Below are 70,901 nucleotides of genomic sequence, written 5' to 3'. Positions count from 1 at the left end.
TTAGAAATACACGAACTGCGGTCATAGTGTTAAATATTTTGAAGAGAGTGAACAAACATAGAAAGCGTGAACTAACAGCTGCTCTACTGTTAGACCATGTTGTTTTCTAACTTACAGGGATTTTTCTTTCCATGCAGTTCCTACCAAAGTCCTCCATTGCTTAATTTCACTACTAATTGTCCCTTTCAAAGCAAAACCATATAGCTATTAACATGTTCTCACCTGTTAAATTCACTTTTTGAAATCAAATGCAAAATGACATCTTGGGGTTTTTGTTTTCCTCTGTGTGTTCTCTCAAATTCTTTTATGTTCCAGGTAGTACTTTCTTACTGGAGACAAAGCCAAGACTAAATTGAGGAGGAACTAGGAGAACAATAGAGAAGTAATTGCACTCCTCTCAGAAGGGAAGCTTATTCTCCTCACCAGAAATTATTTCCTGGACTCAACATTTTGCTGCTAAACTTTGTTTACATACAGCAGATTCCTTTGGTTGGAAACAGCCTGGTCTGTGTCCTGTGCTGCCCCTCAAGTTTCCCGTGTCACTTGGGATGTCCTGTGCCTTCTTTACTCTCCTGGCATCAGCAGCAGCAGGAGCTAAGGTCCTCCCAGGATGGAATCTCTTCTTCTGCCAGTCTTCCAGAGGCTGAGGTCTAGCAGTCAGTCAGGCCTTCTTGCCAACAGAAACTGAGCCCTTCCTGCATGTCTATAATTCACCTTGGGAAAAGTAACTTGCATCATCTCTTCTCTATTTGGAGCAACTCCCGAACTGAAATTTCACAAACTTTGCATGCTTCTTCAGTAGCTGCTCTGTGATGTGTAATTAGATACCAGCTCCAAATGAGAACAGTGCAGTCTCATCTGAAGTGGTGACTGGTAGCAATGGAAATATAGAAATAGGATGGTAAAAACAAAGAAAGGTTGTGTTTTACAAAAATGCTAATGACCTGTTCTTTCTAAATGTCAATCTAAGCAGACTCCTACTCAGTAAGATCATTATTTAATTGCATCAGCACTTGACTAATCAGGCCATAATGTACTGAAAAGTGAATGATTGACTTGCTAATCATTTATCAGTCTCTAAAAGAGGGGGAAATTATTCTCTTTTACAGAGTTCTTTTCTATGACTGTAATATTAATTCTAGACCAAAAGCAGATTTTTGAAATATTTTTCCAGTGTTTTTTCAAGGGGATTGTGCAAGTCCACTGATGAATGCTAATGTTACACAATGTTTACCCAGGACTAAGCTTGATGGAAATATTAATCAGAAAACATATAAGTTTCCATATTAAAGTTGAAGTTTTTGCAGCAAGGGCAGGCCCTGACCAGAAGCTGGAGATGTATGTTTGCCAAGAGAAACAGCAAGATATTGCCAGCAGTGGGTTTGAGGAAAATGGAGGCACAAGAAGTGTTTTCAGTCTAGGTCATCTCTCTCCCCACACCACTGTGTTGACTTCTGAGCAGGTACATCGAGGAGCTGTACCCCAATTACTCAATGCAGTGATCTGTCAGGGATCCGGGCGCCCCATTTGCATTATTTTCATTAACTTCAGTAGAAAGTGAGTGCATAACACTTGGAAGGAGGTGATTGGAGTTTTGCAATGTTTTCCTGTTGTTAATGAGCTGATCTATCTTGCAATAATTTCCAACACAGTTGTGTGGAAGTAATTGCACCAAATTAATTGCTGGTGTGACTCCATCTGGTAGGAGTTCACAAAGTTCAGCTTCTGGTGCCTCTGCCAGCCCTGTTTACTTTCCTCCCTCTCCTACTGCAGCAGCTGGGTCATGGCTTTGCACTGCACCAGTTTGGTGGCACATCCCAGCCAGCTTCTGCCTCTCAGGCAGCTCCCTCATTTACAGCAGGACTCAGGCTCACAGCCTTTGCCTTCATATGCCTCCCCTGCTAGCAGAGCTTGTACCACAAGTATTGCTTGCTGAGTTTCCATGCTGTCTGCAGAGCTGCCATCCTGCACACCCTGTCAGGAAGGCCTTGGACTTGCCATTTTCAGGCAGTGCTCATCCTCTGTCACATTAGTTCCCATTGTGTAGGGGAGGCCAGCAGTGAGGCAGAGCCAGCATCCCCCAAAGGCCAGCTTGTCACCCATCTCACCCTGCAGCAAGGCTGTGGCACCGGGGACAAAACCGACACGGTGAGCACGTGCACAACAGGTTAAAGGACTGCCACAGCCACGCTGCCAAGTGTTGAAATTACACTCGACTTTCCGTAGACGCTGTAAATGAAAAGGATAATTCATTTATGTAGAGAAGCAATTACCTTGCTGGAACAACAAGTCCAACCTATAGTTCCACCCAAGCTAAATTAAGGCCACAACTCCTACTAGACTTATGGGAGGAGGGCAGGAAAGTAGCACGTTGTTAAATACAAGGCAATATTTAATGTAACCCCATGCCAGGTTTACAAGAGAAGTCATCTATCATTTACTAAAGCAGTCAGTGAGTTGGGGCTTATTAGGTAAATGTCAGAGCTATGGAAAATTGCCATGGCCTTGTTCTAAAAATTCTAATCACATCGTTATTAGCCATAGTCCATCTAATATATTCATGGCCATTTAGTGGCCTATACTATGTGTTAATAGTAAAGACTAAAGGGAAATGGTGCTGAATAGAGCGTGTTGCACATAGTCATCAGGACTGGTATTTTTTTCAGTACAGAAATGTGGAATATACCCAGATTCAGGTTTAAGTACTTTCAAATACTTGTGGGTATATTTTTCTTCATTTTTTAAACATAAAAATATTCCCTAAAACTCCACTCATGAGCTGCTGTTGTAATCCTATGACTATGGTGAAGAATACTGTGGCTCACCTCACTTGTTGGCAATGTCAGTTATATCAGTCCTGGGCCCAGCTCCTCTCTCTTCATACACCAAATTTCCTTGATACACACAAAGCCTGTGTCTATCACCCCAAGCATAGTGTTTGTAATCTTTACTGCACCTGAAGAAAAACATTTGCTCTTTTCAGGAGTTTGACATCCTCAAAATAAGAACATAATAGCAACTATAGCAAAAAAAAATTATCATTAAAGCTGAATACTGAAAGTCCCGATTGTGCTTCACTGGCTGAAAATAATAAGTATGTATATAAATCTCTGTGCCTGCCAGTTGTCATCAATAGTGAAATCCTTGGTCATACACAAAGGTCAACTCCTCTTAACACAGAGGCAGCTAGAATTTCAACTCAGGCTATATTGGGCAGAACTTTCCTACTTTCACATCAGGTCAGTTATAATTTTAATCCTTACAGTTGATTTGTTCTCATGTTGCAGAACAGTATTTGAAGGGGAAGGGAAGCTTGCATTCATTCAACGATCTCAAACAAAGGCAGTAAAATATAGTACATATACTAAAATAAATGAAATTGCAGAAACTTATTAAACTGCTCACCCTTGGATGTCAATTAGTAGAAAACGAGAGATTAGTGTACACACTTATACTGAAGTCAATACTTCCTTAATTAGGCTGGGTATTTTTTTCGAACTAGCAATACAGTTGGAATAATGTAGCTGTATCTGCACTCATGTTGCTTTTGGCTCCTTCTGATTTTCTTGGTTAATTTCTTTCCCCTTTAAGTTGAGTTTCTTTCCTTACACAAAACATAAGCAGCTCCACTGCCTGGGAAACACAGAGCCTGATTGTTTTTACACCAGAGTAAATCAGCAGTGATGCCACCAGTCTACAGAATTACATCAAAGTAAAGATGACGCCAGAGAGATAGCAATCAAAGCCCTTGTTTCAAAGTTAATTTAATTGTTTTTGTTGCAGAAAAGAAAAGATGAGTACAGAGCACCTTTGTTCTCCTTCTCAGCTGAAATGTCAAAGAATCACTGCGGTTTTAGCATCTGGTCTGTGTGGGATTTGCACACATGGATCACGTTTCAAAAGCAGGGCCCTAGTCATGCTAAGGGTCCATTCCCTCAATCCACTTTTAGGGAAGGGGAGGGTTTTTCTCCTCTTCCTTCACTGTCATTAGAACAGCTTTTTCCACTGTCCAGACCCAGTAGCAAACTGCCATCAGCTGTCAGCAGCAGAGCTCCAGCAAGGAACACATGGCACGTTTAAAGACATTGCCCAGCTTTGATTCACCAAGTCATTCTGCACATTTAATGCTTCAGATTTTTCCTTGGCAGGAAAGACCACTGTAAGACTTGTAATATTTTCCCTTCTTTACATAAACAGATGTATTAATTATGAAAAGGGGATTCTGTTTTGCCTTAGGAGACTGCTATAGATCACAGCATCTTTAGGACTGTTCTAACTTACAGTAGGTACCTTTCTGACATAAATCTTGTGAAGTTGCTTTTCTCTGCATCTTCTGTGCCTCTGCTCATGATAGCAATGACTCTTCATCACTGTTTTGCTATCAGACTTCTGGATTCACCTCCCTTATGCTTAAAAGTCTGGAAGCCAGGTCCTCATTGCGAAGGACCAGGTGAAAGCCATCCTTGTGAAAGCACGTTCAGCTGTGCATGGCACAGGTGACCAGCAGCTCAGGCACAGAGGGTGCTGCAAGGCACCTGAGCAGTGCCACCAGCACTGCCCCTCCTGTGCCACGCACACACTGCCTGTCACCTGGCTCTGCCCTGAGCACTGGGCTCAGCTTGTGCTCTGGGATTTCCCCTGCTGATAACACACTGCTCTAGCTGCACAGTGGGCACCCAAAGGCTTTACCTGGCAGCAGTTCCAGGTGGTTGTATGACACTATCTCGACAATGGTTGTCGTGCATTAGCAGGGATTAAGCTGCATGTACTGCACAAGTCAGAGCCACATGATGTGATTGACATACCCTGTGCCTCCATCAGTTTTTATTTGAAACTTCTGATGGAGTGATTTAGAAATTGCATCCAAATTGAGGGGTTGTCCTTTTCTGCATCATTACTCAAACACTGAAAGTACTCGGGATAGAAGCTATAGCATATGTTGAAGAGAAAACCCAGGGATTTCCCCACAGTTCCCAAGGGTGAGGGGAAATCTATTTTCAGGGGAAAACACTATAAATTGCACATGAGAAGCCGCTGAATCTAGACACAAGAGCAAAACTGATCAGCTCTGATCAGACAGTGGTGGGCCCCCACTGGCCCCCCAAATTCTGCTCTTACCCACAGCTGCTGGGAATTGCCAGCACTGCAGAGCTGGAGAATCTCAAGGTGGCAGGTGTGCATTTCTTCTCTCTTTTGGTGGAAGCAAAACAGCATTTCATCCTTCTCAAGTATTTGTGTGAAACTCCCAGGCCATGTACTGTGCTAGCTATCATAAAGCTTATCTTTGCTGAAATAGAGGAAAACATAACTGCACATCTGCATAGCACATGTAGAAGCTACAGCTCTAAAAGGTGCTGGAAGATGTATACACATACAAACATCATTTGGTTGTGATTTTCCTCCACCTTTGTCTCCAACCCAGCAGCCAGAGTGGGTGGTGGGCACCCCCACCACAGCTGACCCCCTTCCCTTTGCCCCAGGACAGCCCTGTGGGTGACTCCCACTGTGTCAGCACCTTAAGGTTTCATGCCAGGGGACTTCAAGGAGGCTGAACTCCCAGGGGAGATCACTGCCAGGTGTGGAACACTGGCTGCTTTATGCACAGGGCTGAGAAAGGCAGTATTTACCTACTGAAATAGCTGGAGTTTAATTGTTTATTTTTCATGGCACATAGAGTCCATGTTGAGTAATGAGACTCCATTGTGTGCCAAGTGCAGCAGACATAGAAGAGGAAATGTTATTTCCATGAAGAGGCTATATCCTGGAAAGACAGGGCACAAACACATAAACAGAGAAAGGAGTTGCTAACAGTGATGTTTAAAAAAATTAAACAAGCAAACGAATAATTTGTGAATTGCTATAATTACTTTTTCATGTACTTTAAGGATTTGTTAAAACTCACTTTCCGTGTAATAATTTTATTAGTTAAATACACAGTAAACACAAAAATGTCAAAGGAGTAGCTATGATTCTTGATGTTTACAATGTGGTAGTTTAAGTATTGTCATTGAAAGAAGACAAAAATAGGAATAAACAGTAAGTTTAGCCAGAATACAATGTTCAGAACTATAGGCAGGAAATGAGGATTCATAGCAACTACCTGTGAACTTCATATTTTCAATCATTTGCATTTTATCTGAGATATAGTTTGAAGTAGAACTTTTTCACTCACTTTGAGTGTCTGTTTTTGCAGGCATTACAGTATACTTGTATTTCAATGCATGAAAAGACAGAGGTTAAAAAATATCCAAAATACCTGTGTTAGCTGCACTAAAATCAGTGAGCCTTAAGGAAAATGTGTGTTCCTTGCAATACTCTGTCCTGAACAGCACTTTCAACACGTTAAATGCAGAAGCACAATTAGAGAGTTTTAAAAAATCTCCACCCTGCCCTAACCTCTCCCATGCTGGCTTCACTTGATGGTCTCTCCTTGGCAGCAGTTCCTTTGTATTCATTTAACTCCAGCTGCCTCTGAGGTCACATCCAGATTGTTCTCAATCTAATGAAGAAAATATGAAATAAGAGAGCAGTACAAGAGTATAGTTTGCTAACTTAGCAGAGATCAGAAAGTCTGAAAAGGGAATAGCAAAGTCCATAAAAAACAATGAGGAATGAAAAAGAGATTACTGGAGGAACAGCCCCTTTCCTGTTGCTGCTCTGAAGACACATACAGTCTTCAGAGTTTTCCACTGTCTGTTTTTACACTAAAATGCCTTAAAACCTCTGACTTTTCCATCTTTTCAAGTTTGGATTTGTCATCAGGTGTTAGCAGATTACATGGACCACAAGTCTCCTAAACAGCCTCTTTTGGTTTATATACATTAATTGATCCTGCTGTCAGCCAGAGGGAGAAGCATCAACAGTAGGATAATACATAAAGCTAAGTGCTTGCTAGGGAGTGTAGAATAATATTCTGATTTTTATAGCACCTTCTCCCTAAAGCCCTCAAGGCACTTTACAAGGAAGATTGAATTAAGTTTGTCAGCACTCTGTATGGGAAGTAAATATTTATTTTCTATGGTGGAGAAGAGAAACTGAGGCATTAAGTCCCTAGCAAAGGATTTAGCTGCATGCTTTCCAGCCCCTTAAACTTCTCACATGATTTAATTAAGCACATACTCAAGTGTTTTGCTGGAATAATGCCTAAGGAAAATGCTACAACCACACTGCCAATTCAGACTGCAGCTGAGAAAACACCATGAGTTCTCCATCTCTCATTCTGTAACAAGAACCTTTTATTAATCTGCTGTTTTTCCTAAAATTAGGATCACATTTTAGAGTCCCACCTACGTGGTGTGCTGTTGCCTGAGCCCGGATGAGCCCTGGGACATGACATCCTAGGGGACCGTTGTGTCTCAAACCTACTCCTTGGTGTCTCTTCAGTCCTGCTTTTCCCAGGTCTGCCTTACCTCTGATCCAGCTGGGCTGTTGAAGGGACAAACAAGACCTTAGGTTCTCCTTAGGGCTGGTACTCATCTGGAGAGCCTGTGGAATCTCTTTGGGGAGCAACATACACAGTCTGTACCAAGTCACACAAAGTTTCTGGGCTGAAATCCTTAAAAGAACTGGCAGCAAACCTACACCCAAGTACCAGATGTACTCTGTCTGTTCTCCCTTCCCTAAAGGGTCTAATGGCTACTTGCAGGAGTCTGGTGGGATTGCGGAGATGCAGTTTACAGATGTGTACTCATTTCAGGCACTGTCACTCTCTTCCTCATCATGCCAATGACCACACTAAGAGCCAAATAAAGTGAGCTTGTTTCTGTCCCTTATTGCATATGACTTCCTGCAATTTAGTGTTTGCCAAGTGAGCCACAATGTAAAAAAAAAAAAATAGTGAAACATAAGAAAGGAGCAATCTAAAGCACTTCTAAGGTCAAGTGCTTTGGAAATGCAGGACTATATAACTCTTCAGGGATTTAAAATCTGGTTTTAATGCATATCCTCATAGTGATGCCTCTACATAAGCAAGCCTGACATCAAAACAACCCATTAAAATTAATACATAGATAGTACATCATTACCAACATTATATACACTCTAATTAAAGAGATAAGGAACATATAATTTCTATTAGAGATGAATGAGCTAATTACTCTAGGTAGGCCTCCTTCAGAAGTGAGTGACACTGAAAGAGCTGCCAACACCCAGTTAATGCAAAGCCCACTAAAATTAGTTGAAAGGCTGATGGGTCACAGTCAGCCTTGCTCTAGCCACTAATTTCTCCCTCCAGAGGTTCATGGAAACCTCCATCAACCTGAGAAAACTATTATTAACTCCCAATGTTAATGTAATTCAATAAAGTCTCAAATACCACTGCATTGATTTACAATCAGAAAGAGTTCCAGCTGATAGAATTTGGCATGTCTTATGTGTGTTCTGGTTCTGAAGTTTTTAAGGATTGCTACCATGACATTTTTTCTGACTTTCACTATTCAAAGCAACATCCCAAGTGAAAGTTACAGCTCTCATTTGTCTCCCTCTAGCCAGTGAGAATTTAGGGAAAGGGTAGATTTTGTGAGATTTCTGATAAAACTGGAAGCAGGAAGTCACAAATCTGAAGGCAAGTTGCCCCTTTGAGCAACCAGACAGGATTTCAGTGGAGAAGGAGAGGTTTGGGAACAGATCAGGGGTCGGGGTCAGCCCAGCACCTCAAGGGATTGCTCTTCAGCCAGGCTTGTACTTTACAGTCTTTAAAACCCCTATGAATAGAATATTTGGTCACCATTAGGGATGCAAACTCATTGCAAAATGTTCCACATCTGAATCCAAGCCGTTCAGCTCATACCAGCCGTACTCTGTAGTAGAAGCCTGCTAAATGTCTGATGTACATCCAGCCCTTTTCCCAGGCTTGCTGGCAGAGCTGGGCTTGGTGTTACAGCATCTCCCTCTTGTGCATCAGCTCCTGTTTGAGCCGTGCCCGGAGGGATGGCTGCCTTGGCTGCACTTCTGGCCCAGCAGAGCCATCTCCTCCAGGCAGCCCTTGGTCCCCTGGAACATGTGAGTATTAAACTGGGAAGCAAGTGTAGGAACCAGACATGGAGCCACCTTCCAAGCAGGGTCCTGTCTCCCAGCACAGTTATTGCATTCACTGAGCAATGGCTTTGAACAGCATCTGCATCCTGGCTGCAAGGGGCAGACAGGAGCCCAGCCCTTGTGTATCCTTGCTCATGTGCCAGGATCCTGATCTACAGTCCAGCAGAGCCATGGGAGCTCCTCAGGCCTAGAGACCCAACTCCTTCTGCCTAACTCCATGAATCAGACCCCAGAATGTCTCATTTGTCACCAACACTCCGGATATTTGTGCTTTCACTGGGTGCCTTTGCTGCTTTTGCCTTCATCATTACCTGCACCTCTTCATCTGCATGTTCCTGTTCAAAATGAATATGCAAAATCTTGCACCTTTGTAAAGCACAGGGGAAAGGAGTGCACAGAAAGACAATGGCTTTTCCTTCTTGTGTAAAGGAACACTTTCAGCCACATTTCTCCTTGGGGCTTTCGTTCAGAGTATTTTCTGAGTGGATTTCTTCTTTACTAACTTTAGACTCCAGTGATCCAGACAAGCTGGGTAACTGAAGAAGTGACTCCTGCTGATAATTCCACACTGCCTTCCCACAGCATGTAATCCTCCAAGGACAAGGGGACAGACCACCAGAGACCACTTGTACATCAGGGAATGTAAACTTGGCTCTCAGCAGAGGTCCCAAGGAGCCCCCCAGGCTGTGTTGACCAGAAAATGAGCCAAGGGTTTAGTGTGTTGGCTTTTCATCTGACACTAACCCTTGTGCATTCTCTCATGCGTTATCATTTCTACAAAACTCTTTATGCTTTTACTTTCTCTATCCACCCCTTATCAGGGGTGCCTGGGCCCCAGAGCTCAGGTGCGTGCTGGCAGGTGCCCAGGGCTGCTCCCCAGCCCCTGAAGCCCAGCAGAGCAGCCATGGGCACCCCGGGGTGTCTGTGCACTCCATCACAGCCAGCGCTTGGAACTGGTCCTTCCTGGGCTGCTGAGCTCAGCAGTGGGAGTGGCTGCAGTTTTCCAACACAAATCACAACAGCTTGCTTTCTATTTTCAGTGACTGCTAAGAATATGGCAAAATTTCTCTTATTCCCACAAATCTAGCAACCACATAGTCTTTCACCACCATAAAGAGTAGAAAAAAATGTCTAATTCAGGATTTAAATTAGATCCAGGAAACCTCTGTTGTCTTTTCCTGTCTAAAAGACGTTTCTAAAATAAAACACAGCTTGAATGTGGCTTTACAGTCCCAAACTACTGCCGTAGACCTGTCGTTAGAAGTGTCAAATTTCATGGAGGGAAATTAAAGAGGAATTACTGAAGTTATTTGTATTTTAGTAATATACCTAACTGGTGCCAGGATTTGTCCAGATGGGTGGAAATGAAAGGGTTGCAGTGAGCAGAAAGGCTCCCTGTGGGCAGAGCTCTGCCCCTGCCAAAGAGAAGAGCAGGGAGAGCCAACAACCAACCTCAGCAGCCCAGCCCTGTGTCGTGTCCTGTCTGCTCCATCTGGGGGGGAGACAGCCATGGGGCACCAAGTCAGTTCTGCAGGCTCCGTGCTGCTGCATCATCTTCCTTTTCATGTTTAATTTCTTTTTGTTGATAGTGTATGAACATTTTTCTCAGATGAATTTAGAAGGTGGTCAGTGGGCTGAGGAAGCTTCAAGACTTCACTCTCCCCCTACACTGGCAAACTTTCACAGTTCATCCAGCAAAAAATCTGCTTTGCTGAAATAGATGATGCCTCACCCCTAATTTGAACAACTGTGGACTTCTGAAAACTTATACCTGCTCAACCTGAGCCTGAAATACCACTACAATCTGTTCTGCCTGCTTTTGTGTTTCTGCAAATGATTTTGTTTTGCCAGTGCAGTAAATCAGAAAACCTTCCCATTGTGCATGTTCATCCAAACTGATGCTCACCTGACAGCAGGTCTTGTTCTCATTCTTAGACCTTTGCAAACCAATTACTTGCTTGGAACATTTTCCCAATACACTCTTAGATATTTTAATTACTTTATATGATACTAAACCCATTTTACAAGTGATTGGAAAAGAAGAATGAAACAAGAGTATCCAAAATCCATATTAAAATTGCAACCTCCCTTGCAGTATCTGAAGCACTTGCAGACTACTGAAGGTTTTCAGAGCCTGCATAGCAGCATGTGCTTGTTCCTACATGGAATTTCCCTAATTCTTCAATCAATTACCTGGAAAAAGCAGCCATTTTAATCAAAACCCTAAGGGTAGATGAAATCATGAGAAAACAGGAGCTTTATTGCAATGGATATTGACTGTAACTCATTAAGATGTTAAAGTATTGACATCCCGTTTGATGAGAAAAATGTCTGATAGCGAGTGTACATAACTGTGTTACAGAGAATGCCAGCATCAACACATCATAATGAGTAACTAATGATGTCTGTGGCCTAACGAGGTGATTAAAGCAGTATCCTTTGATCTATGTCACTGACTTGATTTAATGCCAGGCTGAGATTGAATCTCCGTGCACCACTGGGGAGATTCAAGTAATTTGAGTAATTCACTTGCCTTGTCCCTGCATCACCAGGGATATTTGTGATGAGCACAGTCTCTTCTGTAGCCAAGTCATCCTAGGCAGCACACACTGCCAGGGAAGAGGCCACTGCTCCCTCCCTGCTGGTAGCCCCTTGCTGCAGAGCAGGGGTCTCGCACAACCTCCTGCCATGACCATGCATGTTCTTTTTGCCTCACAGTGCTCTCACACCACTGGCAGATTTTGGAAGCATCCTCCAACGAGCAAAGCTTGACTATGCTTTCACCCAAGCACAGCAGGCAGGAGCCACAGTGAGTTGAAACACAGGGCTGTGTGCCAGGCGCATGCTAAGCATCCTGTTCAAACCACTGGGCTTGTCCAGCAGGACAAAAGCTCAGGTACCTGTTCTTTGGGACAGCAAACACTGTGCCAAGAGCCCAAGCCACAGGTAACACCAGAGGCACGAAACCTTTGATCAGATTCACAAAGTGGTGTAGCCTGGCTGCCAGCCAACAGCCTGCTCCTAAGAGCGAAAAACCTTCTCACCCATACCAGGGGAAAGGATTGTCAACCCTGCCACATACACCACAGCAGCTCTTTCAAGCAGCCCTTCCTACCTGTGTAGACAGACCTTGGCTGAGCAGTGTTGCCCTGGGGAGGCAGTTGTTATGGCTGGGATTGTATTTTCTTCATGAGGCTACCAAAATAAAAGCATGGCCACCCTCTGTCATACAAAGGGCAAATAGGTGCCCAGGGCAGAGCACACAGACTAGGTAGACATGTGGGGTTGGCTGTCCTTGGTCCTCTCTCCACTGCCAACCACTTTCAGCTGATATTCTGAACAGTGTTTGGTTTATATATGAGCAGCCACTGTGGGCTCATCTACATTAGCTGCTTATACTTTGCATTGCAGTACTTCTTCCTAATGAAGCCAATAACAGGGATTAATTTTCTCTCCCAATCATCTTTAACCTTAAGTGATAATTAGGACTGAAAGCATAGCTGAGACTCAAATTCTGGGCACCTCCCTTGAGCAGGAAATTATTTAGCTTGATGAATAGACCGTTTTTTACAAAGGGCTTTTTCCCGTACATAAATAACTGTGCTGGCTCCTGGATGCACGGATGTGACACTGCCATCTCCATCCAAACAGGGATTGTCACCAGGGAGAATAATGGCCCCCCTGCCCCGGCACAGGGGCTGGGCACTGTGCAGCCTCCTCTCCCCAGCAGTGCCCTACAAGGAAGAAAATTGCTCAGGACTTGTCCAGGTCCTGTCCCAGTCTTCAGGCAGCCCCAGCACAGCCACTCTCCATTCCTGCTGGGGTCCTCCCTGTCCCTGCCACAGAGACAGACCCAGCTGCAGACCCCAGCACCTCCCTCCTGCTCTGTCCCCTGCCTCATTACCCACCCCCCCTCCACAGCCCTGCTGGAGGCTTTTAGCACTTATTGGTAATTTGTAACATTGACAGCAGCATTGCCCCATCACACACAGGACCCCTGGGCCATGACCCACCTCTTCCTCTCACCACACATAAACACAAAACCCTAAAGAGCTCAAACCTGGACACAAATCAGCCCATATTTCCCCCCAAATATACTAGATCTCACCCCCTGACCAGGCACAGCTCCTCTGGCTGGGAAGTAGGGTCCAGCTCAGGCAGTCTTTATTGCCCTGGGTTAACCACATGCAAACAGGCTGCAGCTGCTGCATCCCCTCTGCTGCCCGTGCTGCCACCAAGGGTGGGTGATGGCAGAGTCCAGCTGCTGCTGCTGCTGTCTTTGTCCCTGAAAGGGTCTAGGTGCAACTGAAGCAAGAGCAACTCCTCTCCCTGTCCTGGGGAGATGGTTTGCACTATTCTGTTCATCTTGCATTCTGCCAGTGCTCAGAAAATAAAGTTTGTGAAGCTCATTTTGGTGTTTGGGTTGTGGGCTTCTGTGAAAAGCCCAGCTTGCTCCCCTGAGCATGCTGGCATAAGTGGTACACACACCAGAGTTAAACACAGCTCCAAAATACAGTTCTGATTTGATGAAGTAACTGGGAAGCTGTGCAGGCTCCTGGGCACCCCAGCTGCCCCTGCCTGTGACTGGCCTGTCCTTACAGCATGGGCTGGGTGGCCAAGGGTGCCCAAGGATATGGGGCAGTGAGGCACTGCATGGGATGGGTGCAGCCCAGCAACAAGCTCCTGTGCAGAGATTAGTGGCCAAAAGGACTCATGTGAGAAGGAAATGAGGGACGGGAGGTGTGGGTAGAGGTCACAGCAAGGGGCCCTGCTGTGGCTGTGACAGGCTCTGCCCACATGCTGCCCATTGTCCCCTGGGCCACGGGATGAGAACCTGGGAAAGAGTCCCCACGTCTGCCTGATGTGCTTCAACCCTTGTGGCATTTCTGGAGCTTTTTGTGGTTTTGTTTTTTTTTTTTTTTTGAGAAAGCATTTTGATGTGTCCCCTTCTCTACCAGGTGAGGATGAACACAGCTGGAGCCCTCACCCTGCAGCATGGCCCTGGCCAGCACCATCCCATGGAGATCCTGACCCGAGTCGGTGCTGAGTTATCCCAGGTCTGGCTGGTATGATGCTGCAGATGAACAGATCGCAGAGGCACTCCTGCTGGAGGATATTTCTGGCTATTTCCCCTTTGCCCTTGTGCTTGCCCCAGACAGGGATTCTTGGTGATGCTTTGGTTTTTGACACGGTCTTGGGATACCAAGCCTGGGGGGAGGCCTCCAAAGGGATATGCTCAGTGCCTCTCAGCTTAGCAGTAAAAAGAAATTGCACATCAGGGCACAGGCTGCAGGCGCTTCCAGAGATAAAATATTGTCAGCAGGGTCCAGACCATCCATCAGAATAAATGTAGCTGATGCCATGATTTATGGGACAACGATGAAGGTTTAATCCTGCTCTCAGCAGTGCAACCTGATTTGCCACAAAACCCTGTTACATTTTGTGGCACACGCTTCATCACTTCATTAGGAGATAGAGAGAAAATGGTTCAATGCATTCCTGAATCTTTTATGGCTGGGACTATCCTCCCACCACTCCCGAGTGATGGGTAATCTTTCTGATCAGATCCCCAGGAAAAGACCCCGTGGGATTACAGAGAGCAAAGGCATTAACAACAGTGACAGGAAAGGAATACAATATCCCTTTAAACAATTAAATATTGATCCTGCAGGCCTGGGGTGGACTCCATCACACAAAAGGAAACACCTCTGTGAATTAGTTTGGTGACATCCATACCCTTAGATGATATAAAGGAAACCAAGATTATTTGCTTCACTTATTTTCTTAATGTTTTTTCTCTCAATTAGAGAAATGCATCTGGTATGAACCACACTCACCTCTCAGGTGCTTGGCAGTCATCTTCCCGGAGCCCACTGGGATGGGATGGGATGGGGTGGGGAGCTTGGCAGGTAGATGGGCAGTGTTTGCTGGGGGTGGGGGCTACACAGCTGTGTGGATTGAGGGAAGAAGACAGTGCTGAGGAGCCTTAGGTGCCCTTTGGTGCACCCTCCCCTCTCCCCCCTCCCCGTGGATGTCCCTCCCAGGGCTCCACCGAAGCTGTCCCTCCCATGGGAGAGCTGGGGCTGCCCATGGAGCTCACCTGCTCCCCTTGGCTCATCCCCCAGTGCCTTGTGGCTGCACACAGAGAAACAAAAGAAGGCAAGAAATGTCTAAATTTAAAGTGCTGGAAAATCCAACCTTTTATTTACTACATTTTTGTGACTACATAAACGCTGAAACATTGTAACGCTGAAACATTGTAACACTGAAAAGCATGATGACATCATCACTTGCTTTTTTTCTTTTTTTTTACCTTTTCTCTTTTTTTTCTTTTTTTTTTTTTTCATTTTTGCTTAGCAAACACAGCAGATGATATTGCACGGCATAAAGTGAGAACAGTAGCAAAGCTTAAAAAAGGTAACTTAAGGAAATCTTAACGCAGTACAGGAGATACTCATACCCAACCCAGGGCAATGCCTAGCGCACTGCACTTGTCATCGCTACACACAAAAATACAGAAGAAGCGCTTGACTAAGAGAGAGAGTGAGGAAATATCAGCAATTAACCGTAATTAGGTACAATAATAATTTAGTCTGAAATGCAGATGCAACGCATAAACTACTGCTGCTTCCTAATGGGCGAACTAAAGATGGCAGCAAAGGGCTTTAGCAAAATCTTCGCTTCGTATTCATTATTTTCCTTTTTTTTAAATTTTTTTTTTTTTTTTTTTTTTTTTTTTTTTTTTTGGTTTTGTTCCGTTGCTCTGGAAGAACTCCCGCTTGCTCTGGGAAGATTTCCTACCCCTGCGGAGCTGGGACCTGTGATTGTCTGTGGAGCCCTCTCTGCGGCGGGGGCCGGGGCCGGGGGGCCCGGGGGTCCCGCACTGGGGCCGGGCTGCTCACAGCTCCCCAGGCAAGTCTCAGACAAGGCTGTACCGAACATTCCCCGCTGCTCGGGTCAGGCTGCAAAACTAACGCGGCCCCACGGTGAGGATGCGGTAAGTGCAGTAAATGCAGAACATTCCGTGAAAAATCAAACTAGCGGAACAGGACAGGCAGGCGCGGCTCCCTAAGCACAGTTTGTCAGCGCTCGATGGCTCATGCTGGTCACAGACTAATACTTCGCCTCCCCCTCCATGTGAAGCAGAACTCACTGCACAGCATTAGCCCCTGTATTAAAAGCAGACCCTGAGCCAATGCCCACCAACAGATCATTTAATGATCCTTCGTTTCAGAGGGTCTTTATTGCCCATTTCAATATTTGAAGTATAAAAATGTACCTAGAACGTGTAACTTCTGACCAAAAGCTCAGACCCTGCCCTTGTCCTTCCCTCCCTCAACCCCCTCACTATCCCCTCAAAGCAAAACGAGGTACACCTGGGGCTCAGCTACTGCACGGGAAAGGAAATATTTACAGCCATCAAAAACCATGTCAGTACACAACATTTCGTTGAACCAGAATCTAGTCTTTATGCAAAATAAAACACAAGCGAGTGGCATCCTATTCTCTGTGCCGTGATGCCATCATCAGCTTTGCAGAAGTATCATTGTCATTACTCTTTCTTATTTTTTTTTTTTTTTTTTTTTTGCTTTCCATCTCTGAACTGCCTTGTCCTGCCTGGAGCTGCAGGGGTGCCAGGGCAGCTCTGTGCCCATCGTGGGGACTCAGCACAGTCCCTGTGTGCTCCCCTGCAGCCGGGGCACCTCGCTGCTGCCGCTGCTGCAGCCCCCGAGCCCAGCTGTGCCCCAAGGATGCCATCCCTGCCTGCAGGCCCTGTCTGGGGAGCAGGTGGCCTGGTGGTGGCCCAGGGGTGGCCCCGAGCTCTCCGAGCCCGTGCTGTCCCGCCACAAAGGCCTTTCCTTGAGCAAGGTTTCCAGATTCAAGTCCGCTTTTCTCCCAAGGCCCGCGCCTGCTACTTGCTTGCGCTACCCGTGCGAATGGCGAAGGAAAATAAAAACTCAGCAAAATCTCTCACAAATGCCAGTGCTTTTGAACATTAAACGACTTTTAAATTCTTTGGATGTGTGGGTCTCACCCACAAAGCAATCTTTCTAGAAAAAGACAAATAAATTAAAGGAAAAACACGCTAATAATGCCTTTCTGCTTTCTAAGTGACAAAAGTACTACCTTGAAACACTCATTTTGGCATGTACAAGTTGGGGGGAAGGGAGGCCTGGGGGGTAACCTGGCAGTGTTTGTAACACGGGTGGAAGTGCATGCCAAGACAAGGCTGAAGATACACCCTGCAGTCAAGAGAAGCACTCTTCTTCAGTTCATCTCAGCATCAAGAATGAAAAGATTGTAACATAAAGCTTTGGCCATTTTTGAATCTACTATATACAATTTTTTTTTTAAAACTACATAGTCATAAATTAAAGCAGTGATTAAATAAGCGTATACAAAATGTAATTAAATTAAAAGTCACAGCACATTATAGAGAAAAAATAGGAACCATTTATCACAGCAGAGAATATTTTTTTTTTTACCCTGTGAAAAGAACATCGACTAGCAAACACAAAGCATCCTAGTTGAAACAAAAGTAATCGAAGCCATGTTTCCCTTTCTTGCATTCATTGCAAACAGCGATCTTTACCCACTTTGAAATATTCCCAGGAATAAGATCTTCCTTGAGTATAACAGAGAAGTTCTGCCAAAAATAAAAGAGGAAAAAAAAGAAGAAACCCAAACCCAAACCAAACAATATAAAAGGAACATACAAACAAAACAACCCCTACAAAATAAATAAGAATTATAAAGCTTTTTTTTTTAAGTAACCTTAACAATTATCAAACTAGTAAGTTCTGCCTTATCACATAGACTCTCTATACAACATAACCCTAAAGATTTATTACTATGAGGTATTTGGAGGAATTGGTAAAAGCGATGCACGGCCTGTCTGGGCTGAGGGACTCAAGCTGCTTTGGGGGACAGAAGAGGGAACCTTTGGTTTGTCAGCAAGAAAGTGGAAAAAAATATTTTCCTTTGGTATCAAAGAAAGTTTCATTGCATGGTTGCACGGCAAAAAGCACCACGGTGAAGAATTATTCCTTTTTTTCATTAGTGGCCTTTCTAACAGGCTGAGGTATTCAAAGAGTATAAGGTGAGAGATAAAGAGGTCAACAGCGGTTTAACACTTTGGTTCAAGCAAGGCACTCGTCCTATGAGTTTACAAAGTTTGCAACATGTTTGCCAAGAGCTTTATTATTATTATTATTATTATTATTATTATCCTTATCATCGTCAGTAGTAGCAGTTGTAGCAAGAGAAGTATTTGTAAGGTTATTAGCATTACCACTAAGAATGAAGACAAGGTTACACACTGAGTGAAGGTGAGGAAGGGGGTTGGGGATGGGGGTAAGAAGGAGGATGAGTTCCCTTTCCAGACCAAGGCCGTGCATGAAAAATCTTTGGTATTCTTTGGTATCATCAATGTGATTAAAATCACCAATGGAAATCGAGTGAGGTAGCGTCTTTGGTTCACACTATAAATAGTAGATCTTTACACACTTTTTTTTTCTTTTTTTTTCTTTTTTTTTTTTTTAACACGTGGAAGTAGCTATTCCTTACCTTTTGCTTCTTTGTCTTTAGCAAATACTTACCAAATGTATTGTAAAGCTAACCACACCACAATAATAAACCAGGAGGCTAAGCAAAGTCTCAAAATTAGCCCCTGGGCCTTTGAATGCACCCAAACGCAGTGAGATAGAAAAGGGTAAGTGCTTTCTCTTTGTTTGCTAAATGCATAGTTTTCATCCCTATGTACAAAGGAGGAGGAAGAGGAGAAGGATAGGAGGAAGAGTAGTAGAAAGAGGGAACGTTTTGGGGGGTAAAAATGTCTTGTTTACAACTCAGGTGAGGAGAGGTGTCCTAAGACTCTTTGGTATAAGCTCAGCAGTGTTTCCGAGCCCTCTGGGCAGCAGCAGCCCCTGGGGCAGTGCCCACCACCACCGCAGCCTCTTCCTGAAATCCCAGGAGAGCAGCGGTGCCCACGGGCAGCCCTGGGGCTGCTCTCATGCCAGGCCACCCCGGCCGCTCGGGAATTTGCTCCTGGCATGGGGTGTGCAGGAGCAACTTCTCAAGCAAAAGCGCCGTGGCTGGCTGGCTCTGGTGGGGTTTGCTTTACCTGAGTAAGGAGAGGAGGCTGTGGCCCTGGAAAGCCATGCAGGGCTAACAGAGCGCTGTGGGGCAGTCTGAATGGATAATTTTTTTTTTTGTTTGTTTGTTTTGCTCTTTTTTTCCTAGAAATCTAATTATGCCATTTACAATGGGGATGGATGTGGACAGTTCACCTCTTGGCCAGCCTCCCCCTGTGGGTCACTGCGGTCATGTTTGGATGCATCCTGTTAGCTGAATGCATGCTCCTAATGCCCTCTTGCCCTTGGAGTCACCTTTGACTGAAGCCCCATCTCCTGATGCTCCCAAACTGTTTCGAGTTCTGCTCCCTCTCCTAATCCTTCCTGGCAGAGTTTTAGATCCTCTTGTCAAATTTGAAACTAATTTTGTCAGGAATTAAATGAACTGAAAGACTAACTCTAGCAGACAGAGACAGGTTTCCTGGGTAATGTTAAATGCAGCATTAGAAGAAACTCCCCATCAAGGATGCCCTGGTGAGTAATTGGCACCAGTCAGAGCAAGGGAGCACCAGGTAACCTGTCCATGCTTCAGTCGGTGTGGCTGGGCAGTCTGCTCAGAGGTAACACTGCTTTCCAAGTAGACTGAGCAGTTCCAGAATTATTTGCTTTGTGTTTTGAAGGAAATTAAAGAAAAGTGTGTTCTTTGCCTATTCAGAGTATGAGGCGAATATTGCTTATGGGAAGAGTGGTTTGTTCCTAATGGCTTAGAGAAAACCAAAAGGTTTATATCTACTTAAAGAGACATGTAAAAAACCCAAAACACTTAAAATCTATAACTTGTGCATCAGTTTTAGTGTGTGTGGACATGCGTGTGCACATGTATACATACATACATACACCTATAAAAATGTGTGTGCATGTACATATACACAGTCCTATTTAGGGGCTTGCATGTGTGTGTATCAGAGATCCTGAAATTGCATATTGGGTGCAAATTTAATGCTGGTATGAAAGTTATCTTTGGTTTCAGCAAGTAGTCTATAAAGACAATACAATGGAAATACTAAAAATGCGGCAATGTACTTTGAATTTCCCTGCATTTTTAAATTCTCAAGTTTTAAATAAATAAGGCTTTATTCTCTAAACTATAGGTACGTTACAAAGCAGTGTTTTGCTGGAAAAAATAAACCATTAGTCATCACTGTCCTTTATTAACCTTACACTAATGAGACTGCATTCATAAGGTAATTTATGTGTGATCTTATCAATGTTTCCATGTCAATTATGTCTCTGTGGGGATGGGACACTTCAAAAGAAAGATTGCTAAAATTTAAGGTAAGCTAGAGACTCAAAAAACATCCAGATTAGATTCCATTTTCATAGATAATTGCTTTGTCAGCCTTAAAGGGGGTTTAACATACTGAAATACGGAGAAATATTCAGTGCCAAAAATATTTGGTTTATTTCGCTTTATTTTAATAAAGAGATATTTCACCTGTATTCTAAACACTGGGTGGAAATAAACTGTATACCCTGAATCTTGACTAGACCCTGTCCTCTTGGGTAATAATTGGTGCTACAAAAGTTGCTCTATTTTGGTGTCACTGGTATTTTTGAGTGGGCTTCATCCCCCAAACCAGGATCTGCTACTATTTATAGTGTTTGGATTCTAGTTTACCTTGAATTTTCCTTTACCTTTTTTTCCCCTTAAAAACAAAAAGGTTGGATGTAAGATCATCTATTTCTAGTTCTTGCATTGGGTCTATACCTGCATATTTGATTATTTTGGAATTTAATATACCTAGCATAATTACTACAGTAATTTGAAATACCAGTTAGAAATCCTAACAGGCACATGTATGTTTTTTAAAGTCTATTTTCCCCTTACATTAAAATTTAATATGCAGATGTTGCACGCTTTTCTCTTTAATTTCATCAGAGTAGGAATGGGATGATTTCTCTCCTATGGGTCTGTTAGCAACAAAGCGCTTAAAGCTTTTCAGCTGCAAACTTGAAACTATTTCACGCATTATCCTGACTAATAGATGAGCAAGAAAGAATGCGTGGGACAAAAGCTCAGCCTGCTACACGTAGATACAAAGCCACAAAACATCGGGCTGTACCTCGCTGTCATGGGAATTTTGCTCTTGGCTTCCGAGGGATCACAATTCCTCCTTCCCAAAGCACTGCTGGAGCGCCCCGCGGAGCTCTCTGCCCAACCTCCACTGCTGTCCTACCACTGTTCTCGACAGCAAAAGGCCGCGAGCCCTCAAAGCTGTTACCGTTCCTTCGCCTGGTAAAGTCAATAGGTAAAAGAAAAGCTCTCTGATGTCAAGGGGTATTGATCAGACGCTGAGCCCTGTGGTTTTGCATCCCTCAGTTCTTTTCATTTTTGCATCCTGAGTGCCTCAGGTCTCCTGTTCGCAGGCTAGATGGCAGAGCTGAGCCACTCGGGAGCACAGCGCCAGGGCTGCACCGGGCTCCAGCCCGGGACAGCGCCTGGGGACAGTGCCACACGGTGTGTCACACGGTGTGCCACACACACCGTGTCACACAGTGCCACACGGTGTGTCACAGTGTCACACAGTGTCACACCGTGTGCCACACACACCGTGTCACACAGTGACACACGGTGTGCCACACAGTGCCACACACACCGTGTCACACGGTGACACACGGTGTGTCACACAGTGTCACACACACCGTGTCACACCATGTCACACAGTGTCACACCGTGTGCCACACTGTGTGACACACCGTGTGCCACACAGTGTCACACACACCGTGTCACACCGTGTGCCACACACACCTTGTCACACAGTGACACACGGTGTGCCACACGGTGCCACACACACCGTGTCACACAGTGTCACACCGTGTGCCATACACACCGTGTCACGCAACGCGCCACACACACCGTGTCACACTGTGTGACACACCATGTGCCACACAGTGTCACACACACCGTGTCACACGGTGTGTCACACACACCATGTCACAGTGTCACACCATGTGCCACACCCACCATGTCACACAGTGACACACGGTGTGTCACACAGTGTCACACATACCGTGTCACACGGTGTCACACCGTGTGCCACACACACCGTGTCACACGGTGTCACACAAACCATATCACACTGTGTGTCACACACACTGTGTCACACAGTGTCACACAAACTGTGTCACACACACCGTGCCACACAGTGTCTCACACACACCGTGCCACACACACTGTGTCAGACACCGTGCCAAACAGTGTCACACACCGTGGCACACAGTGTCACATACAGTGGCACACACACAGTGGCACAGTGTCACACACAGCTCTGACACACAGCTCCTTGTGCTCCCGTTGAAGTCAGTGAGGAAGGAGCTCACTGAGTTCAATGGCAGCAGGATCCCATTCTCAGTTCCCGTGCTCTGCCAGGGGATGTGATCTCCTCGGGTGGCATTCTTTCTTGCCAGTCACAGAAAGAAACGATAATGTGGTTTTACTAATTGCAAATAACAGTCTTGATTACAAGTTTTATGTGTTATACACTTAGATTAGTTTATACCTATAATTCTACATAGTATTTGTGTAAAAATAGCTTTGGAATATTAAAATCATTGCAATAAAATACCTGCAATATAATTATTAAATGTGTTCTTTGGTAGCTAGTCGATTTTTTTTTTTATGGATGGAATAGTTTTCCTTTTTTAAATCTGAACATTCCTTAACAAACAAAGAGAATGCACTGGTTTAGGTACCATTCAAAATTTCTTTGCCTAGTTTGAACTTGTTTCAAGGCATTGCACCAGTCAAGTTCAAACTGTGAAAAATCACACTACCATTCCAAGGAATTCAGACGACTCCACGCTTTGTCGGCCGTGCCCTGGCACAGCCCCCTCTGGAGACCAGCCCTAAGTCCCTACCCACTGGCGTGTACGCATACAGATACACCAGACACCTCCATGGCAACTGCTGTGGACATGAAGAGCTGTATCCAAAGAGATGTCTGTTCAATGACAGGAAATCACTATGCTCCAAACCACTAAACAGCCAAGTATGGTGAAGAAGATAATGGGCAAAGGTGTAAGACCAGTGGTATGTTCCTCTTCTCTTTGCTTCCCGTTTCGTTCCCTCCATTTCGCTTCCTTCTTCCTCTCTGTTTTTTGCAAGTCGTCATCCTACTAAAGTGTGTGTCTTAGAACAAAGTCATAATGCAGGTGAAATAAGTCTTTGGTTTCTTTGGACTTATAAATATTTTTTTCAAATAGTTTTAAGTATAAACCTGCTATTTTGAGGTCCTGGTCTGTCTTTATTTATTTATTTATTTTTAAAGCTTTTCCACCGAGGTTTTAGTTCGTGGTTATTCCTTCATGCTTTGGTACAAGTGCTTGATGAAGAAGATGAGTTGCCTGAATTGGAGCTGCCCTCGTCTTGCCACTTATCCAGACTCCTCCTCCGTGCATTCATGAAAAAGTTGCTGACGGTGCTCAGCTCCAACCCAAGCTGCTGGGAAATGGTGATTTGTAATTCTTTGGATGGACGCTTATTTTCCTTGAATATTGCATGTAGAGTTCGACGCTGGACATCAGTGAAGACCAACCGAGGCTTTTTGGGTGTATTCCCTCTATCCTTCCCATGTTCTTGTTCTTTCCTCTTGCACGCTGCAAGAAAGGGGAGGACAGTTAGAGAGGGCTGGCAGAGGAGTATGTAGGAACACAGTACAGGGCAAATTAGGGAAAAAGAACTGTTCATGTCAGCTTCCAAATTTGGAGAGGATATGGGACATTTCAGTCTCTAACTCATTATAAACTATTACAAGTGTACAGAATAAAAGTTAAAAAATACCTTTGTTGTTGTCTGTTAAAACTCAGCAAATGCTCTTACTGAGAGTTTACATTTCGATACCACCCATTAGTGCTGGAAATTTAACTATTTAATATCTCTAGGAGGTAGAGTAGAAATTCAGTGAACTCTACAGTTAACCTTGGTCATATTTTTTACCATTATCAGTGGCTTTCAACCAATTTCTGTAGTTTTTGTTGACTGAGAAATAAGGAACTGTGAGAAATCAGGGTGCTACTACAGTCTTACAGGTCAGATGTATTCAGAACAAAATAAAACATATTTTGTCACAAAAAAAACCCCAATGGTATAGTAAATCTCTATAGAATTATTGCTTATTCCATCTATCATTCCTTCTTTGCCTTTGAGGATGTTATTCTGCTCTACATTATTAACAGGTGCTTGCAATTAGAAATCTGCCTCCCAGCTCACCTCCCAGGCAGGATCTGATGGGATGTGAGGGAGACTCCCAGATCCCTCTTTCCATCTTCGACTGTCTGCCAGCTCACCTTGTTAACTTTTGGCTAGGATAAAAGCTTCTTTGGGAGGACAGGTTCCTCTGTCTCACTTTCAAAATTGTCTGAAGTTGTCTGTTTCCCTTTTTCCTCTAACAATGTCCTTTAATTCTGATTGAGACTGAGTGTTTCTGAAGGTAATATGAATGTTCTTTCTCTGTGTTTGTCTGGTCTGGCTTCTGTGGAGATCAGTAGTGACTATATGAAGAATTTGGTGCAGTATCTCCACTTACACCATGGTTATTGGAATGAAAACAGAAAATTACTTTGCAAAGGTCCTTCCTACAGCTTCTATTACTACTGAGAGCCAGCTTTGGTGTGAGGATTTCATTGCTCATGGGAGGTATAAAAATAGTCATCCACCTTTTGCACTTGAGAAAGAGGAACTGCACAGATCAGGAGGCAGGAGCTGTGAAGGCTCCTTCTGCTGGCCCAGGCAGGGACCAAGACATTGGTGGCTCATTCCCCTCTGAGGAAAGGCTTTTGAAAATGTCCCTAACAATATATATTCAAGCCACATACTCTTTCTAAAACAATCACACATCAATCAAATAGACTGGGCTGCCAAACTCATGTCTCCTACAGGTATTTTTGTCTGAAAACCTTTGAAGAAAGCTTTGAAGTTACATCCTGACCTCTAAAACCCCATGGAGCTTCTGGGCTAAAAACCAGGTTTCCTTGTGCATGTGAGCCCCTGCTGAAGCCAAACTGCTGAATTCACTGTGGGGATTGGTATCGCTGAAATAATCTGCAATAATAAGTAATCTGAAAGTAATAAGTAATAAGTAATCTGAAATAATCTGCAACCCCACTGGAGGTTAACATTGGCAAATCAAGGATTAAAAATGCTTTTGCAAGAATAGCCTGTTATTTACTGACAAATATTTACAATGAGGATGCAAACAGCATCTCAGTCTTTCACATATGTCTGGCCATTCAATAATCAGAAATTCCTGGGAAAGCAGCTGCAGGAGCTCAGCTTCCAGCTCTGACTGCCCCTGCTAACAGGCTCAGAAAATGAGACAAACCAGGGCAGACAACATTTGCTGTGCTTCATTTCTGCTCATGCTACTTTACACCTTCCTTTTTTCAAAGACCACACAAATTCCATCTTCTGCCTAGATACTCTGTCCGGATCATAATTTGTCACAAAGTCCTGATGGCACAGATAGCGTGATCCAAGTCAGGGCTGTGCAATGCTTCAGTGTGAATCATCACATCACAAATGACAGTCACAGCAGTAGGTACAAAGCCACCTCAATTAGCAATGAGAGCCTCTGGGGCTTCAGTCACAAGCTACTACATGACCTCTCTGAAATAGTAGGGAATAACAAAAAAGCAACCATCTATTGTGAAACTAGCTTGCATAACACATTGTCTTCCTGAACTTGTGCTCATTTCCTGAAAGGCAGTATTCCTGAACAATTATTTCCACAGAAAGTCCCAAGACTTATAACATACCTTGTTCCTCAACTTCAATTGTATGAAAAACCTCTTAATGCTAGTGACATCACAGAGGTAAGAAAAAAGAGCTCATTACTAGGGAGAAAAAAACCTAACCTATGCAGCCTATGATATAAATAAACCTATTTTACCATTCTGCAAATATTTTCAGCTCTACTTCCATTAGCATTTGCCAGAGGCAGATTGAGGGCAAAAAGTTCCCAACATGCTCAACTGTTCCTTGCACTGCCAGGCCTCAGGTTGTGAGCAGCAGGGGTCGAGACCACCTCTCATCTTCTGCCTTGTCCAGGCTCAGGAATATTAATAGCACTTAAAAATAAATAATGGTGATAATGAAAAACTGTAATAGGGTTTCCTTGCAATCGTTTTCCCTGCACTGGAGCCAATCAATTTTAATAATAAATTGTAGCTTCCAGCTTGCCAGAGAGCAAATGTACATCATGGGATAAAATGTGCTCCAACGTGGGAGGAGATGCAGAGGAGACACAGAGCTTGGCCAGCTCACATGGCAAGGGCTGGCAAAGTGTGGCTGCCAGGCTCTCTGACAGCAGCCTGAGCCAGGCCATGCCCAGGCAGAGCAGCTGTGCCTGCTCTGGCCAGGCCCTACCCTAATGCCAGGTCTTCCCCTAATGTCAGCTGAAATGGTATTTTTGGAAAAACACCAGAGCCTGTCTTCGCGACAATTTATCACACGCTCCATCTCTCTTGTATCTTACATAGCAGAAGGTAATAGCAGTAATTTGCACTGATGTCCTTGTGCCCCTGCCCTTGAGCACTGTGAGTGGACCCTCTCCCACAGTGCAGACACTGAATTTAGGTGCTCTGCAGGGTGCTGTGCTCCCTAGAGGTGTGCACCTCTCCCAGGACACCCCTGCTCACAGCCTGCCCTCACTCCCTGCTGCAGGCAGCCCTGTTCTTTGTCTCTGGCTGAGTGATGCTCCATGTTATGCCTTTTGAAAAAGCCTTTAAAAAAATCTTGTTAAGAAAAAAGAAAAGCAGAGGATAAAGGAGGAGTCACCCTGACTCTGGCAACACACGTGCAGATATGACAATGTAATACTATCAGTGCCAGAAGGAGCCTTATAAATTCAGTCCTGAACTCTGGCCTCTCCCAGTCACTTCCATCTTCCTCTGCCCTGAGCAAGAGATATTTTTGACACTTGCAATTCTCCTGACACAGCCTATCAATCTATTTTTGTCTCCCTTTGTTCCTTCTAAGTCACCCAAGGGATTTGGTCAAGTAAACTTGCCAGACCTTGTAAGGTCTGTACATCCCACAGAGGTCCAGCTGCCTGTGCATGGTGCAGAAGTGGGCTCTCACCTCTGCAGCTCCTGCCTGTTGATGCTCTTCTGTGGCCCTCAGCTGGGTGCAGCACAGTGGGATTAGTTCTGCTCTGCCAGGGGAGTGAACAGGATCATGCCCCCTATGAAAATGCACTAATTGCATCTTTAGGTTGAGACAGTGAAGATGATGTTTTGCCTGTCTGTGATACGAACAACATTATTCAGTCAGTCTAAAAGTCAAGATTATAGTAAGCTCAGGTGTTAACCCTGATGCTTGATCTAGTGTTTCATCCCTAGAGAGTGGATTTCTTTTTAAAACTGAAGGAAAAAGCCCTGATTACCATACATAAATTTTCAGGAGCATTTGGTGTGTGCACATGTGCTTAGCTGTTTCTGGTAAACTCCAGTTTTCCTTTCTAAAAAGCAGAAGCAAAGAATAAAACTGGTAATGCTCTCGATAAACCTAATTTCTAGTGGTTTGTGAACATAATAAAATATCACCACGAGTTCTGCTAGATGCTTTTCTGGAAAACTGTCACTGAAGCAGAGGGAGCAACAATGGAAAATTTTACTTGGCAAACTCTGCCCCAAGCCCTGTGGCTACTTTTGATGTCGGAAGGCAATTCTCCCCGGGAGAGGCATTGCTCAGCTGGTGGCCCACTGTGGTGCCACCACAGCATAGCTCACTGACAGGGGCTGGAAAAGGGCAGGCACCGAGGCAGATGGTGGATTTGGGAGGTCTCAGGCCTGGCACTGGGAGAGCTGTGTCCCTACAAGCCCAGCCAGGCTGAGGCAGCAGCCACACACTCTGAGGGTCACACTGCTCACCAGCTGCCTGCAGGAGCTCTAGCACAGGTGCTCACAGTGGCCACAACCAGATTTTTGCCTGTACGAAGTAGCTGGAAGGGCAGCCGGGACACAGGGCACAGAGGGGAGCACCAGCAGCATGACAACATAGCTGCTCTTGGAAAGGAAGAGTACAGCCCACCAGTGCCTGGGCATGAGCCTCCTCACCCTGTGGAGGAGAGAGCCAATGCACACAGGGGATCTCTGCTTGCAGAGAGCTCTTTTCTCCTCTGTTTACACCCAGAGTGGGTCCAGACACACACAATGTCTCCCCAGCCATGCTGAATTCAGAGCCTGTGGACATGGAGAGGAGACTGTGTGCAGGCCACCAATGATGAGACATGAGATCTTTCACCCTGGGGTGACCGGCCACATTTCCAGCTCTGGCCTGGGTCACTGCTGACCACATGCCATTATCACTTGATGGCCACCAAGTGCCTTGTATGAGATGATGTGTTGGTCTTTTACCCCTCCTCTTGCAAGAGCCTTTTAGTTATCCCAACCTCATGTGAACAGGACTGTCTCAAAGACATAAAAAGCCTTTTTAAAGTCTCTCTTTACATATATTTTCTAATCTCTGTTGTGTCAGGTCTAGAAAATTCAGCTACACTCTGAACTGTGTCCACCTAGGAATCCCTTTCCAAATCATCTGCTTCTAGTTTTGAAACATCCCACAGCATCCAATAGCCTGTTTGGAGAGTGAAAACTCTTCACTGGTTTTAACTGGAGAATATCCTGAAGGATATTCATAGGAAGCTCTACCTTCTGGTGGAGAAAGCAGCAGTATTTCTGCAGGAGGCTGAAACAGCTTGAGGACTTTGGCCATCATAGATAGTTGTAATCACACTGGCTATAGCAGCTCAGGAGAAACAGGTAGCCAAAAGCTTATGATAAATTCATGGTGGTAATAACACATAATAAAGTGTGATAAGTTACATCCTTATAACGTGAATAACAACTCTGGGGCATGCAGAGAGACACTCGAACAACAGATCATTCCCAGTTATCAAAAACTTCATATTTGGGGGAATATGAAAACAAAATAAAAGGGCATATGAGGCACAGGCTACCTGAGGGTTAGATGTCACCACATGAACTAAAGCAAATCAAATCTATTTGGCCTGAATAACTGGGTGACATTCACTCTGATACATCACCAATTAGTGGTCCCCTGCCCTGTCCCGTCCTTCTTGCCCCTGCCCCAGGGTCTTCAAAGGTGCTTGGGAAATGGAATCCCTCTGGAGCCGTGCTGCATGAGACAGCCTCCACATATGGAGGGAGCTCGTGGCCATGAGCTCCAGCTGCAGCAGGTAGCAGACAGCACTGGTGCTTGAAAGAGCATTCCCTTCAGCTTCAGCCCACTGTGGGATAAGGCCCTTCACAGCTTTTTAGCGATGACAGCCTACATGGTGACACAGGTTGCTCCCCAAAGCTTTCTCCTTTCAGCTGAAAAGAGTACATTCTATTCTGAAATGTCTGAGCCCACACTAAATTCTTTTTAACCCTGGTATTATTCAGTATTTGGCACTTGCTTCTCTAGTGATTTGTATTTACGCTTATTCAGGGTGTAGGTGTTTCCATATACCCAGAGATCTTTTGATCTATATATCATTTCTCTGCCAGCAAATCCAGGGAATACTCTTTTGCTGTTTCATAACATCAAAAGAGATGAAAACACGTTTGTATATGGGAAGCTCAAAGGATGGCATCACCCCACCCACATACAGATCCCAGCTGAGCCAGAACGATAAAATCTCACTCCTGGGCACTGTATTAAAATGAGTGACCTTAATTTGCTGCCCCCGGAATAATGAAGTGAATCTGACTGAGGACTGCTGACTCAGCAGTTCAGGATTCGGGGGTTTACACAAACTCAGTGCTGATGGATCTGTAACCACTTCAGCAAACTGACATCACGGTTACAGAATATGTTGCTGAGTGGATCAGTCAGGGCGAGGCACATGATTTCCCTGCGATATCGTTTAAAGCAAATGTTAAAATTTTTCAGCTAGGTCTTTAGTTAACCATATTACTGTGACAAATATTTCTTTGCCTAGCATAAGTAATTAGAATTTAATCACTTAAACTGCGTCTTAATTGCCCCAAATGAATTGAAAGGACATTTAATAGCAAAGATTAAATTGCCTTAATGAACGATTTTTGCTACTACATCAATATTTTAATCGCGTCGGCCACGTCCGGCCCCCCGCCCGGCACCGGCACCGGCGGCTCTCGGCCGCGGGGTGGCGCCCGCTCCCCGCCGAGCGCCGCCCGGGGCTCCGCACCGCGTCCCACCGCGTCCCACCGCGTCCCACCCCACTGTATCCCACCGCGTCCCATCCCACTGTATCCCACCGCGTCCCATCCCACTGTATCCCACCGCGTCCCATCCCACTGTATCCCACCGCTCCGCATCGCGGGGCCCGCGCCGCATCCTACCCTACCGCATCGCATCTCATCCCACCGCATCCCCCTGCATCTCATCCCACCGCTCCGCAGGGCCAGTACCACATCCCACGGCACCGCACCTCATCCCACCGCATCGCACTGTGTCCTATCGCACCGCATCCCACCGTTCCGCACCATACCCCACTGTATCCCGCCTCACCGCATCCCACTGCGGGGGCCGCTGTTCTCCCACCACGGGGACCGCACCGCACGGCATCCTACCGCACCCCACCGCGGGGCGCGCATCGTATCCCACCGCTCCGCGGATTTCCTAAGGCATCCTACCACGCCGCGGACCCCGCACCACGCCACGCGCTGTACACCGGGCCGCGCTGCGCCATGGGTTCCTCATCCGCGCCGCCGCTCCGTACCGCACCGGGCCACGGCACCCCGCCGGGGAGCGCCAGCCGCCCCGTTCCGCTACACGCCGCAGAGCGCAGGCTGGAAAACACCACTCCGCTCGCTCGTGCTGCGCTCTGCTCCGCTTATGCGCCGCGCCCCGCCTCCACGACCCGGCCCACTCGGCCCGGGCACCGCCCGCTCCTCACCTGGCCGAGCCACTTCACCCCCTCCGCTCTCCCGCCCCCGGCCCGCCCGGCAGCCCCGCCCCGCCCGTGTCCCTCCCGCGCGGGTCCGCGGGACACCCCCGGGCGCGGAGCCGCACCGGATCCGCCGGCCCCGGCCCGCTGATGCCGGCTCCGAGCTGCGGGACCGAATCCCCCCGCGGACCTCCGAGGCGTTCGGGTGTTGACACGGGCGCCAGGTTGGGTCATTCCTCTCTCTCCCGCATCCCCAGTCAGAGACTTTGCTACAGCAGCCGAAAATTGAGTTTCTGAGAGGTGGAAGCGACGCGATCCCTTGCTAAACTTTCACTGCAACATTAAGAATCGACAGATTCATTGAAAAACCCGGGTCTTTCTCTTGTTCCCCTCCTGCCGGCCGCCGCTTCCCCGGCTCTAATTTTTAAGCAATCCGTCAATTCCAATATATTCAAAATAACGAGATATGTTTCAAATAAAGGAGAAATAAGTCAGTAATGACATAAAGAAGTTCCTCCGGTTGGGGGGGAACATTAAGGAAGCCGTTTGGCAGCTTGCCTGTGCGGGGGGAAATGGGGGAAAAGGGGTTGCTGGAAACTCTCCCGCCTGTGGCTCAGTACTTATCGACGGGTGTGTAGTGCAGGTGACGAGCGCAGAATTCTGCACTCTAAAAACATCCAAAAAACTGAAACCGGGCTCGCTTCAGTGGCTTCTGAACCGGGGCGTTAAGGAAGAGCCCCCCGTGCCATCCGTTTCAATACTTTGCTCTATCTGAAGCAGCAGCATTTCTAGCTCCACCAGCGCCTGCACACGCCAGCGCCGCGCTCCTCACCCCGCAGCAGCCCGCGGTGCTGCTTTAAATGCCTTTTGGGCGGTAGGGAAAATGTCACCACTGGGGCTTTCTATCGCTCTAAAACGGGGGGGGGGGGGAAAGAAAACTACTGTTCAGCTAATAAATTGTTCCTATAAATTAATCTTTCAGCACCATAAAATTGACTTCTTCTTAAGCAAAACGGCTCAAGTCAGCTGCGTTTCCAAAGAGAGACTGTCAGCATCGGTCACTCCTCTGTCCGTGTATGATTAATCCAGGTAGATTTATGTCTGAAACGCAAATCGACATTTATCGATTTGCTCATAGAAGCACCTGACACGCGGCCATGCTGGGTCCCGGTCCTCAGGAAAAACTCCCCTCGATCCCCAGTAGTCTTCAGGTTAAATTCACCGGCACTTCAGCAACAGCTCCTGCGCTTCAGCCACCTTAGAACTCCCTGGAAGCTAATTTGTCCCTTGTGTGGAGCTCGTGCGGACCCTTCGGCTACGCAGACAGGTGAAGTCTGCTTGAGGGAAAGCAGGAGCGGTGTTTTAATGCCGGTACAGGAAAAGCCAGGCACCGAAGCATACCTGGCCTGTGGATTTCCAGATGATTTTTTCTCAAGCTGAACATCACCTTCCTCCCTGGCTGTCTAAAAGAGAGGTTGCACATGCCAGCCCGGGCTCCCTACCAGGGGCACCTGCAGCGGGCACAGTCCTGGTGCCACGCACCTCTCCTCTCGTCCTGGGGTATCCCGACCCCTCTGGCTGACTGAGTTGCCGTGATGGGGAAAGCTCGCTTCCCCTCTGGCCACGCACCCGTTCGAAGGCGCTGGTCCCAAAAACTAGTGCCCTCAGGGCTCCGTCCCGCCGGCAACCGAGCCGCTCCTGCCGCGGGCAGACCGTGCGCTCAGCCCGTGCGCTCAGCCCGGCGCTCGCCGCAGCCCCGCGGCACTAATTGCCGGCTGCCCCTACGTGTAATCGATGCGATGCTGCTCCCCATCGGGGCCGGCAGCCGTGGGGAGGCTCAACAAGCACCTGCGCCCGGGTTACGGGCGGCATCGTCCGTGAACCGGGATGGGGGCCGGGCTGGTCCCGGCCCGGCTGCGGGGCCGGGCGCGCCGGCGGGCGCTGTCCGTGGTGCTGAAGCCGGGCAGGGCCTCACTCGGACGGAGCCAGCCCGGGCGGCGGCGCGGGGCCCTCCGCTCGCAGCGCTCCCCGGAGCCGCCGCCGCTGCCCGGTGAGGTCGGGGTGCTCCCCGGGCCGGCGGGGCCGCTCCCGCCCGCCCGCGGTCAGTAGATGGCGCAGAACCCCCGGGAGCCGAGGGGCGACGAGCGATGGCCCCGGCCGGTCGGGGCGGGCATCGCGCCCACGGCCCGGCTGTGTGACCCGGGGCGGCCCCGGCGGCACCCACGGGAGGGAGCGGCCCTGTTCTGGGGCTGCTCGATTCAAACGGCAGCGAGGGTGGGACCGGGGCACGGCCCCCGGGCGCCGCCTCGCCACGCGGCGGGTAATTAAAACAAACAAACAACCCAGAGAACGCACGCAGGAACAAACAAGCAGGGGCCGAGCCGTGCTGCGGGGGCGGGGGCTCTGCCAGGACGGGCGCGGGGCGGGCCCGGCCCGGTGCGGAGGAACGCGGCTCGCCCGGCCCCGCTCCTCCTCCTCCCGCTGGGCAAACATTAACGAAGGGCGAACGCGGCTGTAAATCAATCCCGCCGAAGGACACGGCCGGCAAACAAGTGCGCCCCAGCGCTCCCCCGGCTGCTCCCTCCCACCCTCGGCCCAAGCACCGCAGCGGCGGAGCGGCCGCTGTCACGGCCCAAGGTGCGCCGAGCCAGGCCCGGGCTGTCCCCGTCCGGGCGGTCCGTGGGGTCCGGCGGGGAAGGGCCTGTCCCCCGGTCCCGGTCCGCGCTCAGAGTGTCGGCCGTGAAGGCCCCGGTCGATGCCCCCCGCCTCCCTGGTGCAAACGCCTTTATGCAAAGTGCCCTCAGGGTAAATATTAAACAGCCCCTAATGAGGCCACCGGGGCCGGGGCGGCCCCGACCTTCCCGGCGCGCTCGGGGGCGGCGGTGGGCGAGAGGTGCAAACGGCGTCATTAGATTTCATATTTAATGTGGAAAACGCTCCATCGATTTCTTTACAGTTAATTTGGCGAGAATTTCTTGCCGGCTTCCCAAGGCTTCAGCTTAGCCGGGAATCATATTAGCAGGGAGAAAGAATAAGAAGAGGGGAAGAAAAGAGGTGAAGTTATGAAAAATACCAGTCAGGTCGCAGGCAAACATGGAGCATATTTTGAGGGACGGGCCTGGCCCCTCCTGAGAGCCGCGGGCGAGCGCGGGTTCCCCACGGCGCCTTTCCCCGCTGACACCCGCTCGGGCAGCCCCACGGAGAGGAGAGGCCCTTCGGGACGAGCTCGCTCAGAGGGCGCACATCAGCAAAGGACCCCCTCCGGCAGTAGATCCTAAGGAGCCTCGGGCTCCCTTACACTCCTCTGGTGCGTTCGCAAAATGTGCTTTTGCTGCGTTTTCCCCGGCCGCTACGCTTTCTCCCGACCGGCGGGCCCGTGCGAGGCCGGCGAGCAGTCACAGTTACAACAATTAATGGCTCGAAGCAGGTTATTTTTTCCTGAACAAGACAAAGTCAGGTTGTTTTTTTTTTTCTTCCTTTATCCTCCCCTGTTTCCTCTCTCACACACACGAAAACAAACCCAAACTGAAATAATTCAGCCTTAAATCCCAGCAGGCTGCAGAAGGGATGTACTTTTTCTTTTAATTGTATTTATTTTTTTCGGAGTCCGTTCACAGCCCTTCCAAATGTCAATGAAGGCAAGGGGGGGGGAGGGAAGACTAACAGAGAGACAGCCAAATAGATAAATATTCAGTGTTAGAGAGGAGAGAGAGAGTGGGACAGACAAAGGAAAAAAGAACAGAGAAGAGGAGGGAGATGGGATGAATAAGATGGAGGCTGGAAGAGGTCAGCTTTGCAATTAGCAGTTCTGCTTACATTTCAAGAGACAGCCCAGGAAGTGTCAAGACCTCAATCCTGCTTCCATGTAACTACCAATTTTTCTTCTATTTGTCGGAGCTTCTGTAATCTGGGAGGTAGAAATCCCCCAGGGACGGCTGGAAGGGGCAAATACTCAAGATAAAGTGCAAGGCGAGACCGCGAGGCCTAAAATAAGCAGGCTCCATCCCCCTCACTGCCTCACGGTCGTTGTCTGAGGAAATCAGAAAGGGAAGAAATGAAGGCGGCGCTGGGTATTTATCTACCTGATAATTCTCTAAACGCTCGGGAGCGAGTTATAATTTCGACGTGAAATTTAATTTGCGTCGGCTGTAGTAATTTATGTTATTTTGAATTGATGTTCATACATCGATATCAATCGGGGCGGATTTTTACCACTTAGTAAGATCATCACAAATTTAAAACCTGCACAAAATACAATCGATACTTTATGCATTTACAGCCGGTCGCCGGCAGCGCGGAGGGGCGCGGAGGGGCGCGCAGGCTGGGCGGGGCGGGGGCCCCGGGACCGCCCCACTGACAGGGACGCAGCGCCATGCAAATGCCCACGTGCTGCCGGAGCCCAGGTGGGCAGCGCCCGGCGAGGCCCGGAGCCCCCGGTACACGGGGAGAGCCCTGCGGGGCCCGGCCTGGCTGCGAGGGACGCGGGGACGCCCCGGGTGGGGGCGGCACATCACGATACCCGCCCCCCCCCCCCCCCGTGCTGCGAGCCCCTCTTCGCCCCGGGGAAGCTGTTTCTGTAAGGTGCCAGCTTTCGGGTTTCATCGGAAAGGGAAGGCGGAATAATGAGGCTTTGTCTCTGTAACGGGATTACCGGGATCCGTTTATGAGAGGGCAGCACTGAGGTGGCTGGAAGAAGGGGCGGTTTGGGGGCAGAAGCGAACAATGGGACCCTCCGGACCCGGCAGCTGGGCAGAGCACGGCCGCCACCCTCCCTCCCTCCCTCCCTCCCGGCCCTGCTGCAGCCGGGGCTGGCAGAGCTTCCCGGCCGGCAGCGCCAGGGAAGGGATGCCAGCAGGCTCCCAATCGAGGGGTTGTTTCCAGTATCGATCTATGCAAATGAGCGGAGATTCAGGTCGACCAAATTGTCGTAAAAACACGCTCCAAATCGAAGAAAGTTCGCCTTAGCAATCGTTACGGGGATATTGGAAACATAAACTCCAACCGCCTCTCCTGGGTAGCACCAGCAAGACGAGAGTTTTTCGCTGGCGGGGTAGCTGCTGAGAAAGGGAAGGCGGAAAGGGCAGTTTCTGAGAGCTCAGACCTTTGAAACTGATTCCGCAGGAGTGGAAGCCAAAGAGAGCAACGTCCTCCCACCGGCGGGCACCTAAGGGCCAGCTGCAGCGGGGAGGGAGGCCTTGCCAGGGACCCTTCCTAGCTCTGCTTTAGGTTTCTGGAACAAGGTGGTTGACTGAAAATAGGCACGGAGCACGGTGGTGGCCCAGCTGCATCCCTGCACGCTAGGGAAGGGAAGTTCTCACCGACGCGGTAGTCGAAAGCGCAAGAGCAGTTGTGCTTTTGAAAGGAGAAAGATTTGGCCCTTCCCTTATTTTTGCCTGTGAAACGGATCAGTGAGCCCGGCTCCAACTCGGATTGACTGTCTTGCGTTCTCCAGGGACAAATTAATGGAGACCTATCACTTAATTAACAAACCCTCACTCGCGGTATATTAAACCCGGGCTCTGCACCGGGAGCGCAGACGGGAGGGCTTGGGGAGGCGGCGGCAGAGCACAGGTACGGACCGGGACGGCCATCTCTGAGCAGACAATACGGGACCGCTCCGGAGCACACCGGGCAGCAAGCGCCGGCAGCGGGGTGAGGCTCCGGAGCAGCGAAGCCACGACACGCACGGCTTGTCTCACGCAGAGACATCCACGCGAAACTCAAACTCCGCGGACTGATGATAAGTACAACCAGTTAAAAAAAAAAATCCAACTATTTTAGCCAACAGCATTTCTCAGCCACTGCTCGTCTGCCGGGCCGGGCTCATTCACGCCAAACGCCTGTCCCGGCTCACCCCACCTGAGCGGGACGCTGGCCCCAAGCCCCGCCGCGACCTGAGCCCAGCGTCCCCGACACAAAGCAGACACACCAACTCCTCTCGGCGGCGCATTACCGGGGCTCCCCCGCATCCCGTCCGTGGGCCCGGTCGGGCCCGGTTCATCCGCCAATTCAAGCGTTTCCGCCTCGCCCTCCGCGCTCCTGGCAGCGTTGCCGCCGGTCGGTGCGGCTTTCGGCGGCGTCCCGTTACCGGGCGCGCTGGGTGTCGTTCTGCCGGCGGCAGGAGAGCCTGGCGGGTGCGCCCCGGCCGGGGAACGGGGGGAGCCGGGGCGCCACACTGCGCAGCCCGAGCCCCGGCTCGGCTTTGTCTGAGTGCGGCGCAGAGGAACCGGACGGTGCCGGTGCGCCGAGCCGGGAGAGGGAGAGGGGAAGGGAGAGAAACGGAGTGGCGGAGCGGGGGATCGGTGCTGCTCTCCAGGGACAGGCAAGGACTGGGGCGGCCTGCCCAGGCCCGAGGCCCCGCTCTGCCGCTGCCGTGCCCCGACCACCCCGCAGCGGGCTCACCTGCAAGCCGCAGAGCAGACATCCGCTGAAACTCCGGCTCCTGGAGCCACTTCCACATTCTGCGGAAGGTCTCCCGGCCGGATTTGAGCTTGCTCCAGGGCTTGGGGTTCCTCAGCAGGTCTGAGAGCGTCCCTTGAGAGCGGCACAGCACCCTCTGGGCGAAGATAGCCTGGGGGATGCTGTACCGCTTGAGCTCCGTGGTGATCCTCTGAGCTACTTCTTTGGTATTGATTTCTTCCATTTGCCCTGAATTACTTCCACTGTTGACCTGCGAACCAGTTACAGACGGGTTTTGCTCCCTGGCAGAGCCCAGGATCTGCCCGTGGCTCTGGGCATTCAAGTGGGCATGGGGGTGGTGTGGGATCCCGTTGATAGGCACCATGCCAGCGGAGGTGGGGGTGAGGTGTTGGTCGCCATGCCTGGCTAACATGGCAGGGTGGTGGGCTTCAAATCCATTTGGGGTGAGCATTTTCTCGGCGGGCATGGTGGCACTGGGGTGAGCGTAGTGGGGCAGCCCTTGTTGGGAATTGTGGATGCTCCCCAGGCCCGATCCAGACAACGGAGAGAGGCTCTGCCCCATGCCGGTAACATCCTTGTGGTAGGGGGTATAGAGATTGTTCATAGACGCCAGACCCCTCTCGTCCCGCATGAGCGTGAAGCTGCCGCTCACGTTGCCCGGTATCCGCTGGTGGGGATGGTGATGGTGGTGATGGTGGTGGTGGTGGTGAGGGAACTTATCCGAGACCGTCGAGATGGGAGGTAGAGGCTGCAGAGGGGTTAACGTGGTGTAGGTGCTGCTCATGCTCATGCCGGGGGGTGTCTCGCAGGCCATGGTCATGGTGGGATGCAGGGGCCCGGTCAGCGCGTGCTCGGGCGGCCGGTGGTGGTGGTGGTAGTCGCCGCCGTCGAGGATGGACGCCATGCCCATGGAGCGCGGGTGGGCCGGCAGGTGGCTGCCGCGGTGGGCCACCGCGCTCCGGTGGTGGGGGCTGCCGCTCATCAGGTCGGCGCCGGCGGGCACCGGCTCATGGCTCACCCCGTGCAGATCGCCGATGTTCTCCATCGCCAGCTGCGCGTTCATCGTCGGCCGTGCGGGCGGCGGGACCGCACATCTATCTGGTGGGCGGCGGGGCGTCCCGGAGCTCTTGGCGGCGGCCGGTTTCTCCCGCGGGCCGGCGGCGGCGGGCGAGCGCTGCGGGCTGCTGGTGGCGGTGCTGCTGCTGCTGTTGCCGGGCTGCTGGGTTTCCCGGTTTTGGTTGGTTGGTTGATTGGTTGTTTTTTTTTTTTTTTTCTTTTTTTTTCTTTCCCCCTTTTAATTTTTATTTCGTGGCAATGTATTTATTTGTTTTTTTTCCCCGCTGCTGGCTGGCGCCGCCGGGCCGGTCCTAGGGCCGCCGCTCCCTCAGGCCGGGCCCCGCAGCCGCGGCCGCGGCGGGTGTGTGGCCGCGTCCCTCGCCATCCCCAGCCATGGCTCTCTCTGCGCCCCGCGCTCCGACACCGCTCCGTGCTGCAGCGCCGCCGCCGCCCGCAACGCGCATGCGCGCGGCACCCCCTCCCGCCGCCGCCCCGCCCCGTGACGTCACCGCCCCTATTAATGGGGCGAGCCCCGCGCGGCGGCGCCCAGAGCCGGTGGTGCCGCTGTCCCGAGCTGCGGGCCGGCCCCGCCCCGGGCACAAAGGGCTGCTCCGCTCCGCTCCGCTCCGCCCTGCCCTGCCCCGCCCCGCCGGGCAGGGACACCCGCCCCGCCCCTTCGGTGACTCCGCGTTTTCCGTGAGCGCGGAGCCTCCTCACCTCACCGGGAGCTTCCGGAGGTGACACCGGACCGTCCTGCCCCGGGGCGCCCGCAGGCCGTGCCCCCCGCTCTCCCCGCCGTTTGCACCCACGTTATCCCGCAGCCGCCCCGCCCCGGTATCGCTCCTCTCAGGTGCCCTACGGGGAAACTTCCCGTTGCTCGGCCTGGGGATGGGCGGTGAGAACCCCTCGGCGCTGCGTCCCGGGGTCAGCCCTGCGGCTCAGCTCCCGCACGCCCCCCACCACTCCCGAGGTCCCGCGGGGTCCGGCCGGGGGGTGCGATGGGGAGGGACGTCCCTCGGCAGCCCCCGCCGGGGACCCCGGGCGTGCCCGGCAGTGCAAGGCGAGCATATGTCCCGAGGCGCCCAGCAGCCGGACATGCCGCTGGTTTTCTTTTATTTTTTTTCTTCAAAAAGAAAGAAAAGGAGGCGGAGGAGAAAGAACAAGCGAGCTCACCCGCCGACCCCCCTCGTTAGCTAAGGTGCCTTTATGCTGGAAGAAAGGGCAGATGTGCCTATTGTTCGCCCATTAACAATAACGAACCACGCCGGGCAGAGTGCAGCGTGTGCGCGGCGCCGAGCGGCGGGAGGGACGGGCCGGGCCGAGCCGCGGGGCCGCAGTCGGGCGGCACCGGGCCGCCGGCGCACAAAGGCCGCCGCCGCTTCCCCCCGCTTCTGCTGTCGGGGACCGCGGTTGCTCTCGGCACCCTGCGGAGCCGCCTGTCCCCATCGCCCCGGGGACAGCGAGCGGATCTCCGCCGCGCTGGGGCTCGGGCCGGGACCCTGGTGTCTTTTCCATGGAAGGGGCTAGGATAGGACTTGAGCACCTGTCCTGGCAAAGCCCGCACCGGCGGCGCGCAGAGCGAGGGTAAACCGCTTGGTCCCGCGGGACCCGTGCAGAGGTCTGTGATGGGGGAGTTGTCACCCTCCCCGCGTTCCGCTGGAAGCCACAAGTCCCCTTCTCTGGTAAGGGGCAGGAGTCGCTGCCCGCGGGCCGGCGGCCCCACGGGGGACGCAGGCTGCAGGGACAGAGACAGGAGTCGGTCCTAGGGCAGAGTCCTGCTAGGAGCGAGCTGAAATTAACCCCTGGGGTTCCTTTTCTCGGAGCTGTTGCCGTAACTTAACGAATAAGGCCTGCGGAGATTCCCCTCGGTGCAAAGGGAAGGGCACGGCTCGGGACCCCGTGGGGTCTCGCTGTTCTCCGGTTCATCGAGGCAGCGAGACCCCTCGCCCCGCGCTTTGAGCCCAATGTACCGCAGCAGAAGCGGTGCCTCGGTGAGGAGCCCCACGGCCGGAGCCAGGCCTGGCCCCGCTCCTGTCCGCCACCGGGTGCGGGCCTGGGGACCGTGCCTCACACCGAAGTGTCTGGGCCGTCCTCCCGCAACCCCGCCCCGCAGCGGGACGCGGAGGTGAGCGGGGACCACCCGGTACCTCTCGCCCAGGCACCGCCGGACCCCTGGGGTGCTCACGGGGGATCGTGCCCTGGGAGCCCGGCTTGGGGGCTGCTGTCCGGGACCGGCCCCGTGCCCCGTGCCTGGCTGCGTGTGCACAACCTGCGTGTGCACAACCTGCGTGTGCACAACCTGCGTGTGCCCACGCTCGGCGAGCTCAAAAATCACCAGGTGCTGGGAGGCTCGCAGGAAACTTTTAGAATCATAGCTATCATCTGCGTGTGCGTTGCGTCTATCATCCGGGAAGCGAGTACACTTTTTTACCTCTATAAATTGAGAATTTCTACAGCGGTTTTATATATTTCCTGAAATTAATACACACGCACACACACACATACGCACACACTCTTACTTACTTACTTACTTTTAAGAATTCTGAGCTATTGAACCCCGTGTCCGAAAGAAATAAATTGCTCACTGCCGTTCATTTTCCCTGGGTGCAAGGAGCTCCCCCGTTATTTTATTTTGTGCTAAAAAAAACCCCACATACAGATCCCGCACTATTCCTACAGCCCCAGCCACCCCCAATCCTAAAAGCTTCCACAGCTCTCTAAATTTTTGTAACGTTAACGCTGACTGTATCTCCATTTCTGACAGCGAGGAACAGCTAAGGAAAGGTATGTCTGCCAAAGAAGAAAATATAAACCTGAAACCTAATCAATGACCTCAGAAAATTTTTAGGATAAAATACAATAAAATGCAACAATAAAATGCCATAATAAAACAAAATAATCGAGAACGTTTCGAGACCGAAATGAACAGCTGTGATTGTTTCCCAAGCCATGCAGGGTGATGTCACAGATCTAATCGAAACATTGTCATCTTCTTCATTATCAATATCTGTACACAATTTACAGTTTAATTAAAAATATTTAATCTCTGTGTGTTTAGCGATTAGTTATCAAAGCAAACGTCATAGCGAATATGTTACTCCCTCGAGTTTGTAGGAAATTGCAACATCAAATTTTTCTTCAAGAAACGTATATAAACCAGACCAAAAACAGTTTGGAGAGTCCTGTGACATGACGGCCTCCGTCGAGGTTCTCTAACTCTAATCTCTAACCTTAGAAAAGAGTGGCCGTGTAAACGCACCCAGCTCCCCCCAGCCCCTCATGCATCTTTTATTTTTAAAACATTTTTTCCGTTGCTCTGGGGTAACCCAACGACGAAGCGGCTCTGGTGTGCAAAAGCCGCCGGCGCGGACGGCAGAGCAGGACCTCGGGCCCGACGACCATGGTCCCGTCTCAGCTGCAGGGTGCCCCGGGACCCCGGGATGAGGTCGCAGGAGCCCGGGACAGGGAAGACGAGGCCGGCACCCCTTCCGCAGCCTCCGTTCTCCGCCGTCGAGGGTGCCCGTGCTTGAGCTCCCGTCATCGTGTAGCCCGGCGCGGTTCCCCGGCGGAGCTTCCCGCCCCACTAGCGAAGGGTGAGCGCCGGAGAGAGCTCATTTCGGTGCGCTAATCAGTTACTGCTTGTGCAGTCAAGTACCATATATTTAACAGAATAATCGTTACCGCCCTTAAGTCTTTATTTGATCAGCAGATACTCGGAGCGGACTTAAAACGCAACTTTGCTTGTTTGAATTGCGTGGCGTGTGTGTGCTTTTTAAATCCGAGCTAATGACACCATGAAACGGCCGTAATCTCCCGCCTGACGCCAGCAAACACCGCGCGGGCAGCGGGGCCCGCCGACGGGGCGGCCCGGCCCGGGGCAGCGATCGCAGCGCTCTGCGACCGGCCGGACACAGTCGCTTCTCTTTCCTTTTCCTTTTCCTTTTCTTTCTTTCTTCCCCCGCCCCCCCCGGCTTTTCCTTAATTTCTTTTTTTTTTCCCTTTAATTTATTTTTATTTGTATTATATTTTTCCACTTGGATTTTCTTTTAATGGCGTGTGAGGGGGCTGCCGCCGCCCGCGCCCTCCCGCGCCTCCTGTGCGGTGACAGCTTGCGGCACCGGGTCCCCTCGCACGGGGAGCGTGTCAAAGGTGACGCTCGAAGGCTCCCAAAGCCAACAGCTGCCGGGGGGGATTAACTTTTCCAGACTTTCCCCTGTCGAGCTTCTTGGAAACTTGCTTGGCGACAAAAACATATACATCTGTCGGGGGCAGACAGAGAACAGAGGGCTGCGCCGGCCGGGGCAGGTGGGGGAGGGCCTGGCTTTCAGGGGAAGCTGCGGCGCTGCGGGGGCTCGCTGCGGGTGCCCGCCGGGGGGGTCCTGCCTTTCCCCCTCCCGCAGCCCTCACCCCCGGCCCCGGACTTCTGCCCGAGGGGAGCCCCGTGGAACCCAGGGTTGGCAGCGCGGTGACCGAACTTCCTCCAAGCCGGCCCCTGCCACCCGCCTAAAGGAGCTGGGCTTTTCCCTTCTTCCCCTCTGGAGCCCCCATGGTGGGGTCTGGCCGGCTGAAGGAGCTGGGAGAGGGCACCGAGCGAGCCCCGAGGGCTGCAGGGCGCTGCCCGGCCGAACCTCCGTGCTCCCTCTGCCGCCGCGCTCTCCCGCACCCCCCGGAGCAAACCGCAGCGCTTGTTAATGAAGGAACTTATGGAAGATTGCAAAACACCGTAAATAATTTAGCATTGTATTTCAGGAAAAAAAAATAGCTTTCTTAAATCATCTCCTCAATATAACTTGCAGACTTACAGTATGGCCCTGGTAAGTCTAAATTTTTAAAGTAGCAATACTCAAAGAGACAGAGATGTCTGTATTAATTATTTATCCGCTGGTGCCTTCCTTCGTTTCTAACTTATTATTAATTAGGCGCCTCTAGTCTTTCGCAGAGAGCTCCACAGAGCCAGTTGCAGCTTTAAATATGAATTAAAAGCAAATCCAAGCTACTGTAATGCGAAAATTATTCCGTGTCTTCTATGGCAGAGATGAATAGCTGCGCAGATCAATACTGTGAAGCTATGCTCCAAACGACAGGGTTATTGATAGCTTATATTAATGATGTTAATGATGGAAAAAGGAAAACAAGAACCCGACCAACTTATAAACTTTTTATCTGCTGAAACCCCGCAATCAAGCGGACAGGAGCATGAATTAAGGGGGCTGGAGATAATAAGAACATTATTTATGAAACCGGATAAATTACTTCTGATAGTTTGATGCGTTTGAATTCTACACTGCCGCCTTCTCGGAGGCAGGCTGGGACCGGCCGGGTGCTGCTCCTCGCCGGGGCGGCCCCCCTGCCCCAGGAGGATGTGTGGTCCACGCACAATCCACGCACGATACACGCGGTGACGGCGCGGCGGGCAGCAACCTTGGGGTTTAGATGCTACGAGGATGCCCTGGGAAGCCCGCAGGAAAACACTCCCGGGGCGCAAAGGACCGCAGCCGGCTGTGCCCACCCGATGGCCCGCGGAACACCCCCCGACACGGCTGGCCCCGCTCCTCGGCCGGGCACACCTGGGGGTAACTGGAGGGAGGAGAACGGGAAGGAGCCGCGCTCCTCCTCCCGAGGAGCCACAGCCCACGACGCTCCCCGGACACGCGGGGCCGGCCCGAGCCTTCCGCCCTCGGAGCCGGTGTCTGCGGGCCGGATCCGCCGTCGGGGTCAGCAGCCCATCCCACACCGGGACGCTGCTGCCCCGGTGCCCCCTCCCCTCATCGGGTCGGCCCCGGGAGAGCCGCGGGGGCTCCTGCCCTCTCCACCGCCTTTCGCTCCCACGGACGCGCCTTTGGTACCCCGAAACAGAAATAATCCTTGAGGTCACAGCGGCTCGGGCTGTCCGAACCCACGGACGGTAACACAATGGGGATCAATAGCGCTTTGGTGAACACTATTCTTCTGGGTCATTATTTAGTGAAAGGTGCTATTAAATCCCCAGCGGGTGCACAGAGGTGATGCTCTGCCAGGGGCCCGGGATGGGCACCTGGCCGCGCAGGCAGCACGTGGCCCCGAGTCAGCAATTAAGTCAGGGACACGTTTTAATTTGGCAGCGCTGCTCGCAGCGCCCTGGGTTCTTCAGCCGAGATCTTTATTAGTTACATGTATGAGCAAATATAGTCACTCACCTTATTCTTTTCTTTTCTTTTTTTTTTTTTTTAATCCTTTTCACCCCTTCCCCGGACGCCTGACCGAGGGTTCTTTAAACTCTTCGTCTCTGTAATTATTTGTATTAGACATTTTTCTCTACAATACTCTTCCTTTGCCTGTCCTGCCGCATTTTATAAAATTCTTTGTCTAGATGGCATTTCAGATACATACTCAATCTCATAGATAATTTTTTCCTACTTTAAAAATCTGATGGTTTAAGAAGCACTTAAAAATATTTTTCTAATTGTTATTTAAAAAAAAAGCTTCCGCCAGGAGAAAGTCGCACTGGTGTCCAAAAACAATTCACAGCAGATAGTGTAGATATCACTTAATTCCTACAGAAATCAATGTGAAAATTAGATTTATTGGCTACTTACATTGTTAAAAATGACAAAGTGCTCCCTTTTATTTTCATAAAACCACAGAAGACCGAAAATCATTTAATAAAGGATCCACCTAGTTTAATTTCACTGTAGGTCTCTTGCATCGAAACCAATTCTTCGAGCCTCTCCTTCATAAACCTGCCTTATATTCTAGTATTAAGAGCAAAAATAAAATTCTCAAAGAGAAGCATTTGTTAGGTGGCTGAAAACCTTTCACGCCGTTAGCTGAAAGGGGTCATGTAAATAAAACAGGATATGCGATTTCAAATGGTTCGGTATTCTCTATTAGCCCCCAAGATTTGGTGTTTTCTGTTTGTATTTTTTAAAACAAAATTCGCCTTTTAAAAATATGTAATTAGTGTATTTCTAAAACATGGGAGAGAGAAGAGAAGAGCGAAGAGCCGCCTGGCTGCCGGTGCTGCCGGGCGTGTGGCGGCCGAGGCGGTGCGGGGCCGGCGGCGCGGCCGCTTCTCCTGCCGCTACTTGTTGGGTTTCGCTGCGAGGGAGCGAACGCGGCGGGCAGGGATGGAGGACAGGGATGGAGGAAAGGGATAGAGGGCAGGGATGGAGGACAGGGATGGAGGAAAGGGATAGAGGGCAGGGATGGAGGACAGGGATAGAGGGCAGGGATAAGGACAGGGATGGAGGGCAGGGATAAGGACAGGGATGGAGGACAGGGATGGAGGGCAGGGATGGAGGACAGGGATGGCGGGCAGGGATGGCGGGCAGGGATGGAGGGCAGGGATAGAGGACAGGGATAGCGAGCAGGGATGGCGGGCAGGGAAGGCGGGCAGTCCCCGCGTCCCCGGGGCTCTCCGCAGGGCCCGGCGCAAGCTGGGGGAGCGCTGCCTTCCCCGAGGCTTACTGCCCTCTCCTCGGCAGGGCCAGTGCAGGGACAGAGCTCGGGGCCCGGGCCACAGGGCAGCAGCCGCGGCCGGGCAGGGGCCGGGGGCTCGGGCAGCGCCCGCCCTCCCGTCCTGGCCGCTACGCGGCCGTGAAGCACCGCGCCTAAACGCCGCAGGGATTTAGGATCCGCGCCCCGGCCTGGGAGAGCGTCGATAAAATTCTGCGTATCAAATGAGCAATCATTTGTTGTGGTTACGTGTTGGGTAATGAAAGATGTTAGCAGGATCAATAAAAATGAAAACACTTTTACTTACATCTTGAATTACTGTTTTAAGGAGTGAGCTGTGGTGGTGCAACAAACCAGAGAAAGATCTACAACCATCAAATGTCTTCAAATGAAATCAAAATGAACGCGTGTCACCCTGGGCTCACCCCTGGTCCCCGCCCGAAAGCTCTCCCTGTTCGCGTTCCCCGGCGAGGGGAGGGCGAGCCCCGGCCGGGCCGGGGCCGGGCCCGGCTCCCCTTGCCGAGGTCATCCCACCACGTCAGTTTGTTTCTATTTCGAAAGAAAAACTCAGCTATCTTCCGGGGTGTCTAAAGGTCAAATAACAGGTCGTAGTCCGAGGCAAATGGGTATTTTAGAGGGACGATGAGCCAGCCAGCTCCACGACGTCCTAAAAACTTTCCCTCGGCTGCCGCTAAATAATAAAATATCTACGCATCTCTATCGTTTATTCCCGCGTACAGCGAGCCGGCAGGCACACGCTCGGGAGTCCGCGCGACTGGACTCTGCAGCGCACGAACCTGCGGAGGAACCTGCTCGCAATCCATCCCCCCCGGCCCGCAATGGCCGTCCTAGCGCTGCTGAGCCCAACCGGAATAAAAGCGGGGCCCTTATTAGCAGAAAATTATCGGGATCGATTTCGGGGAAATTCACGGTGAATTTATCAAGGAACATCCCCAAACATGGAGGCTGCCAGCGCTCCGGGACCGCTCCCGCTGTCGGACGCGCCCGCGGGCAGCGGCCGCAGCCCGCGCTGGGTTGCGCTGGGTTGCGCTGGGTTGCGCGGCGGCGGAGCGGGCTCGGGGCTGTTCGGTCCTTACGCGCGGCCCCCGCGGGACCCACGGCAGCTCTGCCGGACCAGGCTCCCTCCTCCGCCTGCGCGCACCCCGCTCCGCGGGCGCGGCGCTGCCCCCGCTCCTCACCGCTGTCGCTGCGCGGCCGCGGCCGCCCCGGCGCGCCCCGCCCCGCCCCGCCCGCCGGCCCTCCGCCCGCACCGTGCCCCGCTGGGCACGCTTACCCCGCCGTCCGCCGCACGCCGCCGGGACGGCCATCCGCTGAGCGCTCGCCTCCTAGATTTGTGCCTAGGAGGAGAAAACTCAAAAAAAAAAAAAAAAATTCTATCTGCATAATTTCAAATGAGAACGAGAGATAGAAAAAGAAGAAGGGTAAAAAAAAAAAAAAAGGCAACCGCCGCGGCTGCCACGCCAGTCCCGTTAAAAAAATAATGCACCAAACCCCTCACAAGGTGTAGGAGAGATCTTTTATTGGACCAACTTAAACGCAAGAATTTACAGCCAGAATTACACGATCTTCATCAGCCCAACAGGCACCAGAGGCAGAGGCACAGGCAGCAATTTGTGTATTCCCTGGGTCTGCAGGAGCTGAGATGGTTTTGGTGGAGAAAGGGGATGAGAGAGAGGATAGACCCTCTTTCCCCCCAGAGAGCCTCAGTTTGTGGCTCAGGTAAAAATAAAAATAGGAAAAAGAAAAAAGAAAAAACCACAACGAAAAATCTCTTCAGCGCCCCATTTTGCTCCATCTTTAAGTCCAGCTCGGGATCAGTTCTTTCCCTTACATCCCCAGCCATAAACCAACAGCTTCCAGCTAAACCTTTAAAGGTTAAAAGGAACAAAAATAGAAATAATAATCAAGGGGTTTTTCTTCTCCTCCTGCTTGTAGGACAGCGCATTTTGGTCAGTCTAGCCTTGCATTTAGGGATGCTACTTGCATTTGAATAGCTGCCTGGCTGGTTATGGATCGGGAGGCTATGAGAGGAATCAGTATGCAAATTGTTTCAGTTACAATCGAAGGGTTCGATCTGGAGAAGGTGCCTGAGCGGAAGTCGCTGTCAGCCAGCGGTGCATTAGGCTGCCATTGCCTCCGCCGTCTGGGCCTGCTCTCCCTTTCCCTCGCCCTTTTTTATGCTTGTGTACAGGTTTCTCCGGCGGTAATTAAAACATACACACAAATCAGGGGCTGCTGCATATCACGTTGGTGCCTTTTGCAGGCTGCGGGCACAGGGAGAGGGGGAGTGGAAAGAATATATCGGCGTGCTGCTGGGGTTATTATTATGCAGCAAGGGTGAGGCGATCAGTGAAATAAAACATTTATAAATGGTTCCGTGCTTACAGTAGGATAGGTGGGCTGTTGGGGGGGAGGGGGGCCTGGGCGCTGATCACACAGAGCAGGCTGCAAATCGATAACCCTTTCCTTGTAATCCCAGTAATTGTGGGAATCACGGCTCTCCGTTAAAGGGACAGCGGGCTGCAGCGGGGGGCGCGGGGGCTGCGCTTGCACAGCCGCTGCTCCCCGAGGGCTCCCCCTGGACTCCCCAGCTCCGCCCGGGAGGCAGCGGGCACGGCCGCGGGCAGGAGGCAGGGGCGGACTGGCCCCACCAAGCACCATTTCCACAGAGCCCTTGGCGGTCGCAGTAAGGCCCTCTCCGTCACCTGTGGCATCCTCCTCGCAGGGCACGAGGTGTTCAGAACGCCCGGCTAGAGGCACGGAGCCCCCGGGGGCGCAGGCAGGGGAAGGGGCCGCCCGCAGCTGCGCCTGCCCTGCCCAGACTTCCCGTTCCATGTGCCCACGGAGCCTCGGCAGCCCAGCCCAGCTCCTTCCTCTGTTCTGGAACTGCCAGGAGCAGCGGGAGGCCTCCGTACTGGTCAGGTCTCCATGGATTTAATGATATGTAGTGGAGTGGCAGAGGGATGAGAAGGACGGGTGAGGTGCTGGCTGGAATCAGGCCGGCGTGAGCTGTCCCCTGGCCCGGAGGTGTCCCCAGCGCAGCACCCAAGCCCGGCCCCGCGCTCTGCCCCGTGTCCCCCCAGGTGTGTGGCTGCGGGGTCGGGGTGCCAGGCAGCCTCCAGGGCGACCGACGAGGGGGGTACGTGGGCAGGAGCAGGGCCCCATGCCCCCGGCGCTCCTGCCCTCTCCCTGCCGCTGACCATCTGTCATTCAATTAGGGCTGGGAGGCAGCTGAGGGGCTGGGGGGGAGTGGGGCTGGGGGTCAGCGACCCCGCGCACAACGGCCTGCTGCCTCGCAGACGAGAAGAAGTTCAAATGTTAAATGCTCTCCGGCCCCGGCTCATCCAGGGCACTCGCCTTTGGAGGCAGCGGAGGGGTGAAGGGCATCAGTCATTAGCACTTAGATTTCAGCTCCGAGGCTGACCCTGCCTTCTGTTGGGGGATTTTGGCCTGAAAAGCCTTAACCCTTCCAGGGCAGCCCCCCTCCCCTCTCCAGCCCCCACCCGGGTAGCCCCAGGCTGGTGCTTCCTCACCAGGCTGCTCCCCACATCTTCCCGGTAGTCTGGGGCTGCGCCCCGGGCAGGTGGGTCTGGGGGAGAGGAGGGATCCCCGCAGCTCTGCCCACAGCCGGCCACTTCCCTGACCCCGTGAAAAGGGTAAGGCAGGGCAGCAAGTCAGCGCCGGCAGGGAGCCACGCTGCGGCCCCGGGCTGGAGGCAGCACACGCGTCCTGCCCTGCCCACCCACGGCTGCACCTCCTGCAGGGTGCCTGACACCCCCTCTCCTTCTTACAAACAGACCAGAACAAATTGATGAATTGAGTTTCCACTATGCTAATTTGGACATTATAAATATTTAACTATCAACCCTAGCAGCCAGCCAGAGAGGGCTTCTCTCTTCTTTACATGCTACTTAATCTAAAGTAAATGTTTGCCCCAGAAGTGGCTAGGGCAATCTGAGCATCTCATTCCCTGTCCCTTCTTCCCTCAGGGGAGCCCTGAGGGTCCAAAAGAGGGTCTTGTAATGTTTGACTCATTTTGCAGAGTCTCCCTGACAGCCTTCCTCCTTGTTTTGGGTGTGTTAAGAAGCTAAGATTAGGCAGAGACTGAGCTTTAGCTTCTGCCTAGGAGGATTCTGACATGGGGCCCCACATCAGAGGTCTCTGGCCATGTCACCTGACATTGGGCTGGTCTGCCTGGAGCAGATTTGACATGTATTCAGAGATGGAGAGATTCCTGACTTTGGATCAAAGCAATGAAAAATGAGTTTTCATTCTCTTTCAATGAAAACAAATTCCTCTGTCTCATGAAAATCCACAATATTTATAATTTCAGTGGGATTATACCTGGCAAGTGAACTCCACTTGTCCTTCATTTCAAGGACAGATTGTGTACCCCATTTGGTATGTTTGGTAGATTTTCATGTTTCATACACTTATTGTTTGCTGCTGAAGGATAATAATTTTCTCTTTCAACATGATAAGACATCACAGGTGTTTGTTAATGATCACAGAGCTTTGTTTTTCTGAAGGGCTTGAGCAGGTGTTTGAAACTCTTGTCTGTAACAGTATGGCAAGTTATTCACCTTAGAGGCTGTAGAAGCAAAAGAAAATGTCACCCGGAGTAGAGCATGGGTTTGTGGGGCTCCAAACAGCTCATCTGGGGCTTGGTCTGGCATTTTTAAGACATTTGCGTGGCAGCAATGCCACTCACATGATGCACTAGGTTTTGGGAAGTTGCCTTTCTGTTTCTGAGCTCCGTTAATTCGTTAACGAGAAGCGTAGGATATCTGTTACTTACGCTGACTCCATCTCTCACTTGCTAGCAGGAAGTGAAGTTCTCCTCTAAAGAAGAGTGCCCTGGTGCTTTGGTACATCCCTGGGGCAGACACGGTGTACCACTGCACACTGTGAGCTCACATCCCTCCCGACAGCCCCTGACCAAGCACAGAGCATGGCATGATAAGACTCTAAGGCTCTACTGTGCTAGATGTGTCAAGAAAATATAAGAACAACCATGGGTGTCATTACTTGAGCATGCACAGGAACATGACCTAAGTCCCTACATTAAAATACACACAAGAATAGGAGATGGCATCTTGCCTGCAATGGTCCTGCAAACCTGTGTGGCTTCCCTCACACCCTCATCCCGCAGTAATTTAGACATGCAGGGAATGTTGGTGTATTTCTGTGCTTTCTCGTTCTCCCTTGCCTAGGAAAAGCTGGCAGCAGACTGGTAAGGTCCTGGGAGAAGGGACAGTGCAGCCCATCAGGGTGTAAAAGCAGGGTGGGTGCTGCACTGGAGATGTGAAACACTAGTTTGCTATAGGGCCAGATATTGGATTATCAGCAAAAGTTGATCCCAGTCACATGACAGATTTTACATTTGCTGTCATAAAATCTATCATTATTTAATAGGCATGGAAATCAAATTCTCCTGTGGACTATGAAGCAAGAATCTTTTAAAAATGTCTGTTTACCACAACAGACAACATATTGATCATTACTTTTGAGACCTCACAGACGATTCAGAGATGTGTGTGAACACAAGCTGGCAGCTTTCTTTTGCTCTATTCACTGCCCAAAATCAAACCCCACCAACTGCCACACACTCAGCTTTCCAATCAGGTAGATTTAAATTTCTTTAAAGACTACTGTTTTGTTAAAGAAAAATAACTAGAAAATTATATAGCACCAGCCCGCCTTCTGTGATGCTGCTGTTTGCAGTGATACTGACAAGTATACACAGTGAGGAGACACTCTTGTATTTTGCCACAGGAGAAAAACTGCCTTCTCTGGATGCAGCTGACTTGGCATTTACCACTGTGAACAGCCTCATCCATTTTGGCAGCACGAAGGTGTTGACCTCCTCCTGACTTGAGTCAATATAATTTTTTTTCCCTGGTATTAGGGGCACTGGAATGGGTGGAAGGTGGACCAGGTTGCTTTATTCTTTGCATAGTCTACAAGGACTGTTTCCATCCTTCAGCCTCCCCATTTCTGCCTTGGGATCCCTGGGTGAGAGTTGTGAGATGAAGTTAAAAGGAAAAGTTGCAATGCTGGTGTGGAGCATGTAGGAACTGGAGTGGGTTACAGCACCCTGTCAGAACCTGTTCTCCTCCAGCCAGTGACAAAGGTGTGCCTTGGCAAGGTAGTTCAAGTCATGAGCAAGGGCTCTCCTTGCAAATCACTGACTGGTGATTTGTACCAGATTTCCTGATAGAGACAGTAAGTCATCTCAGGTGGATTACTATAGAGTGTTTATAGATGCGTTTTTCCATCTCCATGAGCTGCCATGGCTCCATGGTCCCCAGACTGAGCCTCCTCTGCCCCCACCAGCCAGTGGCACCTCTGTGACACCTAGCACTGAGATGAGGGGGAGTGAGCACTATCTCCCTCTAGCTTTAGAGCTAGCACAGTCTTTAATCTGTGCATACTTTAAGGTGTGGGGATTCCATAAATCCTTTCACATCTGGGATCGCTTGTAATGGCCAGTGTCAGGAGTTTACAGAAGAGCTTTCCTAAGATCTAGTGCCCAGAATCAATAGCAGCTGCAATTCCAGGCAGGGGGATAGGCTGAATCCTGATTTGATTCTCAGGTGTTTTCAATTGTATTTCCAGCAAAAAAAATTACTGTTGTTAAGTGATTCTGCTGGTCTGGTTGTACCTTTTGAAGTTGCCTTTATTTCTTTGAGCTCAGATTCCTTGAGATCCTCTAGGTGCTCCGTCCCCAAACCTGCATGTATCTAATAAACCTGACAGCTTCCCAGCAGATGTCTCTATCTTCTCCATTTTCTCCTTTATCGAGGGGACAGATTTCACCGGAGAGTGCATCTTAGCAAGTGAGGCCAGTGCAAGCTCTTTGGAGTGCTCCCAGAGGCCCAAGTCATCTACTCCAGCCCTGAAAAAGCAAGGGGACCTTTTGTGGCAAGGCAGGGTTTGACGCACCCTGCTGCTCACGTTTCTTCATTCTCTGCTTCCCCCTTGCCCTTGCACAGTGCATCTGACAGCATCAGCTCCCATCTGCCTGCAAGGATGCCTGCTGCTCTGGGATGAATTTTTTGAGGTTTCAGCCACCCCACCTCCCTTGTGGGGAATGCCCATCATCATTAACAGCATCACCATTCCTGTTTGTGCAGAGCACTACCCAGGAGCACCAGGAGAATGGAGTCTGGAGAAAAGGGCTCTGTTGTACAGCGTGCCTTTGGCCTCAGGCACAGTGTGCTGGCCAGGACTGCTGGCTGGACCCTGCCCGTTCCATGAGGTGCTTCTGGGTCTGTGCTAAATCACAGGCAAGTTGGGGCCAGACTTCCCTTGGCTGTCCCTGTTTGCTCTGAACTGCCTACATCTGAATTCCTTGTGGTGGAAGAAAGGAATATGGAGGTGATGGGCAGCATCTGTAATAGGAAATTGCTGTCTGCAGATGTGTGTGTGAAGGAAAGCCTGTGTCAGAAAATGGTATCAAGGGATAAATTCCTCAAGTGAGTGAATCCATCTGAGTGTAAGACACAGGTTGTGCATTTTCCTCAAGAAGGAGCTGAACAGCTTCAAGGATATCAATCCATTTTATGAATGACATGGTTTCCCTAGCATTGCCTATGCTTGCTCAGTAGGAGAGAAGACAACAGACAAGTAAACGGGTGTTTGGCCCACCTTGGACCAGGTTTTGAATCCTTACTCCCTTTGCATTTAGGTGGAGCTATGCTGGTAGTTTTGCTTGAGTAAGGAGTGTGATTACATTTCCCTTTTGAAGGAGCAATGTGATAGTGTCCAAGCTGAAACACTTCCTGAAAAATACAGCCTTCTCTCCTGGCTGGCTCTGCAAGTACGTGGTGTGCAATGGAGATGCTGCTTTTCTGTTAAAACAAGCTTTGCCCATTGGCTACAATGGAAAGCAGCTTGTTACCACAAGCATAGAAATTTCTTCTGCCTTTGCTTTGCACAAATGGAAATATGATTACTCTTTCTAATCTTCTCCAGTACACCTGGTGTTGTAGGGACCAGTGACAACCTGGCCCTGATAAAGACTTCAAGAGTGTACCTATTATCTATACCTCAGAAAAACTCTGATCATGTGGGAATAGTTAAAAGTTCGAAAATACGTAACAGGTCATCTCCCTTTCAGCTACAGTCAGCTGGGAGGTGGGAACAGATTGACACAGCTGGGTGCAGCCCTCCCTCTGGAGCCTGCAAAGGCTGGCCAGCAGAGCTGCAGCTGGCCAGAGCACAGCCTGCACCCTTCCTTGGAAGCTGTTTGTCTGCCACGACTCAGACACCAGCTCTGCGGTGGCCAAAGCACTGAAGCTGCTTTCTGCCAAGCCCACTCTGATGAGATACTGAGACCCGAGGCTGGGTTTGTTTCTCTGTCCTGGAGGTGCATGTGGTGACAGGACCTCTTCTTGATCCAGCAGCCCCTGCAGCCCTGGCACTGCACTGAGGCCAGCGCTCGCTGGTGGAGACAGGGAGCTGCCAGGTGCTGGGACAAGGGCTCTGGGCACTTCAGGTGGTGCAAACCCACCCTGCCATTCGGGCCTGGTGCTGCACAGCATCATGCTGGGGAAGCAGCTGGATGCTGAGCAGTGCAAGCCTTCCTCTGTACACTGCTCTCTGGGTATTTGCTTGTACACGGTATCGTTGTGGGCAGGGCGTAACCCCTGGCCTCCAGTGCAGATGGTTGCATGAAAACAATTAATCTTTTGGAGAGCAGTGAATGGAAACATTAGTGCCTCGACCCCTAACACAGGTGAGCATCACTGCCCAGCGTGAAGGTTTGTGTGCACAGGGAGCTTTTGCTGACTGCAAGCTTTTGCAGGCTTGTGGATCTGTAAGAAAAGGCAGAGACAGATGGAGAAATGGATATAGGGATGCAGAGAAGCATTGCATTCTCCTGGACAAGCACCTGGGCAGGAGCCCTGTGAAAAGCCAGCGAGCCCTGATGGGTGTGGGCTGCCCAAGGGGCTGGGAGAGCCAACGCTCCTTGCTCAGATTCCTGCTGTGGAAAAGGAAGTGTGACATGGCTGCTTGCTCCTGCCAGATAACCTGGAAGCCATCTAACGAATACCCCACCTTCACCTATTATCCCAGGAGGAATCAACCGTCTGCAATTTTGCTAGCTGTGCTGGACAGGAAGGAATAGTTCATTAGCAATTTACACATTTAGTTTGTCTCCTAAAATGGATCTTTCCAGCAGCAGGGATGTGTCATTTCCCTGTTGAGATGCTCCTGCTCTCACAGTGGTGACTCCCAAGCCAATCACTCTCAGCGTGAGCTGGAGTTAGCAGTGTATGTAAATGACGTAAATAAGCTGCAGGAGCAGGGTCATGTAACTGTTTTGTTAGGTTCTGCCCTGCCAGCCCTATTTCATGGATTCTGACAGAATATTAACATGTTTGCATATGTAAATGTGCTAAAGAGAGCATCAGCTGAGGGAATACATTAAACCCAGTTGTCCTTCCAAGTTGATTTAATCTGACAGCACCTCCATTAAAAAAGTAAAAAGCATCAGTTTTCCTTTTGTGACTTGATGTACAGTAATTAGCTTGTTAGAGCAGGAAACACCTCCTTTCATAATTGATTTTGCACCCCTTTTACTTGGATATCTCTGACAAGCTGTTTCTTGCTCCCCAAGGACACCATCAGTACTTCCCATGTGTTTGGAATTTCATGAATGTGAATAATGAATATGATTTATCCCTCCCACACTCCCATGCACAGATAATATATGTAGCCAATTTGTGAACTGGACCTCACATCAGAAAGATTGGTGTCAGAGTATTAATAGTGTGGTGTCCAAACGTGCACAGGAATTAGGGTCCAGTTAAGCAGAGATTTTTGGGGCATTAGTAAGACGGGAACAGGTTGCAGCACGTGTTTGTCAGTGGGGAGGAAAAAAAGAATGAAGATTTTCTGAATGGTCCTGTGTATCTAAGTTAGCATGCCAAATTGGTTGCTTATTACAGCTGGCACAGTGCCTTAGTGGGCTAATGTGTTAATAATGTGTAATGTTTCTCTTAGGCAATGGCACCACTCTTCATTAGCACATCTCAAGCCCTGTCACTGTTGCTTAGCTCGACATTTTGTTTCTGATGTTGGAGTGAGGGTATTTGAAATCAGGGTTTCAGATCTGCTAATACATGTCACACACTCTTTAAAAATGGATTTTAAAAGGGCCTCAATAATTTTATGGCTACTAATAACATTTGTAGCTATGTGAGCTAAGCTAATGATAAGAGTAATCAAATTTCATGTTTCACGGCATAAAATGAGCAACTGTAGGGGTCAGGAAGGTATTCACTCCCTGCCCTCCTCCCCTGGGAAGCACTGTCTTTTCCGGTTGGTTCAGTAGATGAGCAGTGTTTGGGACGTGAGATAGCACAGTGCTGCAGGGAAGTTCAGGTCTTGCACTGTACATAGCAAGGATCTTATCTGTAAGAATCAGAATTCTGGTTTCAGCTGGCAAATGGAGCAAAACATTTGAACAATACATCTGTTTCACACTGATTACCTCTCACGTTTGCATCCAGTACACGGGGTTGAGTCTCCCCATTTTTGTGCCTGTTTACTCAAGTCCCCTGAACTTGCACGTATGAGCCCTATATTTCTGAGAGGCCCCAGCACAGCCACGTAATTCACATCCTAATTTTTCAATCAATAAAGGTGCTCGCTTTGACATCCCTCAAATTTCTGTTTTCACTCTCTGTATTAGCAAGTTTGTTTTGAGCATTTCTTTAACACTGAGAATAACAGAGAGGCATCCAAGAGAGCGGGGAGCCACCAGCAAACACGTTCCTTGGCAGCTGCCCCTGCAGGACTGCAGTGGGGAGAAGCACCAGTGCCTGCAGGTTGCCCTCCCCTCACCCCAGTGGCTGCAGTTTGCCCAGGTGTGCTGTGCCCGGTGCTGAATGGCAGGGCTGCAGCCAGGAGACTGGGATTTGGCAAGGCAGCAAACACTTTAACTGCTGCCTGGCTTTGATAAAGACTTCCCCTCCCTTTGCCAAATAGTGCCAAGAGCACTTTCTAGCACCCATACTTTTAGTGTGATGTGTTTTCTAAAGCCTTTTAGTGCATTGCACCAGTGATGCAGTGATGACTCTAAAAGGACTCACTTAACACAATGCGTTATAAGTCAGACTGGAGATGTGCTGAATAAAATAACCCAGCAGAGATGGCCAAAAAACTATCTGTATTTTTTTGAACAGGAAAGCAGCTTTTATTTTTTTAAAAAAGCTATTTTCCAGAAAACCTTGGCATCAGGCATTTTTTTGAGGCTCAGAGTAGATTGCCACAGGGAGGGGGGCTTTCCTGGTGCATCAGGGAACATAATGGGAAAGGCTGAAGTTAAAGACCCTTTAATTGAGGCCTTCAGAATGGTAAGTATAACACTGCACTGCTCTGTTTAGGGGATTTTGAGTATCTCTACCATCAAGGCTACATTTGTCTGTAGGATTAATCACTTTTTGATCCAGAGGGTTTAAGACAGACAGCTTCCTAGGAATGTGCTGCATGGCTCTCCCAGGCTGGCAATTAGCTTTGTTTCTTCATATTGTCTTGTTTATTATACCTTTCTCCAGCTCTTCTTTTTTTTTCTTTCCTGACCAACATGTTAATATACAAATTCATTTTTAATTCATTTTTAATCCATTTCTAATCCATCTTTAACTGTGCAGAGGGCTTTTAATAAAGTCTCTGTGTCAAAAACAGAAAATGAAAAACTCCTGCTGCTGAGCAGAGGGCTGGTTTGTATATAGATGACACTGTAAAAATCATTGGAAAAACTCAAAGACATAATTTTGCTCTATTTTAGGGCTTTATCTCTAGACTTGCTGAAGTTCTTATACTTGCCAGAGGACCACCAAGAATCTGAATTATACCCATTACATTTGACTTGAATGTAAACAGGTTTTTTTTGGACATTGTTTGTACCTCACATGAAAGAAAAAAAAATATGTCAAGGTAGCTGTGTGTGGGCACCCACACAGGTTCCTTCAGATGCTCAGAAGTGATCTCCTGCCCTTGATAGGCTCTTTTCCCCTGAATATCAGTGGCTCTGAATGGTAGAGGAAGTACATACCCTTGTCCCATCACACAGCCTTTTCTCCCAAACTCCTGGTCCTGGGCTAACACAGAAGATGGATGATGTCTTTATTTCCTTAACATGTGTATTGGTTGAATGGGAGTGGACAAGCAGGAAACAGTCCTTGAGCTCTAGACCAAAAATATCCCTCAACATTGTGTCTGGGAGGCATCCATGTGAAGTTCTCACATGGGATTGCACATGTATGGGACTTGTGAGCTGCCAGTGAATAACACACTGGGCAAAACCATCCCCAGGTCTGGCAGCTCGCTTTGGGGCTGGAAAGAACCCAAATATGCTTGAATTCTACCTAAGGGCTTCGAGTTTTCCTGTTGCCAGATGTGGCTTGGCCCTGAATCTGCTTGGTGGCCTTGCTTAATCAAGTTCACTGCTCTGCATCCATTCCCACCTGGGGGTGATGCTGGCCACTTTTATCCAGCATTTTGCTGTACCCTGAGGACAAGCACAATCTCAGGACTGAATATTGCTGTGTAGAACAGCACACTGTTGATGTAACTAGAGTCCCAAGCCAAAGCTTACTGACATACATGGGAATGCAATGAATTGACTTTGGTCAGTTTTGGATCAGATGCTCAAAGCTGTAAAATTTTTTTGACCTTATAACATCCCCAGTGTGAAGTTACTAGCACAGTCAGAACTAGATGCAGCACGTACTGTGCTTTTCTGTCACAAACACTTTGTCTTCTTTTTTTCTTGGCTCTTCTTTTAATAAATGTAACTCCTTCTCCTATGGCTCAGGCATTGTGTTGAACCACGCCGACAAATGTTCTCAGGTTTTTAAAATATTCGGTATTAAAGAGATCAGGCCAGATGTGTTCTGCTGCCTTCATCACTCTAGGTTGTGTACTCTGTGTTGAAATGATTATTGTCATCACCCGGTGAAAGGCAGCTGATGAAAGACTCTCTCCCCCTCTGATGAGCTATCTATCCACCCATGCCTGGTGCAGAGTGCACAGGTTTTGTTTTTGAATGATATATTGCTGTGTCAAAGTGGCTTATGTGCTGCTTAAACTTGCACTGGTGAATGATAGAGAGTGTGTATTAAACACTCTCCCTGCAATGGGAGCTGTATTTTCTTCTCTCCATCTTTGGGAGCACCACAGCCAATTCCCTGCAGGGAGCCCAGCAGGCACTCCTGGAGCTCTGTCTGACTATGTCTGTGCTCACACTGGATATTTTTATAGAAATACAACTGGATACCAGTAGAAGTCTTTCTAGAAGACACAACTGTTCTTTTTGCCCACCCTATTCTGTTGATGAAGGAAACTGTTCTACATGACACAATTTGAAATGTTTTGGGTTTGGGTGCATTTCTCATAAAACTTTCCTGCTCTCAAGTAGTGTAGCTTTTGTTATCCCACTTGCCCCCCTTTTACTTCACTTTATTCTTTCCACCCCACCCCAATTCTTTGCAAGGCTAGCAACAATAGCTAAGAACAGATAGAAGAAGGGGATTTCCATTTTGGGTCTACTGACAGACTCCTGAACCATCTTCTGAGGAAGTGTTTGATTAACAAAACACATTAAACCAACCCATGGCCTTGAAAACGTTTTGATTGGAAAACTCAGTTCTCAAATCCTTCCACACTTTCACAGTCCTTCAGTACATCTGGTAAATTCCAGCTTCTCTGAGCAGAGCCCATAACATGAATAAGACCTTTCCAAACAACTGAGAAAAAATTAAAAACCCAAGACACAGATATTTTCCTCATGTAGTGACACAATTGAATACTTAACCAAAAATAATGTAAAGAAAAGCCTAGGTCACAAAATGGAGTGCTGCAGCCTGTAAAAATAGTTTTCTGACCTTCTGGATTTCCTCTATTAGAGGACTACTGTGCAGTGAGCAAACCCTATTTCTTACAACAAAGGAATTTAGCAATCTGGAGGCTGTGTCACCTTGCTGGCAGAAACACTGAGCAGCAATAGTGCTGAAAGTCAACACTAATAGCTGACACCAAATTAAACTGCCAGGGTTTGTGTGATGTAGTTCTGTCACCCTTTGACACATTTGATGTGAATTCAGAGGCTTCTGCTGCAAACTCATCAGCAGAGCTCATGACGCATCATCTTTACATATCTGTCCATCCACATTTGTCAGCACACTGTGAGCCTCAAATGACTCCAGGATTGGGATATAGATTGCTTTACCTTCACGTATAGTAAATAGAGTGTTTTAACACTTGTGATACCCTCAGCTCCAGGTTTTAACTGACAAAGTCTTGTTAGCTTCACTTCAGCCTTTCTGCATCCACGCTGAACGTGGTGATGGATGAGGGATGATTATAGCAGTGGGGTGGCCCATCCCTTCTTAACTTGTGGCTCAAATCATCTGCAGTTTGCCCATGCAGAAGAGCAGCAGGCACACTCCTAAGTGTCTTCATGAAGTGCCTGATTGAAAGGCCACAGCCAATTAGGTTGAGCTGAAATGGACACTTGCAGGATGTCTTTGCCTCTCAATTCCCTGCGTGGTGCCTGCAGAGAGCAAGCACTAGAAAAGTGCTGATAGCCCTTACAGCTGCTTGCATCACCCAACAGCTCTCAGATCCAGGGGCCAGTGTTTCAGCCTGGGAAATATGGCAGGGTGGCTGTGTCCCCACTCCACAGCTTTGGACCAGGAATGGCCCCAGCAAACGCCAGGGCTCACATCCTGATGTAGCAAACTGCTCACAAATGCAAGCCTGGCTGCTGAGGCAGTTGTTGACTGGAGACAAATAATCTCCCCTAAAATAACATGGCATTTCAAAACACAAGCAACCCCCACAGGGGCTTCTCCCTGGGCAATCCAAAAGGAATTTCTAATATTTGATTTTCTCTAAGCCAATTTGTGTTTTTGCAGTTTCAGGTTAATGCCTTTTGGTTAAGAGCTCCTAATTTTCCTGTTAATTTTGGACTTACTGAGGTAATGAAAGCAGGTCCCCTCAGATTACAACAAATTCTGCCGGGGTGCATGTGAATGCTGGACTTGATGTGATGCTCTGAGCAATGCTGAAGAGACTCCTGAGGTTTGTGCCAGGCTTGTGTCTCCCCTATGGAGCAGAAAGGAAAAGGTTATGCAGTTTCTTTTTATGTCTCCGTGGTATTTAACATATTTTCTAGCCTCAATAGCATCTTATTTGTCACATATTGCTGTGGTATTGTAACATTTTGTCCTACTGACTAGCTTTGTGATCAGTGTAAATTGCTATGGAGAGAAAGCTGTATTTAGGCTCACAAGAGGAACAAACAAACCAAGAACAGCAAATCAGATTTTTTTTTTTTATAAGTCCATTTCAACATATGGCTTAAAAGACTACCTTTATAGGGTACTATACATTAAATCACACTTAATCAAGTGCAAGCTATAACAGAATGGGAACAGAAACATGATATCCTACAAGAAAAACATTCTATTTTCACATTGTGTCTCTGAATCTCCTGCTTATATAATAACTAGCATAAAAACACAGCACAGTATCCCATGTTCCAATAACATTTTACACTGCTAGAATTATATCCAGAAATGGTGATAAAAGATTACATTTTCTCTTAAAAATTCTGAACTCCATAAATTTGTAAAAAATTAGGGAAAAAATATAAGCTTTAAAAATATTTCCCATCAACTTCCACTGCTGCTTTGTGACCTGCTCCATTTGGAAACTGCTACAGAGTGTTGCTTGGCTTGTGTGATGGAAGCAGCTTGAGTTCTCCGACTGAGCACCTGGGATTTAATTTGACACCTTGAACATCATACTCTTGTCCTCTGCAAATGTCTCCTGGTTAGGATTTATTCCAGGGCCTGCAAGAGCTGAGTGCAGCATAAAAATGGAATTTGGAACATCCTTTTTTTCTCCCCTTGGTGTAGAGTGGCTCCTACCCTAGGTGCCTCAGGAACATGTGGGTGGCCAGGAGGGACCCAGACTGGCCAAAGTGATGCAGATGAGAGATGCAGCCTCAACCTGCACAAGCCTTGGGGCATCTGGGGCTCGCTCCACACACAGGGGAATTGTAATGGACATGCTGACAGCTCTTAATAGTTATGACATCTAGGCATCTCTGCAATTACTGCAGAGGCTTCTGGCATGCAAACAGTATTAGGCTACATCTTGTGCCTGACTTGTTTTATCCCTGTGGCAAAGCTCCTGAAGCCAGGAAATCATCGTTTCTCCTCACGTTTTTAAAACACTGGTTTTGGTCTCAGTGGCTTACAGACTTGTACTAACAGCAGTGGCAATTGGACTGATTCAGTGCTTATTTTAGTTTTTTAGTTGCCAGATTTCCTGTTCGTAGACTGTAGAGTCCAGATGCCCAGTGCAAGGTGCTCAGTGGACAACAACTCTCTCTGCAGTGTCCCAGAGAAGAGAAACCTTAAACCTGCACCTACAGAAACTATTTATAAATGCACCTGACTTTAGCTTTTGTGTCATGTCATCATTGGGACCAGGGCTCTTTGTCCTTTTTTGCACCTTCCTGGTTGCCAGCAGGGAAATATAATTCCCTGTCTGCAAAGGGACTTGTCCTACCTCCTGTATTTGGCACTTTCTAAAGTTTCTAATGAACAACAGAAGTCTTATGAGTACATTTTATGGCACTCTTGTTCAGGTAAAGGTTTAAATCAGATGAGTTAAAATGGGTCATGAGATGCAAAGCAGCCATTTCTGAGATCACCTGGACTATGGCCAGTATACCACAACATTCCTGCAACTGCACTGCTTGTATGAGCAATAACTACCTGGAGATAACACTACATGACAAGCAAAAACACAGCAGCTATGCAACAGTCCCATGTCTCCCCTCAAACCTCACCTCCAAACACTGAAGCCATCAGTGCAGTGAAGGCTACAACTCGTGTGAAGCACGCTCTGGTGGCCAGGGAAGTGATGTTCCCCCCTCAGACTTCAGCTCTCAGTGTGGCAACTTCATCCTGCATTTTCTGCCCCTTTGTGCAGGCTCCGACACAAACTGCAGCAGCCCAGTAACATGTCCCACACTGACCCCAGAGTAACTGGATTTAGAGTGGTGTCCCGTCAGGAGCCAGTAGGTTGTGTGCATGGCAGATGGAGGTTTTCATGGCCCCATCAGAGAAATATGTAAACTAAATTAAATAAGTTCTTTGGATAATTAGATATCGTAGCACCCTCTTCTGGCTTTCTGCATTCCCTGGGCTGTGGCTCTCTCTCCTCTTTGAGATCATTTGGCTCACGTGGGTTTCCTGGTCACGGTTTTGAAGTTGCATCCATCCCAATCCTCTCCCAGTTTCCATCACCTCATGGCTTTCTAGGAGAAAGACTCTTCTAACTCATGTTTCCCACACTGAGTCCCTTCACAATTAACCTTCTTGTGCAGCCTTTTTAAAGCAAAATCTCTTTTCTTATTTTTTTCAGTCGGTGATCACAGAAAAACCCTGACTTAGCACATTTAGTGTAGTTCTGCCTGCACTGCTCTGGAGAGGGCTACTGTGAAAGCAGAGGGGGGATCCTGTGTGAGGAGCTGGGAATGCCCCAGCTGGCAGGGGCTCAGTGGCCCTGGGGAGCAGCAGAGAGGAGAGGGTCCCCACCACCCCCAGTGCTGCTGCTGAAGCAATTAGGGGCCTTCAGACAGCTTTTGGGGGGTGCTGCTTCCTCTCTGATGTCCTCATTGTGAACCCAGAAAAAAGTAATTATAATTCATGATGTGGGTGTACAAAGTTCCCTCTAAAAGCTAATTAACTCTGAGAACTAATATTTCTGGTTAAGGGTCCACAAATGTCATTATACCATTATAAAATAAACTCTTGAAAAATACTTCACTTTTAAAATAAAACATAGCTTTCCTTTTACCCAGTAGGTTAAAGTACTTTGTTCCATGGAATCAGCTTTAAATTTTTCATGTCAGGGTAAAAAGTAATTTTAAAATATAATTTTAATGCAACTGACCATATTTTGTAATGATACATTTTGAACCCGGCTTATAAATGTGTCAAAGAAAATATGTCTATTCCATAGAATAGGCATAGAAATATCTGAATCATAAGAACACAGTTGAAATAAAATAGTGCTTTTAAAAGTGCCAATTATTTATTTTAACTGTGATATTACAGATGTCATTAGCACCATGGAAAATATTTTCTGTATTATTAGGGAATTCTCAAATTCACCAGTTTCAAAACACGGAGTTTACAGGAATACAAGGTTATGGCTCCTCTGGTGGCAAAATTCAGCCTTAAATCCACTTAACTATTTTCCTTTGCTTTCTCCGTTCAGGTGATGAAGGCATCCTCCCCTTGCCCTGCCCCACGCAACATCCTTCACTTCATTCCCTCGGGGCACTGGGCAGGTCACCCTAAATGGGAAGGGAATTGTCTTTGCTTTGCGGGCTGAGCAGATGAGGAGCAGGGATCATCAGGGCCAGCAGGGAGATGTCACCAGCACCCAGGGCAGGGGTGGCACTGGGACAGGGCCAGCAGGGAGATGTCACCAGCACCCAGGGCAGAGGTGGCACTGGGACAGGGCTGGTAGGGAGATGTCACCAGCACCCAGGGCAGGGGTGGCACTGGGACAGGGCCAGCAGGGAGATGTCACCAGCACCCAGGGCAGAGGTGGCACTAGGACAGGGCCAGCAGGGAGATGTCACCAGCACCCAGGGCAGAGGTGGCACTGGGACAGGGCCGGTAGGGAGATGTCACCAGCACCCAGGGCAGGGGTGGCACTGGGACAGGGCCCTGCTGGCACTGGGACATTGTGGCTCCCCCTGGGACCTGCAGAGCAGTTCTTAGCCTGGGAACTGCTGCTGTGGGTTTGTGCACTCTGAGCACAACCAGGTCACAGACCCCGGGCCTTGGCTTCATCCATGTCACTTTTAGTGCCAGGATTATGCATGGGCAGGGAGCACAGCTGCAGGCTCAGCTGTGACTGAGGAGTTTTCCAAATGCCCCGAGGTGGCTGGCTGTTCTGCAGGGCTGTCCCTGCCAATATGCACCTCTCACAGTCATGGGCTGCAGGTCGGGGTGTCTGCTTGGAGCTGGAAACACTTGTTTCACTTGTACTAAACTCTGTGGATTTTTTGGGCTGCAGCTTTGTTTTGCCTATCTTGGCCTTACTTCCATTAAGTGAACCATGTTTCTCCACACTCTCTCCTAACAAAAGCAGCAATATTGTTGAAGTTATTTTTTTTTCCATTTTAGTTGCCTGGCTCCATCTATGGGGCTTTGGAAACCCCTTAAATCACAGCATACTCACAGATCAGTGATGGCAGCAGTGCTCTGACAGCAAGAGGAGATCACAGCGAGCGTACCGACAGGACACGCACGCAGCACCCAGGAAAAAGGAATGCCTACCAGGGGGGTGCTCTGAAGATGTGAATGAAAACTTAGCTTCATCACTCTCTTGAGCACAGAGTTAGTGGGAAAAAAAAAACACTTAAATGTTTAGCAGTCAGACAAAAAAATGAGGGCCTTTTGGAAAGCAAAAGAGGAGAGGACCAGGACAGATATGATGAAGTTTGGTTCAGCACAAGTAAAACATTATCAGTAGCTTCTTCAGCAATGAGATAAAAAAGAAGATTGCAGAGGATATTACAAATTTAGAACTTCCTTTGTTATTATTTATACCCTCAAACTTGGACCTCCTTCAACCCTAAGTCAGAAGTCTCTGGTCCTTTATGTTTCCTTAATACTTCCTGTGCCCAGGTCCTCAAGGCTCTTAAAAACCTCTCTTGAAGCATGACTCAGATGTGCTTCAGCCCTTTGGCTTAATACTGGTGTCCACTTAGCCCAAATGACTCCTCAGCCCTTTTTGGTGGCTTCTTTTTGGCATCTCTTGCTGGTAACCCAGTATAGCTTATGTACCCAAAAGGTCTAATTGGGGTGCTCTTCTCAACTATCTCCCTCAAGCAGGTTTGGTGCAGGCATCTTTTAGTTTTTCTGCCTCAAATTTTCCCCTGCACCCTTACATCACTCAGTGTGCCTTGCTGTTGGATGTGCTTAGTAACAGCAGCAGCAGCCTCAAAAAACACTACTTTCTCCCTTCCAAACATCTTTCTCCATTTATGATGGTCCAAAGGTCAAAGATAGCTGCTCTACCACTTCCACAGCTCTGCTGAAGTTTTGTGCCCTGGAATTGCTGTCAAGTTTAATGTTAGCATTTTATATAATGAAATAGCAGTTGTTACAGCTCTGCAACCTGCATGAATTCACACTGAAAAGATTGAAAATTTCAGATGAATTTTCTCAAACTCCTCAGACCTTTACCAATGGCCTTATATTGGATTAAAAGCAGAAGGAAGCAGTATTTACTTGGGAAACTGAGCACCAGACATACCTGGAGAATTCTTTCTGAACCTAATATCAATGTATTTGAGAGGAAACCATCAGAATATTTACCCTTTTGTACAGCTTCATCGACCTTTTCTTACAACCTCTTGTTAGCTTTTCCCTTTACAGGTTTTTGGTATAGATCCTTGGGTTATAAGTCTGCAGTTCTCTGACATGTTATTGCTTTGTAGAAAGGAAAGTCTCTTTGTTTAACACTTTTAAAATACAAAACCTCAAAATGAGTGCCTCTTGAGTAGTATTTTTACATAAGCATGGTCTCATTGACAAAACTCTCATTGACTTTGATGGTTACAAAAACCATATCTGAATTTAGGGAGAAAACATTATTATGCTTCAAGCTGAGAGTCTGATGTTTCCAGTACCTTAAAATCTGATAGAACCAGTGGTTTACCTAAAAACCTAACATATGTCCCTTATGGTAATGAGCCCTAACTTGGGGCTGACTGGAGGCCCCTCTGAAACACCCGAGGACAAATTCTAGCATTTTCAAAGCCAACTGAGAGCTGATGGGTTGCTTCACAGTTTTTTTGCATAGTTCGTTTTATAATTGCTGTGAGCAATCCCAGAGGAGCCCACTCTTCAGTCCGGTGGGGGAAGCTACACCTTAAGGTCTAGTTACATCTGCAGATCTTAACATTTTAATTCATTCCCCTTCTGGCAAGTGGAAACTGAGCTAAGCCTAAAGGCACAAGGTGTAGCTGTGATGCTGAAGCAGAGCTGATGAGCAGAAGATGCAGAGCCCCAGAGTTACCTTTGGTCCCTCTGAATTCACTTGCATGCCCACAGCAGTGCTAGGGGTCACAGGTTCACCGCTGCGGCACCAAACCCACTGCAGAGCTGTGCCTGAGCCTGTCCCTGGGGTGTCAAAGTAGCTTATGCTGCACTAGGAAGAGAGGAAGAAAAATGTCTCCGTGACTAGTAAGTCTAAAATCTGTATTATTATCAAAGAAACAATAGCAGCATCAGCTGCTGCTGCTGCTGCCCAGGAGCAGAGCGGTGTCATTAGAGGCACAGGGCAGGGCACCTCCGGGGCAGGCGGCGCTGCCGGCACCGCATCCCTTCCTCCCCAGCCCTGCGAGGCAGTGGCAGAGCAGTGGGCTGGTGGAGCAGGGGCATGGGAGAAATCTGCCAGTGGGAAATGCTTTTCTTTCCCCAAAGGATGTAATGAACTAACTCATAACTGACCATTCTGGAAAACACAGAGGGCTTTGGGGCTCCTCTACTTCTTATTTAACTGGCAATTTGCCTCATGCTTTTCAGAGGACTGTTAGTGACCATATTTTCAAGTGGCCCTGCACTGCTGATTGCTACTGCCGTGCTCCTGACATGTTTGAAATGTCCTTATTTGAATTACGACTTGCAACATCTGTATTTAAAACTATATACTTCACTTTCCACAATCAATATTGTTAACAGGGATAAAATTATGGAGGGATGACAGAAAATATTTACTCATTTCTTTCTGCACAGTCCTCCTAGCCCTCTATTACCACATCCCTGATCTCACACACTCTGCACTGAGGGATGCAGCTGGCAGCTGCACTCTGGCAGCAGTGGGGTGTGCTGGTGTCAGTGCTCTCAAAGCAGCTGGGAAAGGTGTTTCCAGAGGACCAGGATCCTCCTGTTCATGCAGCCTCTGCCTGTGGGGCCTCAGAGCTTCCCCTACACCTTTCAGAGGTCTCTCCAGACAGGACCACTGGTGCTCCTGCACACGTGGGTGCCAGTGGACATGGCTGCAGGGGGCTGAGGGGGGCAGGTGTTCACCTGTGGGGAGTGCTGCTCTCTGTGCTGGTGCTTGGTGCCACCCGCTCTGTCAGGTGCCAGGAGACCCCTCTGCCCACTGCACATCTGGCTGCACTGCCCTGTAAAACTACATTCTGTAAAGATCATCCAAGTCCTTTCCAGATATTCCAGTAAAGCTTTTAAGACCAGACTTATCTGATGTAAACTGATGCAGCTCCATCAAGTCAATAGAGTGATGTTGTATTATAGCTAAAGCCTTCATTTGTTAGTTTTTATAATTGAATATACAACTCTTCCAATTTCAGGTAACAGACACCTTCATTTCCACATTGGCAAGGGGTTGATTTATTCCAATAAATATTGACCTGCTGTGATGAAGCATTCTTATTATCAGGATGTATTGGTATAGCACAGATATATCGATAGATTTTCAGCTCAATGTTGTATAAGCATTTTAAAATGACATATTTTGAATGTACACTGACATGCTTCTGAAAATATTTATGGTGGTGAGGAAGCTGTGAACTCAGTCAGTTATCTCTGACATGGCAAGGGCTGGGAGAATGACCAAAGATTCACTGGAATTTTAGGCTCTTATCAGTTGTTTTGCATGTACAAACCCAAGCACAGGTCAGGAGTCCGTTTGCAGTGGGGACCCACTTGCAAAATTTACTCCATAAATCATCCTTTGTTCTATCCATCAATAAAAAAGAATTAATGAAGCCCAAAATTTTCACACTAATTTGTAGGGAAAGGTTGGTTAATTCACTTTTCAGACATTTCCACATTGGTGTTTCGCTCCTCCCGAGGGCTGGGTTGTAGAGTTGGGCACCCACACCTCCTGTCCACAGGAGTCTGGTAGCTCAGTCCCAAAGCACGCTGATGGGAGAGCCTTCTGCCCCTGGGATCTGTGAAACACAGCCCGTGAAGCTGCAGTGCAAAAGCTCTCTGAGATGACAAACAAAATGGTGAGTAGAGTAAAATATGGGACCTAAATTGTTTTAAGTATTCTTTCCCTGAGAGCAAGAGACTGTTTTCCTTTAAGTGACAATGAAGCTACCAACCCCCTCACTGAGCAGGGGCAGTCTCACGAGGGTTGCTGGCCTGGGCAGGGTTGAAGCTCTTGCTCTGTCCCACTATGCAAGTGCACACTGAACAGCCTATTTTTAATCGCCGTAATGGGTGAATTTTAGCTGCTCATTGGTGAGAGGCAATTCTCTAATCCCAGAAGAACCAGTATCATTTGAGCTGTCAGCAACTGGCAGGCAGGATGGATTGTGCCTCTGGCTGTCAGGAGCACTGCAAACCTTGCAGGACTTCCCCCCGTGATGGCATGTTGGCACGTGGGATCCCCAAACTTTTCTGAACTTGCTTGGTTTATCTTGATTAATAAGCTCAAGTATTCATAAAGCTGAGGCCTGCCATTAAGGAGGTGATAAGCCATAAGTTGTAATAAAAGAGCTACCTTTTGCAATTGTCTTCAGCTGAAGCAGAGAGTCCCCCTTAATGATTTATTGCCTTACTGCCGGGCTCTTGATAAGTGGACACCAAATGGCTCCTCATTACTCAAAAGCTCCTATGAATTCTTGAACCAAAGTCCTTTCCAAGCTCCACTTAGTCCACTTTCTTTCCGAAGAAAATGCATCAAGGCCCTTCTCTCAGTAGCCTATAAACTATTTTAGCATAAAAAAATATCATAAATGAGAAAGGAGAAAATCTTGTTTGCTAAAGGGCTGCTGGATGAACTGCCTCTTGCCCTTTTGATAGCATCTTTGAAATGGAAATGGCCAGCTGCCTGACCTTCTGTTCAATGACCCTTTTTGTACAAAGTCAAATTGCAGTGGCTTCACAGCAGCAATTCACCTATGGACATAAACTAGATTTCAGGGGGGTATGGAAGAGGAGGTTTCTATCTGCAGTTTCTTTAGAATATTTCTTCCATGTCAGTATTTCCTACCTACACATCAAGAATCAAGCTTATAAAATGTATTACTATTCATAAAAGGTATTTAGAATTATACTTCAGTAGCTTACATTTCTCTAGTTTTTTATATTATGGATGTAACAAGCCGTCTTTAAAAATCATTAATCAAAAAGATTTAGTATGTGAACAGTGCTACATGCAATTTTGAAAAAAAATTCTATAATCAGTTATTGGATTGTGGCATTAATTATTTAACTCATTTTATTAGAACTCAAGGAAAAATATCATTCTAAACAGAATGAAAGATCAGCAAAAATGAACAGACAAAAATCACATTTTTAAATTTGTTGAGACTTAGGTACCCAAATTTAGAAACTGGCTGCCCATGTGAAATGTCCAAGTACTGTGGGAACCACATTGGCTGTCCAATTTATGCCCTCACAGCTTAGTCTATCCTGTGATACAACTGCTTTTTAAGAGCAGTCATTCATTGTTAAATGTATTTTTCAAATTCAAACCCATTCTTCAAGCTGGGCTAAATCACTCATTCTCTATTATACCAGCTGAGAAGTTGTCCAAGGAGGTTTCCCAGACATCCACAGAAGCATCAGGCTCAGGGTGCTTGTTGGCAGGAGCCAGGATTCCCAGCTGGAAATCCACTCTGCCTCACCCCACTGTCACAGCCACGCACCCTTTATCTCCCAGCCCCAGGTCTGTGTCTCTGCCAGCTGCCAAACATCATCCAGCCAACGAGAAAAAGAGTGGGATGTGTTTGATTTTTTAAGCAGTACTTTTAGCAGTATTTCAGATTCATCCAAAATTATGCCCGGATCATGTAAGCATAAGAAATCACTCATAGCTGTCAAAAAAATTAGACCCT

At 48.8% G+C, this 70,901-nt stretch overlaps 1 protein-coding gene across 1 annotated transcript; it reads right to left on the bottom strand.

Annotated features, from left to right (window-relative positions):
* Positions 1–23,472: 23,472 nt before the first annotated feature.
* Positions 23,473–39,325, bottom strand: ONECUT1 (one cut homeobox 1). Its single transcript, XM_062501524.1, has 2 exons — positions 37,445–39,325; positions 23,473–23,765 (listed from the first exon to the last, which is right to left on the bottom strand). Exons 1-2 carry the CDS (start codon positions 38,523–38,525, stop codon positions 23,473–23,475), a joined length of 1,374 nt encoding a protein of 457 aa, XP_062357508.1. The 5' UTR covers positions 38,526–39,325.
* Positions 39,326–70,901: the final 31,576 nt, after the last annotated feature.

The sequence above is a fragment of the Cinclus cinclus genome, chromosome 13, assembly GCF_963662255.1.
Source record: "Cinclus cinclus chromosome 13, bCinCin1.1, whole genome shotgun sequence".
Taxonomy (NCBI): domain Eukaryota; kingdom Metazoa; phylum Chordata; class Aves; order Passeriformes; family Cinclidae; genus Cinclus; species Cinclus cinclus.
This window is presented reverse-complemented; position numbering and strand designations above follow the sequence as displayed.

Coding starts and splice junctions, on each gene's coding strand:
- ONECUT1 (XM_062501524.1), bottom strand. CDS start 38,525: ATGAACGCGCAGCTGGCGATGGAGAACATCGGCGATCTGCACGGGGTG. Junction 23,766..37,444: donor GTCTGCTCTGCGGCTTGCAG/GTGAGCCCGCTG, acceptor CCTTTCTTGCAG/CGTGCAAGAGGAAAGAACAA.